Genomic DNA, 56793 nt, shown 5'->3' on the forward strand with positions numbered 1-56793 from the left:
TGCATGTCACCTGATCTGCGTCCTATGGATGAACCATATAAAGACAAAGAGAATGTTGACCCAAATGTGCAGCAAATAGATGAATTGCTTAGAGCTGCACAACTGAAGAAAAAAGAGGTTCCGGCAACAAAATTAAGGAGAAAGCAAACTTGGCTTGATAAGTTACTCAAGGGGAAGCGTATACCATTGAAATCTACCGCGCCGACCGAAACGGAAGAAAATGTATGCTGCGATTGGTACATGATATGTTTTTATTCTTCTTTTGTAAACTAATTACTATACTTTTCATTGGCAGCCAAAAAAGAAGAAGGATGGTGTGCAAAAAAAGAAGGATGGTGTGCAAAAAAAGAAGAAGGATGGTGTGCAACAAAAGAAGGATGATGTACAGCCTCAAGTACTAGTGAAGAAGTGTGACAACACCAAAGGAGTAAATATGGAGCCCCAAGAGTGCAATGCTATCATGAGTTTCACCCAGCTCTTGACGGCTCCGCCTTGTGGTGAGGATGATCTGTTCTAGCATGCAAGCCCGCTAGAAGTATTTTAGGCATAGTTAAGTGTAGTATTTTGGGCTAACTATAGTCGTCTTTTGGGGCCTAAGTGTACAAATCAAATGGCACTAAATGGCTGTTAAGAGCCTCACTGAATTCATTGGAAAGTGGCACTGAAACTTCAAATCATGTACTTCTGAATTACTTGTGATGAAGTGGGTTGTCTGAATCTAAATAGTGATGAATGGCATGTCTGAATTTCTTATGAATATGAATGTAAACAGTATATTTGACTGTTGTTTGTACTGTTTCCGGACTAAAAGGCTGATGTTTATATTTTGTATTGTTCAAAACTGAATCTCTTGTGAATCTGAGTGCAAACAGTATTTTGACTGTTGCTTGCACTGTTTCCGGACTAAAAGGTTGATGTTGTATTGTATTTTGTTCAAAACACTTGTTTGTACTGTTGAATGATTAAACGATTTGTATCTGTATCATATAAAGTTCAAAACTGTGAAGTTTCAGAGGGTCTGGGCTGAAAACTATGAAGTCTGAATGTTTTTGCCTTGAAGTGCTGCTGTCCGTTGGATTCTGGCTGGGTGGTGGATGGGAGGCCGCGAGGCACACGGTGACATGCCGTTTGCATGTCACCTGATCTGCGTCCCGAACGAATGCCCACGGTAAAACCACGGAGGAACGAACTCCGGTGAATCTCGCCGCAGGTGCGATGGCCGGTGGAGGAGGGCGACAAGGCAGTAAAGCCCAACCGCCGGACTGGCGCCGAGTGTGGCCCGGCAGGCACGCCATTATTGGCGGCAGCGCGATCTCGCTCGGGGAGGATGGGGCCGATCCATCCACCCACCCATGCATTGCATAGGGAAACTACTGTGCGGACGACAGCAGCCCGCATGCGCATGGGGTACACCAAACGTCCGTCCTCGCCGACGCCGTCGTTTTCCGGCCGTGAGGCGTCGGGACGAAACGGCGGTGGCGAGCCGGCCGTAGCGACCGGCCGGCCGACAGCGCGCGCCTCTCGCGGTCTTGCTCACGTCGCAGCTTGGAAACCGTCCGTTGTTCTTGCTCATCTGAATCTATGAATGGTTTATCGTGAGCACGTGAAGGCAAACGCAGGTAGGATTCATTCAGCAAAAGGCAGAAGTGGACTGGGCTGGGCTGGATTTCCCCTTGGCTTATCGGAGAGACAAGGAGAAGGTGACAAGGCAGCGGCAGCACGTAGTACGTACGTACACCTTTTTGTTTGGCGTCAAGTAGCGGGTGAAGTGAGCACGTGAGACGCATCGAAGGACAGTACGTGACAATACTCAGCACTCATCAACAGTCTTGGTTGCTTGATTAGGGAGGGAATCAGCTAGCCGGGTCAGGCGATTAATAAGCTCGGTGGAGCCCCGTACGTACGGACGTGCTGCTCGTGTCTGTTTCGAATTTAAATGCAGGGGTTGATTGTTGCAGCCAAGAAAATTGTTTTTCAAGGTGCAGTCCACATCCAGTTAGGTACAAGCGTACTACACCTTTAACAGATTGAGCTGAATAAATTACGATCGGTCGCAAGGGGAATTTAAGAAGCGTTTGACTCCGCACATGGCGAAAAGGGAAAGGTGAAGCACAGTTTAAGCCAGACATATCAACAGGAAGGGTGGAGGCCCGAAAACAGCTCGAAGCGATCGACCGATCGATCAAATTGACCTCGAAGTTGTCCCGGTTACATGACCGGACCCACACGCACCGTGCCTGTACGTATCATCAGCCTAGCTTCAGCTCCACTAGACGCGTCTGCACCACACGGAGCGCCATCAGCTTTTCTTTTGAAGGACGGAGCGCTATCGGTTAGAGCATTTCCAATAGAGGTCCAAATGTAAAAGTACCTAAACTTTGTATCGTCCGAAAAAAAAAACGCTGCTCCAACAGATTGTTCATATGTAAAAAATTTGGACCGCAGCCTTCTCGTGATTTAAAAACAACACCTCGCGGTGCAAATTTACATCACGAGGTGCATCTGGTCCAAAACCAGCCGCCGGCCGCGAACGCCCAACCGCCACTTCATTTTCTTTCTCGCCTGCGCTCGTCCACCCTCCCGAAGACCAGCCGGTCGGAATCCGCCGCCGCGACCGTCCAAAACCTTGCCGTCGGCGCCGCCACCACCCCACATCCCTGCCGCCGTCGCTCCCGTAGCCTCCCTCACCGGTAGCCGGCTCGCAGCCGCCCGGACGCCGCCGAATCGGGAGGCAGCCGACGCGGGATTCGGTGCCTCCGGCGGTCCGGCTGCTGCGGTAGGCCTCTGCCGGGTCTTAGGCTGCTGCCGACCTCCTCCCCGTCGATCGTGAGCCTGTCCACGGCCGTTGCGCCGGCCGCACGACCGCCGTACCAAGCCCTTCGCCCCGACTGCCGAACAATTCTTGGCCGCCCGCCGAGCTCCTCTTGGCCGGCCTCCAAGCTCATTTTTTATCACCGTCGTCGTCCGGACCCGATCGCAGCCGCCAATCCAACCGGCGGCCCATCTTCTTCCACCGCGCACACAAGGCGTTCGACGGAATTCCCCGCGGCTGTTGACCGGTTTTGGACCATCTATTGGAATTGCTCTTTTGGACCATCGGTTGGAGTTGGCCTTTTTTTGAAGCTCCAAAACACATTTTTTGGCGGTCCAAATTTTACGTCTTTGGTTTTGAACCGTCAAAATTTGAACCATCTATTGCAGATGCTCTTAGCAGCACATATACGAAACCAACTTTGACATTTAGAAGCGCAGATTGATGTTAACTCCAGGATTAGGCGACACTTGACATACACCTGCGTTGATGATAAGTTTAGGCCGGCACGGCACGGCAGCACCCCCAGCATGTGCCTCTGCTGATGACCATACACATGTAATGCACTCGCGGAGAGGAGAGGAGACGAGAGGAGAGCAAATCCCATCTGCATTTGTGGCTCGCTAATAAATGTTTGGTTCGTTGGGTTGGAGCCTCGCCCAACCCACTCGCTGTTGCTAGCCCAGTCGCTGCCTGCCTGCCTGCCTTATCGAATCAAATCATGAGATGATGAGCTTCCAACTTCCAAGCGCTCCCTTTCACTGGCCCGAAGGAATAAATAGCAACTCTCCCTCCCCCCAGCTGAGCACGATCCGGCCTCGGGCCCCACCATCGTCACTAGTAATCTACTCCGTGTAACCACTAATCCCTGCGCTAATCAGACAACGCGGCCAGAACGACTTCGGTCCAAACCCACCCTACCCAGAGACTCACTGGCCTGCTGGCCCCACCGTACGCCAGGCCCGCCCGGCAGCGAGGAGGGTAGACGGCCCCTGCGTGGGCGCAAACCGGGGAGGGGTCACGGGCCGCCGCGGGGGAGCACGAGGGCCCACGTGTCAGGGAGCCCGCCCCGTGATAAGAATGTGTTCTCAGTTTCTCTGACGCCCCACCTCGTCTTCCTCCCGTCCCGTCTCTGCACTGCACTGAATCGAGTAGTGGCGGAATATTTTTCTTTTCCACGCGCTGCTACGGCCACCCGAGCTCACGCGCTGCTGAGGCTGCTAGTGGAGTTGTCCTCAAGGAAGGCGGGGGAGGAAGAGGAGGAGGAGGGCGGGCGCTCCCCCAATGGTGGCGGAGTCCTGAAGGCTCAGGAGATGATACGGTACCAGGTGCGGAACGAGTACGGGCTGGCGGATCCGGCGCTGTACGCGCCGGAGGAGGAGGAGGATGACCCGGAGGCGCTGCTCGAGGGCGTCGCCATGGCCGGCCTCGTCGGCCTGCTCCGCCAGCTCGGGGATCTCGCCGAGTAAGTGCCCCTGCCTCCGCTTCCTTCTGCGCCTGCTGCGAGCGAGTTGCGTGGCTGGCGTCGCCGCGGCGTGCGATTCTGCAAAGGAGTTAAAATAATTGGGCGTATACTGTTTTTGGGAGTATCTATGTGTAGATAGATAACTTTTTGAGTTTAGTCTAGTTTAATGCCTTTTAGGTTTGAGGGAGGTTTCTGCGCATTCTGGGCGGGTGGTTGGTCTCGTCTGCGAAGTTCCAAGTAGTAGTCAATTGGCTGGGGAATTCGCTTCACGGGCAGCATTTTGCTCCGAATTCTGAACTATTCAGGGATGCGCCTCAGAATTTTCAGTCCGATTTGGGCGGCCTTTAGCACTTTCCACTTTGAGATTGCGGAATTGTTTCCCCATTCATAGAAGGAGGCGTTTTCAATTCTAACGGAGTGGAATTGTTTCCCTGCGTTGTGAGCTGGGCCAATGCTAACGTCGCGTCAGGTTTTGGTTCTCTACCGCACGCTGTGCGGTTTTGCGGAGATTCATCTTCCGCGTGCTGCAGTTGGTTGTTGGTTTTGACGGGAATTCTAGTTATCAGATACAGCATTGAGTTTGCACTTCAGAACACAAGTCAGAATTTGGTAGGTTTGGTAACGCTCTTGAGTTGCAGTGCAAAGATACTGGTTTCATTTTTCTTCTATTTCTGCACATCCATATATCAGAATTGGGATTTATCTGGAGAACCGCCAAAGGATAGCATTGTTGTGAATCTCATTACAGAACATAAAATAAGTTCTTATGATTAAGATGAGAGTGCCCTCGATATTTGTGGATGGAGTTAATTATAATAGGATTTCTGGTATCCTTGTTCCCATGCTTCCTAGATGATGGTATAGTGTTTTCATCGTAGTCTCCAGATTTCCTAGTGTTCTCAACGTAAATTTTGGTCAAGTAAACAAAGTCGTTCTTTGGAAAAAAAAAATCTATCCTAACCCATCATGTTCCCAATTAGAAGTACTCAGTTGTTAGTTTTACTTTCCTCTTGAAGTTTTGTTGGAATAGTTTGCAGTGTAGATGTGTATCTTGTTGATTGCCAGTGCTTCCATCCATGTTCAAATATGTGTGCCAAAACATTGTTCTAGAAGTGGATATGTCTGTTCTTTCCATTCGTACTGAAGAACTTTCGTGTTTTCCTTGTGCAAAACAGATTCGCCGCAGAAATATTTCATGACCTGCATGAAGATATGATGGCCACTGCTTCTAGAGGGCATGGTTTGATGCTTAGATTGCAGCAGCTAGAGGCAGAATTTCCTGCAGTTGAGAAGGCAATCATAGCACAGACTGACCATTCAACTTACCTACATGATGATGGTTAGTTGAAAGTGGAAAACGACCACATTTTATGGTTACTATTTTGTACTGCTATGGTTCTTACATCTGAAGTTCTTGGCGCATTCTCTTGTAGGTATTGAGTGGCATTCAAATCTGCAGCTTAATCAGAATTTGATCACGATAGGAGATATGCCTCGTTTCATTTTGGATTCATATGAAGAATGTCGTGGCCCACCACATTTATTCACGTTGGATAAGTATGTGGATGCTTTCTTTCTTTTTATGTGGGTATATACCATGGATGTGTTATCAGCAATATAATACAAGAATTGTTCTTCAGGTTCGATGTTGCTGGTGCTGGGGCCTCCTTAAAACGATATTCAGACCCATCTTTCTTTAAGATGGGACAGACCTCCAACATGATTGAGCCGGATTACTTAAGAGAGAAAAAGCCCCGTAGGATAAAGGCAAGTAATACATTCTCAATTATTGCCAACATTTCTCTGGTAGTTTCACTTTGTGCTAGACACTTTACCGGGAGAGCCCCCTCCAAGTAAAATGCGATGGTAGTTGCTACATCCTTCATGAACTTAAATAACTTATAAAAAAGGACAGACCCAGTGCATAGAAGCTCCCACACAAGGTGGGGTCTGGGGAGGGATTATAGGAACCTAGTCTTACCCCTGCAAAGTGCAATGCAGAGAGGCTGGTTCGAACCCAGGACCTCTTGGCACAAGTGGGGAGGACTTCACCACTGCACCAGGCCTGCCCTCTAACTTAAATAACTTATCTATTTAGAAAATGCTCGTGTAGTATTTTACCAAATTGACCATGAGCACATGAAATTTAGAATCGTCTTTACAAGTTACAACACATGAGCTTAGCTTTAGCTTGAGATCCGGGTTCATCCAAATTGGACAACACAAAAAATATTGATGCAAGAAAAGCTGCCACACAGTAGTATTTATTGATTTTGAAGCGCTGTCAAGCGAAATTGCATTTTTCGTCTATCAATAGCTGATAACAAGTTATCATCTCAACTTGCCTTGGACTTTTGAGAGTAGAACCGGTTCTTTACCCGTGGTATGTTCGTCATATCATTTACTCTGTTTAAATATATGCGGATCTTCACGGTCCCTAATGTTTGTCAAACCAGAACAATTTCCTTGAAGTTAGAAACTTACCGAAGTCTTTCTCTTTCAGAAAAAGGCTATGCGAAGGAAAGGGGAAACACTCGAATCATTGCTTATTGCGAACTCTGAGTAAGTTTAGGGCCACTGGATTGGTCATGTGCATAAGATTCACTAAAAGGAGCCTATATACTAGGGGAAATTTAGTTCGAAACGATTTTAGACTGTATTTACCATGACACAATGTAATACTATTTGTTGCAAAACCTGCAGGTCTCAAATTACGTCATCAAAGGATCGATCTTCTAGAAAAGTTCCACCAAGGACAACAAAACTGAAATCCAGGCATTTACGGGATTCTTACAATAAAACTATAAGCAGAATCTGCAGGGAACAATTGCAAGAAGTAATTTCATCACAACAGATGATCTTGTCAAATTATTCTGCAAGGAACTTCCATGCAAAATTTAGGTCAACTGACTCAAGTGAAATAATATCTTCATTTGGAGAATTAGACAATTTCAGTGCCCCTGCTCAGTCTTTTAATAAACATGAACTGACGAAGGTTGTCCCAGTAGACGAATCTGATACTTTGGTGACTGCATCTGCACCCATTAATGGGCCGATTCATCTTGAGATAGATGATGGTCAATTTCTGGCAACACAACAGGAACATTTCGAAATGGAACAGATCTGCAAGGGATCTCCATTGCAGTCAGTGCAGGAAGAGAAACTTCAATTGGCTGTAGTTCCTGTTTACCATGACGATGATCCCTGCAGGCCTGATGATATTGGTAGTGATCAAGACAAGTTTATTGACACCCTTAATACAGAATCAGAAGGTGAAGCCAATCATAGCATGAAAAGTCAAAAGAATCTCAGTGCCGAAATGGAAGTGGATAATTTGAACTGTGATGGCAAGGAAGCTGAAAGTGTGCTGGATGTACAGTTTTCAGAACTAGGTCCTGCGGAAGACCTGTCATCAGGGTTGAGCAATCCATGCAATGACACAGAACCAACCCGTGCAGACTCATTTCTGCTAAGTGACTCTTCTCCTTCTGCAGTGTCAGACACAAAAGATACAGACTCTGATTCAGATTCTTGCAAACAATTGAGTGGTGATAATTGGATCAACGACAAAGAATCTTGTAACGATGTTGATCTAATGGATGTCAGCTCATCATCCAGTGTGACCTCTGATGACAATGGTAACTTTGAAACTGACACTAATCTCAATGGCTGTGTACAAAACCAGGAGGTGTCTTTTCTCCCTTCCAACGATTATCATGCTGGTGCTATCCCTAGTTCTGAAAAACAGTTACCCCAGACATCTAGTGGCTTGGATGGTAATTCTTTCTATCTTCTTGTATATGTTTGGATAGACCCAAATTGCCTCAATGAGTTTTCTTTTTCTTCTCTTTGACCTTACATAGTTATTGTGTTGCCAGGTTTGGCTAGCATTAGCAGTGATTACCACGAAATAGCATATCGCTCAGCAGAGGATGGCCAAAATAATGTGGTAGATGGTACTTCTACGATATCTGGACAACCCAATGATGTTTCACATGCTGGTGGAGAAGTTGAAGTTCCACATGCTGATGATTTGTTACTTCAGAGTAGCACACACAATCAAGAACAAATACAGTTGTCCAAGGAACCGTTTGAAGAATGCACATCTCTAGCTACAGTTGTCCAAGAAACAGATACCAAAGTTGCATCACTGCCAGACATGGATCCTGTTGTGCACATGAATGACTTGGAGTTCAACAATGTTGCGCTTCCTGCAGAAATTGATACGCGTACAACACCAACTAGTTTGGATCCTGATGTTACCCACAAGCATTCTGACAGTAAGTCAACCATTTGCTTTTCTTTCACCTCCGCATTGTTTTACTTAAATTATTTGTTTAGCTTGGTGGTTTACTGTATTACATCGGTTTATTGGAACATTTTTTGTAGAGCTTGGTTCAGGAGTTATACCTATTCATTCAATCACATCGGATAATCCATCGCATGGATCAGATCACAGTGAACTGGTTGAAGAATTACACTGTTTACCAGATGAAGATCTATATAAGCATATCACAGAGGATCAAGAAATAGCTGCACTGGAAAAAGGGCCCTGTTCAGTTAGGCTCGACACACACAAAGAAGATTCTATGCAGGCGTCTGTTGTGCCCATGCACGTCTCTAATATTCAGGTGATCCCAGGACTTGCTGAATCCGTACCTACTTTTCAAGATGACACAGAAGCTCATACAAGCGAGATGCTGGAACAATCTCCACGGGTATTGAATGATGATACAAAATCATCGTTGATTGATGTCCCATCAGCTTCTAGTACTGCCCCTATACTTGATACCGTCAAATCCTGCATGGAATACCATGAATCCATTGAAACGGTAAAAAATGTGGAGCACAGTGAAGTTCTGGTTGATGCTGGGGTTGTAGAAGAATCGACTACCGGCAGGTTTGATGATGACATGATACCTTCTGATGATGGTGCCAAACATACCGAGAAAGCAGAGGTTGATGCCGAGGTTGTAGAAGAATCGACTACCGGCAGGTTTGATGATGACATGATACCTTCTGAAGAGGAGCATGCTGATGGTGCCAAACATACCGAGAAAGCAGAGGTTCTGCCTACAAATTCTAGTCATGATATACCATTGCAATCCAGTCCTTTCAGGGAAGACATTGAAGCAGTTGAAGCTACCTGTGAAAACCTTGGATCACTAGAAGAGTCAAGAGGACATATCTTTAGAGAAAGTATGCTGCAGACAGCCAATCTTCCACAGCCTATTGAAATAGAAACGTCAGGCGGAACACTGGGTGGCAGTGATGATATTCTATATGTTCCACCATCGCATTTTCCAGAAGATTCTTGTCAAGAGGAATTACCAGAAGAAACCACTCTAATTGCTGAAGAAGTTCCATTTCAGAGTGATTTGGACAAGGATGTTACAGTAAGCCCGAACAGTAACATGGTGTGGGAGCAACTATCAGATGTCGATCAAGACTTGGTGAGGGAGTTATCTGCTCAAGATTCTTTTGGCACAAACCCATTTGTCGATCCTGGGTACATGGTGAGCTCTACTGATCCTTTGCCCGGTATGAGCTATCAACCATGTTGCTCTGAAGAAGAAGATGATTTTCTCTCAGAACTTCTAATCCAGCAGTGTAACATTCAAGCGAAAGAGAATCTGTATCCACTTGATGATTCTCTCTGGGAACCTGCAACTCCACCTGATGAAGCACCATTACCGTCAGAAGTCATGACTGAACAGGACTTCAGATCCTTGTGCCATGAATACCATGAGATTGATTTTACTGCTGCCACAGAAGGCTTTGATTATAAACCATCCTCAGATTCTAACGATATTGCAAATGATTGTGTGGTCAGTGTATTGGATTCCCCTAGTTCTGTCTCTGTGCTGTCAGCGGAATTAGACCAGGAAGTGGTTTGTTCTAAGCCGGATTCTCAACTTGCTGAATGTTCATCTGCCAGGGATATAACAGGCGAGACAATCGTGCCCTTATCCGCCATGAAAGTTCCTGATGGTGAGAAACAGGCAGTGGATTCTGACTTGAGATCTCACGAGTCTTTCGGCGATGAGAAAAATCTTGAACTGGATATCTTTTCCATTCCAGTGAAATCAGAGCAGGAACAACGTCCCTTGCCTGAGGTTGTTCCAGTGAAAGAAGAGCAGGACCCCTGTGCTAACCTTCCTCCACATGCTTTTATAAATGAAAAGGTAGGTGAATTGGATGCTCACTCGAGTAACTTGCCAGTGGAACCGTTGGTAGGAGCACGTGGCTTGGATGGACTGGATGTCCTTCCTTTAAGGAAACCTATTCCAACTCAGGAATCAGACTCACGTGTCTTAGATGGACCTAACTCTCAAAGTGTTCCATCGTCCTCAACGGATAAGACAGTTGACGATCTAGATGTCCCTCCGAGGATTGCTCTTGAAGCTGAGGAGTCAGAAGATCAGTTTACAGGTGAAAATGATTCTCAGATTGCTACATCTTACGTTTGTGAGAAGACTGAAGAACCTGCTGGCCCTCCAAGCAATGCTGTTCTTGTTGAAAAGGAGAAAGTTTGTGCTCCAAGTGAACTTGATTCTCAAATTGCTTCATGTTCTTTGCCTAACAAGAAAATAGACGAACTAGATTGTCCTCCTTTGAGTGGTTCTGCATTGATAGAAAATGAGTCGGAAGATCATATCTCTGGTGTTCCTGATTCTCAAATTGCTCCATATTCTTCAGTAAATGATAAGATTGTTGGACCAGGTGCTTCTACATCAGTAAATGATACAGAGGCAGGGTGGGAAACTTGTCCGTCTCCTGAATTGGATCCTCAGTTTGCTCCATGTCCCTTAAGTGATTACAATGTTGGTAGACTGGACGAGACTCCATCATGCAATGTCCAAGTGGAAGCACATAATGGACCCTATTACTCACCTGAATTTGATACCCGAATTGCTCCATATTTTTCAGTAAATGATAAGATTGATGTACCAGGTGCTGCTACATCAGTACATGATATGGAGGTAGAGCAAGGGTGGGAAGCATGCGCATCCCCAGAATTGGATTCTCAAATTGCTACGTGCCCGGCGAGTGAGGACAGGGTTGGTCAACTAGATGGATCTTCGTCATGCAATGTCCAAGTGGAAGTAGCCCGAACTCCATATTCTTCAGTAAATGATAGGATTGATGTACCAGGTGCTTCCACATCAATACATGATATGGAGGTAGAGCAAGGGTGGGAAGCATGTGCATCCCCTGAATTGGATTCTCAAATTGCTCCGTGTCCGATGAGTGAGGACAGGGTTGGTGAACTAGATGGATCTTCGTCATGCAATGTCCAAGTGGAAGCAGAGAATGCATCCTATTGCTCACCTGAATCTGATTCCCAAATTGCACCGGGTTCTTTGAATTCTAGCGCGCTAGCTGAGAGATCAGCAGTGGCTTCTACTTCTGTCATGCATAGTACCAAGGAAATCGATCGGGTTTTTCCTGTTCCACCACACCCTGAACCGTTTCAAAGTGTGTGCAGTGAAGATCCTCAGAAGCTACCCCCTCTTCCTCCTCTTCAGTGGAGGCTTGGAAGGCCTCGTTTGGGACTTCTGAGTAAAAAAGACCGTGTGCCTGAGCCTGCAAGCAGAACAACTTCCATTTTGCCTGTATCGAGTCAAGATATGGATAATGGCCTGGTTTCACTTGACAGAATGGCAGAACCAATAGCGTCAGTTTCCTCTCAAGATATCAAAGAGAGGTATCAGAATTCTGTGGTGGACAATAGTGATCAAAGGGTAGAATCTGGATTGCCAGGGGAACATGACAGGCCATTTTCAGAGGCTTGTGGGAACATCAAGCATCAGGGGCATATCACTTCATCACCATCGGAGGCTGAAGAACATCTGAATGACAGTGGGGCCACTGCACATGTAATTAACCAGCAAGATCGTCAACAGCACCTCTTGTGTTCAGATATTTCAGACATTGCTGAGCATCTCAGTTCTACAGATCCAGCTGCATCTGAGGATGACAAAACGGTGGATGATCACAATGCTGCACGTAACGTGCATTTCCACAAAGTGAGCTCTTCAACACCAGGGCATGTTTCCGAAAATGGTAGTTGCCAGCAATCTCAGCACGGTGAATCATTATCAGGGACTCCAGACAATGAGGAGCATAGTTCAAATGCATCAGATGAGGAGAAGAATCTGAAAGACCAGTCAATCACAAGAGGATTACCTTTAGACACAACAAAACATACTGCATCAGGCTCGGTGTTAGAAGAAGGCAATATCCAGGAGAGTCAGTTACCGGAACAAGATGCGGATAACCTCAAGGGTGGTCCGTCTGAAGGCCAGTCACATACTGCAGAAGCAATAGTATCTGAAGATTATCCCCATGGTGATCATAATTTGGACACAGAGAATATACTTCAGCCAAACCCGTCGTGGCCTAGCAATATAAGTAAATATCTTGGTGACCTTGATGAAGGCGGCTATGCACACGCTGAGCAGCCACCAGTGATGGGATGGACTGTTGGACCTCAGATGCTTCATCCTAATTATGGAATATCAGCGGAAGGGAGCAGATTTGAACCCGAGGTCACAGATTATCGGTTAACCAGAAAGCCAGTTTCAGTGAGAAATATCCCAAGAAATCCACTTGTTGATGCTGTTGCTGCTCATGATCGAAGCACGGTACTCGTCTGCCATCCTCTTGGACATTCTCGTGTGTGTGCTCTGCTTATGTTTCCTGTGTTTACCCTAACCCCATTTATAATTTTCGCAGATGCGCAAGGTTTCAGAACTTGCTCCCGCCACAGATAAGCCAAACACCAATGATAAAAACTTGTGGCTAGAGCAGATAAGGAACAAGGTTGGAGAACTTGCCCCCACCGCAGATAAGCCAAATACCAATGACAAAAACTTGTGGCTTGAGCAAATAAGAAACAAGGTTAGTAAATAGAAATATCTTCCTTTTGCCATATATATCCTCTCACTGTCTCCCTGACTCGTTTGTTGTTTGCACTTGATCAGACATTTGACCTGAAACCAGTGGGTTCTGCTAAACCGACATCCATGATAGCCCCTGCTAGAGCCTCTAGTGGAAACCTGAGAGTTGCTGCAATAATAGAGAAAGCAAATGCCATACGCCAGGTTGCCATTCAAAGTTAACCTCGCAATGTTGTTGTCAACATCTTTTCAGTTATTTGTCTCTTATCTATGTTTCTGTTATGGATCAGGCGGTGGGAAGTGATGACGAAGACGACGATAATTGGAGTGACACATAGAGCACCCATTATTTTGCCCTCCTGCTGTTTTTTCCTTGGCAGAAAGGTGCCAAACCAGCAAGATCTTGGACAGGGTGCACAGCCATGCCATCTTATGGTCCTAACATTCTTAGCCTTGTCTCTCTCTTGTATATATAGTATAGGGAAATGCCCATATGTTCATGTTTTTTTGCCATTCTTCTCTGCATTCTTTTTGGCCTCACTGTGTGTATACTTGCCTCCCCGGTCAGCAAAAGGCTGCCGAAGGTAGGCATGTTCTTTGGAGACCAATTTGTTCAGGTCTAATGTAAATCGTTCACCTCTCTTTTAAGTCTCAACCTTTGCTCGTATTGTAGATTTGTGGTAGATTTATCTTGAAATGCAAAATGGGTTAGCATGCTGTGATTATTATCCCCTCACTGCGATACCATGTGGCAATTGGCTAACAGTTTACAAACTCCTGAGTATCCATTTGATCCATTTATATAGGTGCTTTCCCTAGAATCATGTGTGCTTGTGATTATCCATGCGGAAATTGACTTACCATTTTACAAAATTCTGAGTGTCCATTGATCGAATTATACAGGTGATTTCCCTTGGTGACATACCACAGGACAGGGAAGAATGATGTGGTTCTGCTAAACAAGGGCTTCTAGGGAAAGATTGTACCCAGAGATGAGGGCAGAGAGGCCGATGGCCAAGAAGGCGAAGAAGGCCAGGCTAATGGCGGCCGCCGCCGAGTCGTTGAACAGGTTGTCGGCGGCCTGGCGCATGTAGTCCGTCACCGGCGCCGCCGCGGACAAGCCCGATATCAACGAGTACGCCACCACCTGCCACGATGAAGTTTCAGACCACCAGGAAACACGTTCAGGTTGTTGGGTCAAAGCCGGTTGGCGATATTGGTGGTTAGACAGACAGCTGGCTGGGGGATGGCACCTGATCTCCGGCGAAGTCGATGACGGCGGCCGCCTTCCTCCCGGCGACGAGGTCCCGGCCGGAGCTGAGCCTGTGCGCGTCGCGCAGCAGCTGCGCCGTGGCGTACAGGAGCGCGATGATCGACATGCCCAGGCAGTAGCTGCGCGACAGGTGAAATAAAGGGGTCAGATCAGGTGACGGATGATGAGACGGGGATCGACGGATGGATCTGGACGACGTGCTTGTATTCCGGGTAGGTGCTGAAGTCCTGGGCGCCGCCGCGGCCGTGCACGTCGGTGGCCATGACGACGAGGGCCAGCAGGGAGAAGAGCCACGCGAAGGCCCGGAGCAGCAGCCGCGCCCGCACCGGCGCCGCCTCCATCTTCCACCGCTCCGCGATCGACCTCGACGCCGGCACGCTGCTATCGGCGGCCGGCGCGTCACGGGGCTCGCTGCTGGCCGGGGCAGACGACATCGTAGACCGGGCTGTCGGAATGGACGGCGATGAGGCACACTTGGTGCTGAACTGATGACCTGGTATATAAAACTCGAGCGTGCCGGCCGCACGCCGGCGGGCCGAGACTGCGGTTACAAACCGGCGGGGTTTCGCCGTTTGGTTAATCTAACCGGCTGAGTCACTTCAACGTTGGGTGCTCGATAGTACCATAATTTCATCTTATCGGTTGTAAAATGATACTAGAACAATGCCGTGCATTGCAACGGTATATAAATATTTTAGTATGTTAGCTTGTGATTTATCTACCTGTAATATGCGATTGTTTAAATAAATGTTCATCAAATAATGTACTCCCTTTGTAAACTAATATAAGAGCGTTTAGATCACTAAAATAGTGTCCTAAACGCTCTTATATTAGTTTATGGAGGGAGTACGTGATTTACCATATATTATGATTAGAAGTGATTTACTTGCCCATACCATGCAATTGTGTAAATAAATGTTCATTAAATTATGTCTGTGATTTAACTTATATTGAATTCAGATGTTTGGTACTAAGTAAACTAAAGTAAAATTGGTTAAGGTAAGTAAATTAATGTGATTGATTAGTATATGAGGAAGGTTGGACGAAGGGATGGTAAGAAGAAAGATAAATCGGGAACCTTACATTCTTTTTAAGTAGTAGAGAAAAATGATTTTTTTTCTTCAAAAATCAGCACCCACCCCCACCCCCGTGCTCCAAATTTCATTGAAGAAAGAGAAGCCATATGAGTACCACACCAACAGTGGAAACCAAAACAGGGGTTGAAACCGTTCCCTGCATGCCTTATTACAGCCCCCCTAAGCAAAAGCCAGCCTCCTCTTCAGAAGATTTGAATCTACACCCTCACCGGCCCAAGAAGACCACATGCATGAAATCAGCTTCTTGAGGGTTCTTGTCCTGGTACTTCGGTGTGCCCCCCTTGTGCGCCGCCCCTATAGGATCAAAAGTAGGTCTAGAGGGGGGGGGGGGGTGATTAGACTACTTGACCAAATAAAAATCTAGCATTTTCTCAATTTCAAATGTTGGCAGATTTTAGCAAACTTAGCACAAGTCAAGAAATCAATCTACACATGCAATTCTAAGAGTGTAGTAGCAGAAAGTAAAACATTGCATATGAAGGTAAAGGGAAGGGTTTGGAGAAAGCAAACGCAATGTAGACACGGAGATTTTTGGCGTGGTTCCGATAGGTGGTGCTATCGTACATCCACGTTGATGGAGACTTCAACCCACGAAGGGTAACAGTTGCGCGAGTCCATGGAGGGCTCCACCCACAAAGGGTCCACGAAGAAGCAACCTTGTCTATCCCACCATGGCCATCGCCCACGAAGGACTTGCCTCGCTCGGGTAGATCTTCACGAAGTAGGCGATCTCCTTGCCCTTACAAACTCCTTGGTTCAACTCCAAAATCTTGTCGGAGGCTCCCAAGTGACACCTAACCAATCTAGGAGACACCACTCTCCAAAAGATAATAGATGGTGTGATGATGATGAACTCCTTGATCTTGTGCTTCAAATGATAGTCTTCCCAACACTCAACTCTATCTCACAGATTTGGCTATGGTGGAAAGATGATTTGAGTGGAAAGCAACTTGGGGAAGGCTAGAGATCAAGATTCTTGTGGTTGGATTGGAATGTCTTGGTCTCAACACATGAGTAGGTGGTTCTCTCTTAGAAAATAAGAAGTGGAAGTGTAGGCCCGTTCTAATCGCTCTCTCTCAAATGGAGAAGGGGGTGGAGGGGTATATATAGCCTCCACACAAAATCCAACGTTACACACATTTGACCCAACTCGGTCGGACCGAATAGAAGAACTCGGTGAGACCGATTTAGTTCAAAACGTGAACGTTAGGAATCTTGGTGGGAACGACTAGATCAATTTGGTGGGGCCTATGTGCTAGGGCTAGGGCAAAACCTCATCTCGGTGAGACCGATTGCTTGAACTCGGTGAGACCGATTTCAGTGAGGAGCAAACAGAGAGTTGGTCAAGCAAACTCGATGGGACCGATTGCTCATTTCGGTGAGACTGAAATGTTACAAAGGGAAACAGAGAGTTTGCAAGGCCATCTCGGTGAGACCGAGATCCGTATCGGTGTGACCGAATTGTCTACGGTTTCTGGCAGTAGCTATGTCAACTGAACTCGGTGGCGCCGGATAGATCAAATCGGTGGGGCCGAGTTTGACTTTGGGTTTTGGACATATGTGGAAATGAGAAAGTGGCTGAGGGTTTTGGAGCAATATCACTAAGCACTTTGATCAAGTAGACCATTAAGCAACACCTCATCCCCTTTAAATAGTATTGGCTTTCCTATAGACTCAATGTGATCTTGGATCACTAAAATGAAAATGAAGAGTCTTGAGCTTTTGCCAATCTTTGTCCTTAGCATTTTGAGGGGTCCACATCTCTAGTCCATGCCATGCCAATCACTGAACTTTCTGAAATATTCAACTTGAATGGATACTAGTTCAATGAGCTATATGTTGTTATAAAACCACCCGGGGATTAGTTGCACTTTCAGCCCCTTGGACTTCCTTAGCCCATGATAGAGAACCAAAGCCTTGTTTGCAGGTCGTCAGTCTAGTTCCATCTCTACAGGATATTTCCGTTTTCTTCAGATCAGATCGTGGAACTCCAACAACCTGCCTCCTCTAGATCCTCGAAGGGTTTTGTACAGTCCTTTAGGTAATGCAGGACTAATCCAAACACCTGCTTCATAGAGACCCAAGAGCATTCACTACTGCAGGATGCTGCTAACGCGACACTACGATCAGAGACCCTTCGACGAAACTGTGTGCGATGCAATAATCGCAAACGGTGGTGTAAAAAACCCATCAAAAAGGTGTAAAACATTTGCGATGGCGGAGACATCAAACACGGTTCAGATTTTAATTGCGTGTGGGATGCTGGGCATACGGTTGATCCAGCAGAACTGTTTGCGATGTGAAGAACAATAGAAACGGGCAACCATATCAATGTGTGTACGATATACGGCATACAGTTCGCTCCGATGAACTGTGTGCTATCAGAGAATGCGACAGAAACGGTCAGCCAGATCAAGGTGTGTGTGATATACATCATACGGTTCACTCAGACAAACTATTTTCGATTAGGCAAGAGAACGACAACGGTTCATCCTACCAAGATGTGTGTGATATGCGGCATTTGCGATCAGCCAAAAGAACACAAACAATTTGTGTAAACTAGATGTGTGTGATACGCAACAAACAACCCACTCGGATGAACTGTTTGCGATGAGAAATTATAACATAGACAGTTACTATAGTAAGTTTGTGTGCAATTCTGTTCGTATAAAAAACTTTGAAAAATGCAAACTAGTTGCTTGCGTATAAACAATTATCAAAAAGTAACGAGATAGACCTTTTTCAAGCCAATCAACATGTGTTCAAAAAACAAAAAATGTCAAAAAACACAAAACAAAGACCTCGATATACCTTGCTGCTGTAGATCCCTCTTTGCAGCCTTTATTGTGCAACACAATGGAAACGGTTCAACTGAACAAGATGTGCGTGATACGCGACAAACAGGTCCGTGATCAGAAATGTGTGCAAAGGCCAATAATAAAACAGATGATTGCTGCTAATAAGCCGTGTGTTTTGCTTTGTCCACAGAAGAATAACATGTGTGTATGTATATAACTGAAATAAACATCCAATTACATAAGTGACTATAGAGATCATTCGCACACACCTCAATAAACAATTGCATGCATTCTAAGGTAGGAGAAACAATCGTCTGGTCATCTACTTCTTGTGATGCTCCCGCCACTGCTCTATGGCTCGATCCCTCGTCTGGGGCATGAAAAAGACACTTCCTCATGGCAACAATCCGCCTGTACATCTCGTAGCTTGTGTACGCGTCCTTGGCCGCGTACTTGACGTGTTGTTCATCCAGTCTCTCATGCCAAACACTGTGCCAGGCGTTCTTGTCCTTCTTGCTCTCATCCTTCATCTTCATGTAGTAGGGGTCGATGATGGCCGAGGCGAGGTCAATCAGGGAGTTCAGTTTGTTGTTGTCGCTTCCCCAGACCTTGTAGTGGTCCTGGATGTTGACAAGATTCAACAATTCAAGCTCGAAACCTTGAGCGCTTTTAGATCGTTGGTGGTGTACACCGTAGCGAAATTGTAGCCGGAGCTGTTGATAAACCTGGAGAAATGCTCGCAAGGCCTTGTGGCCAGGTGGTAGTGGTAGACGAGGAAGTCATGTCCCACGCATAACTGGGTAACGATGACCTTCTGATCGTGCCTGGCACGACCGATGGTGTACTCGAGGTCGAAGCCGACCACTTGGTACTTGTCCTTGGCAAGGAACCGCTCCATAGTTTGGATAGAGCTCTCCACCAACACTGGATCGTTCGTGTACACCACCGAGAGGGCCTTCCCCCTCATGTGGGTGTCCACTACGTGATGCATGGTGAACTGCCCGCCGTTGTCGTCGTCGGCCGCCGGGATCGCCATTGGAGCCACAGGGATCGCCATTGGAACCGGTGGATGTCCTCTCTGTATGTGTCATCATGGAGGTGCTTATTGTGTCATGTGACGCAAGAGATGAAGGTAAATGGCCGCAGGAATAAATGGGGGCCAGGCGGCCTGGATTCTCGGCACGTCCACATGGTAGTATTTGCAGCGGGTAACTGCATTGCCAAGCCGCACCCGGCGCAACCGCATGCACACGAACGTGCGTGATCGTGCTCCGACCCCAAACACTAGTAGCACGCGTGGAGGTACGAGGGCAGAGCACCCAGAGGGACGCAAGAGAAGAGCGCGTGGTGGGACGCGAGCAGAGCATGCCGCGGCCGCCTCAACCGCAAGCAACCAGACGCATAGAGCAGTTGAACACGTAGGAAATGGTCGCCTATAAGCCGGCCAACACTTGCGTCGCTGCGTAGAGAGCGGCCGTGTGCTACTACCTCCGTCTTGGTCTATAGTCCCCTTTATATTATGTGTCATACTTTGCCCTCAAATTTAACCAACAAAATGTTAATGCATGTTATAAAAATTATATAATTGGAAACTATGTTCAAATACGAATCCAACTATATAATCTTTTGCGACATCCATTCATATTTTATTAGTCAAATCCTACTTATAAACCAGGACGGGTGTATAGTAGGTAATTCAACCGCAAACGTTTTTTTATTAACTGTATGTGTACGTGGCCTTTCGTCCTCCTCTCACATGTCTTGTCACCTCGCTGCCGCAAACGGCTTACAGCGCAAGCTTGCACAGCATGCGGGAGCGTTCTTTTGGCCAAACGGTGTCACCAATGAATCGTTGGTGAGCCCATTCCCGCGCAACCTCGCAGGTTCCTAGGCAAGCTTCCCACCCGACTGGGTGAAATACCCCAAAATCCCAATGCTTACCAGCCTGCTATAAAAACCCTCACGGCCGGCGAGTCCTGCGTCACATTTTCCCCTCCCTCCATGTAGCTTATCTCGTCTGATTCTCCCACAATCGCCAATGGCACCGGTCCGTCATGGTCGCTCAGCCACTCCACCGTCATCAGACGATAGCTCTAGCTGGGAGGCTACACCGTGGCGTAGGCGCAGTCCCCGGCGCAGTGTAGTGCGTGTGGCATCCCTGTTGGGTTTGCACGGAACACCCACCACACGCTCCACCGCCGGTGCCCATCGACAACTGTTGCCGGCTGCCATTGCCGCCACACCACCGTCGAAAGCCAGGGCCATCTCCTGGTCTGACGCCGCGACCCGAAGGCTAGAGGTGGCCGTCGTGGCCGCCACCCCACTGTCGGCCACCATGGCCATCACCCGCTCTGCCACCACGGCCCAAAGTCAGGAGGTGGTGGTCGTGGCCGCCACACCATCGTCGGCTACCGTGGCCGCCAGCCCACCGTAGACCACCGGGGTCATCACCCGCTCTGCCACCGCCGCCCAAAGGCGGGAGGCGGAGGTGGATGCCGGCACATGCATCAACGACCTTGCGTGCTACACCGAGTTCCTGCGGGAGGAGGAGGAGCACCTCGTCAAGCATGCAAAGAGCCTTATCGCCTCCGTGGCCGCGGCACACGTCGCCTCATAGGCGAGGAATCAGGAGATCTACGAGGAGAACCACCGCTTCGAGAGGGGTCGTCTAGAGCGACAGAGGGCGTTCGAGGTGAGCATCACTGAACTTGCAGCAGCGGCAGTCACCGTATTGCAGTTGGCCAGCTCGTCGGTAGGCTCCTCCTCCTCTGCCTCTTACTGAGCGCGCTCGGCAGAGGAGAGGCTTCCGAAAGTAGTACAAAGTCCCTCCATAGTAGTATTTAGGGGCTATTTTGTTCAGTTCATCTGACTATAGATGTGGTGGAACTGTACAACATACTTAAAATTAGCTAGTATATAAAGTAGAACTAGCTATTTCAGTACGTGGTTGGCAACAATTGGGGAAAAGTTTGGTTGGTTCAGCTGTCGAGTTGAACTGTTTGTATAAATTAAGCATGACTGCTTAAACTATGAATGAAATTTATGCTTAATTACTGAATTTTAGTTGCAAAACTTAGATACTGCTAGTGATTTTTAGCTGCATATTTTGACAAATCATGGTGTTACAAGGTTGACAAATGGCAATGTTACTAGATCAGCAAATGTCAATCTTTCAAGTTTGACAAATGGCAACATACCCAATATGACAGATGCAAATCTTACCAAATTGTTTGTAAGTGGTTGCACACGGGTCATCCAAAACAACTGTTTGCGTTGAAGAGCTGCACAAATCCTGCTCTGGCTTTACATATGGGTGTTCTATCTAAAACGTTTGCAATCAAGAGCTGCACAAATCCTTGCTTGGCACATTTTCCCTTGGCTTCCTGGGGAAGCTATCGGTTTGCATACGGGTGTTCTAACTAAAACATTTGCATCGAGATACAATATTAAACCCAAGGAAAAAAATTATTTCCGACGGCGGCGGCGGCGGCATGCCACGCCGTCCTTGTCATTGTCATCCTCCGGGACGCCGTTGTTGAAGTCTTCAAGGCAACACAGAATGGTCTTCACTTGTAAATCAAACATCATGTGGTCGCGCGATCGACGGGCGGGGCGCAGGAGGACGACAGCTGGCGGAACTGAGAGGTAGCAGTCGACGGTGGCGTCCCATGCCACTGAGGGGGGCGCGCGCACGGGCACGGGCGCGGTGGGTGCAGCCAAATGCATGGGGACCGAAGCCACGATGGGTGGAGGGGCGCGCACGAGCACGGGCGCTGGCATGTACACGAGCTCGCGCGGGTCCACGGAGACCTTGGTGACGCCTGTGGCTTCCAGCTCTAGGATAGTGCTCGGCGACCAGCCCATCAATGCTATACAGGGATGGTCGCTGGCGCGGGCGTGGGGATGGGAGCTGGGACGGGAGCGGGGGCAGCAACAACCGGGCCAGCTCGTTCTGGGCCATATCCATGAGGCCCCATTCCTCCTTATTTTCTATCTCCTCCGGCTCGGAGTCGACTTCACCAAACTTGAAGACTAGTGCCAGATGATCCTTCTGCGCCATGGTGTTGGTGGAGGTCTGCGGGAGGGAGGGGAATGGGATGCGAACAATAAGGCCACCCGTATTAAGCAGCGGCATGGGTGCCATTAATGGAGAGGAAGGCGGGCGGCCATGGAAGTCAAAGGGCTCGATTCCCAGTGAGCCTGCGTAGCGTACAGCTCGCATGCTTCCCGGTGAGCCTGCGCATTGGAGGATAGCTTGCACGCCTCTCGGTCAGCCTGCACACCGGATTGCGCTCGCACGCCTCCCGTTCAGTCAAGCAGTTGTCCGCACAACACCTCCTATAGCCATTAAAACCAAGACACGTGGTGTCACGTGAATGGTTAACATAACACACACGATTTGAATTATACAAACGTTTGCGATGTTAGAGTGGAAGCTATTTGTTTGAAAATGCCTTTGTTGGCCGTTATCCGAGTGCTTCTTCTCTCAAAATGGATACCAAAAAAACCACAACATGTCGGGTGCCATTCCATGATAGCACGCCAAGTTTCATGAATTTCAGACGAGTTTTGGATTTGGTAGAATTTAAAAACAAAGTATCTCAACATTTTGCCGGCAATCAACAGTGCCCTGGTGTTTGAAATTCATTCCCATTTCTTGCATGGGACCTAAGCATGCTCCCAAGGACAAAGATTTGATTTTTCAACCAATTTATATGCACTGGAGCATGTGCATGTAGTTCAAATTTGAATTGTGCACATAAAATGCCTAGAAAACCCAGTTAATGTATAAAATGTCCAAACGAACCCCGAAAAATTGCAAAATTTAACACAACACTCCTGTTGTTCAATGTTGACACTAGAAATTTTTTTAAAGCAATAAGAGGCAGCGGATATCATTTCGTCCCTGTAGGTGGGATGTTCCCTACCGAAACCATCAGGCTTGTTGTGAGAAGGTGTGATTTGTGAGAAGCTTATACCCAAACCTGCCCCAAATGGGACAAAAAAATTACCATGGCATGTTGATGCCGCTCCACGATAGCATGCCCAGTTTCATGAATTTTAGATGAGTTTTGGATTTACTATAATTTAAAAACTAGAAATCTCAATGTTTGCGGCCGAGTGACGGTGGCAGGGTGTTTGACATTCATTCCCATTTCTTGCATGGGACCTAAGCATGAAACCAAGGACAAAATTTGAAGTTTCAACCAATTTATATGCATTAGAGCATGTGCATGTAGTTCAAATTTGAATTATGCACATCAATGCATTGAAAACTCAATTAATGCATAAAAAGGTCCAAACGAACCCCGAAAAATCCCAAAAATTGACACAACATTCCCGTTGTTCGATGTTGACACTAGAATTTTTTTGAAAGCAATAAGAGGGAGCGGATATCGTTTCGTCCCCAAAGGTGGGACGTTCCCTACCAAAATCATCAGGCTTGTTGTGAGAACCTTTGGTTTGTGAGAAGCATATCCCCAAACCTGCCCCAAATGGGACAAAAATTTACCACGACATGTTGATGCCGCTCCATGATAACATGCCAAGTTTCATGAATTTTAGACGAGTTTTAGATTTACTAGAATTTAAAAACCAGGAATCTCAATGTTTGCGTCCGAGTGACGGTGGCAGGGTGTTTAACATTCATTCCCATTTCTTGCATGGGACCTAAGCATGCAACCAAGGACACATATTTGAATTTTCAACCAATTTATATGCATTAGAGAATGTGCATGTAGTTCAAATTTGAATTATGCTCATAAATGTATTGAAAACTCAATTAATGCATAAAAATGTCAAAATGAACCCCGAAAACTCCCCAAGAATTGACACAACACTCCCGTTGTTCTATGTTGACACAAGAATTTTTTTGAAAGCAATAAGAGGCAATGGATATCATTTCGTCCCCAAAGGTAGGACGTTCCCTACAGAAACCATCAGACTTGTTGTGAGAACCTCTGGTTTGTGAGAAGCATATCCCCAAACCTGCCCCAAATGGGACAAAAAATTTACCATGACATGTTGATGCCGCTCCATGATAGCATGCCAAGTTTCATGAATTTCAGATGTGTTTTGGATTTACTAGAATTTAAAAACCAGGTATCTCAATGTTTGCGGCTGAGTGACGATGGCAGGGTGTTTGACATTCATTCACATTTCTTGCATGAGACCTAAGCATGCAACCAAGGACCTAGATTTGAATTTTCAACTAATTTATATGCATTAGAGCATGTGCATGTAGTTCAAATTTGAATTATGCACATGAATGCATAGAAAACTCAGTTAATGTATAAAAATGTCCAAGCAAATCCCGAAAAATCTCAAAAATTGACACACCACTCGTGTTGTTCTATGTTGACACGACAAACATTTTGAAATAAAAAGAGGCAACATATATCGTTTCGTCCCCCAAGGTGGCACGTACCCTACTGAAACCATCAGGCTTGTTGTGAGAGAAGCTCTGGTTTGCGAGATGCTTATACCCACACCTGCCCCAAATGGGACAATATTTTTACCACGGCATGTCATTACCGTTCCATGATATCATGTAAAGTTTCATGAATTTCAAACGAGTTTTCGATTTACTAGAATGTTAAAAGCATGTATCTCAATGTTAGCGGCTGAGCGACAGTGTCAAGGTGTTTGACATTCATTATCATTTCTTGCATGTGACCTAAGCTTGCAACCAAGGACAAACATTTGATTTTGCAACCCGTTTTTATGGACTGGAGCATGTGCTTCAATTTTGAATTGTGCACCTGAAATGGCTAGAAAACCAATTTAATGTATAAAATTTCCAAACGAACCCTGAATAATTCCATTTTTACAACACACATATAGTTGCATGTTCATTGCAGATAAAAGGTCTAGCAGTTCAAACACCGTCCATTGCCGCTGTGACCCTATTATATATTCAAATCAAAATGAAAAATCAAGTAGATCCCACACAGTTTATTATCACCAACCATGTGAGATGTAGTACAAAATATCCTGGAGCATCGTTGATGTATAGTACGCCTATGGCTTACGCGAGAAGGTGCGTCGGCTACAGTCCACAGCCGGCGTGTCAAGCACACTAGCTCGCTCCCCAAATATCATTTCACTGTTCAATCATCGCCGGTGAAAGATGGGGACGTGGACCCGCATCGTGAGGGAAACTTCGGTGGCCCACTCCGGCGAGAGCGCGACCGTAGCCGCCATGCACATGCTAACAAGGAGCATGAGCGTGGCCGAAATCTGCGACCGGGTGGCCAAGGCAGCTCAAACGGCCACTGTTGCTTCTCAGGTGGCGGCAGCAACATCTGCCTCGGGGATAGCACCTGGCGAGAGTAGCACATCAGCTGCCCGTTCCACAGCGGCGGCCTTAGCCCTGATGGAGGACGCCCACGACCATGTCGAGGCCGCCCACGCCCAGCTCGTGGTGTTCACCACACAAATCGAACAAAGCTTATCCGACAATGGTTGGAAACCCACGACCGAAGAGTTGGTAATCGCCGAGAGCTTTCGAGCAGCCATCCGTTCCTCCGCCGCATACCTTGCGATGACGAAATCCGTCCAAGCCCAGATCGCGGCCGTCCATGCCCAGCTTGTGGTGGCCTTTTCCAAAGAGATGGCGAACGCAGATGGCGAGATGCTTGCGAATATGGTGCGATGGATGCCATGGAGATCCTTCCCCAGGAGACCGTTGGGCGCGAGCTGGACATGGAGGAGACGGCGGAGATCGAAGAGCACCGGCCGTAGTAGTACTCCTTGTTTTGTTTAATTAAGAGCCTCGGTCTTTAATTTGTCAGAGTAATGTTTAGGCCACCTAGCTCTGTTTAATTGCTGAACTTGCTCGATTAAGAAGTGTGGGTGTGCTGTAGTCTCCTTTGTGTACCCAAATTATGCAATGACATGGATGAGCACTGTAACCAGGGAAATTGGAACCAAAAATTTTGATGGTCAAACTCATCACACATGGGTTAAGCTATCTGAATCATTTGTGATGTTCACATATCGTACACAGTTTTGAATAAGGGACCGTGTCTGATGACACTTTGCACGCCAGTTTGTTCGTTGAACCGATTCAAAATTTTCAACTTCCGCGGAAATATCTACCTCCCCTGCCCCCTTACCAAAAGCCACATTTCCCCTGTTTCCGCCTTCCTTTCCAAGTTGAAACCTTCACTCCTTGCTTGCAGTGCCGCCCCCTCGCTGGTGACCCTCCTTCACGCTGCTCGGCCTCATCTATCCAGGCAGGTAATCCACACCAGACCCCCATCCTCCTCTTCCTTCCACATCCCACATGCCCCGACCGCCGGCGCGACACCTTCCACCCAAATCACCGACCCCTCCACCAAAATAAGCGCCGCCCTAAGACATGGTGCACACAGTATAGCCAGGAGCTCATTGGCAGGGAGAAGCAAATCGTGGATGCACACGCGGATGAGGTCGCAATGGCTACCATTCATGTCGACCCCCAGATATTGGAGGAGCACCTTGCCATTTTCTAGCTACACCGGTTAAGCATGATTGGTTTACCCGTTGCATGTGCTGCTCCTGCCTTTCCTTAACAAATTTTAGTGAATTGTGCTATCGAATTTTACCATGCAATCTGTTGCTACTGTGTATATGTTCTATATGTCGTGAAGTATGGTGCTCACTTATTAACTGTTTGGTTAATTAGTTGTCGTCTTCAGGTAACTGTTTGGTTCAATTCTGCAAATGTGATGTTCAATTCTTCAGGCTGCAATTTTGTATTGTCTTCCATGTGAGAAATAAATCGAATTTATCTTTACAAAATACATGAGAACAAATACAATTGCTATATCTCCAAGTTGTCAAGCATGCTTGGTTTGGTTATACATTGTGCAATGTGGTGCTTAGTTAACATTTGGTTCATTTGTGTTGTGGTGTTTAGTTAATTGTTTGGTTCAATTCTGCAATGCGATGTTCAATAGTTGTGGGTGCATTCTGTTATTCTATACCATGTGAGAAGTAAATCAAATTTGGCTGTACTAAATACATGAGAAATAAATACAATTGCTATATTTCCAAGTTGTTAAGCATGCTTGGTTTGGTTAACTGTCTGATATTCTATTAGGAGTATGTTATATTGTGCAATATGGTGCTCAATTAATGTTTGGTTCATTTGTTGTGGTGTTTAGTTAACTGCTTGGTTCAATTCTGCAATGCGATGTCCAATTGTCATGGGTGGAATTTTGTATTGTTGTGCATGTGAGGAATAAATCGAATTTGGCTGCACTTAATACATGAGAAACATATACAAGTGCTATATTTCCTAGTTCTTAATCATGCTTGGTTTGGATAAATGGGGTTTCCATGTGGCTTGAATTAATCTGATGAATCTGCAATGTGCTTATTTTTCATCAACATATTTTACTGATAGCATGCGAACCCTTACTTAACCTGATGACTAACTACCTTATATGTGTTGCAGGGAAACAATGGGAAGCACTAAGGTTTACAATCGAGGTTAGCACGTGCATGGTCCATTGTCTAATAGCACATTATTGTGCAATTACAGGAACCATTCTAATATTTAGGTTTTTAACAATTTGGTCTTGCACATGTAGGTCCTGTCGTCAGAGGTTTTGACCCACTATTCGACCCTTTTTGCATATGGGGAACTGAGTTGTCCATGAATATCAATCAAGTCAAGAAACTCAGAAAGATTGTTAGGATAAAGAAATTAGCGACAAAAAACAACAAGATCTTTGTCTGCACAATGAAGAAGACATCAGTTCACTACAAGATAGTACTAACTATTATACCTTGCCTTTTTTATTCCTTTGCCCCATTTCCAATATAGAGAAGGCACATCCTTGTTTTCAGGCCTTTCCAAAGCAGTTCACTAATGATTACCTCTCAAACCACCTCTATGGTCAGGAGGCGAGGAGGGTTTTCATACAACACCCACGGTTCAATATTGAAGTGTTCCTGAAGAGGATGAACGATGGACGGTCAATCATCCACATGCACTCGCCTAAAGTTGCAAAGACCTTCAACATCAATGAAGGCTCAATATTCGCCTTTCGCTTCAGTAGTTTTCCTGATGAGATGCATATGTCTATGTACCGTCTATGATGCTAATTTCGAAAGGTTCTAGGTGTTGCATGTGAAACTTGGTGCTGGTGCAGTTGTGTAATGGGGTAGCTGAGTGCTGAAGCTATATCATGTTGTACTCTGATGTATTTCAATTATGAAATCCTGCTTCCTTAATATGGGAATGAAATATATTATGTGTTTAATATGAATGTCAATTAGATTAATAAATGTATTATTAATAATAGGGAAATTAGCCTGCTAATGGCGAATTAGCCTGCTAATTGGTTTTTGCTATTGCAAACGGTTATTTAGAAATTACCGTGGGCAATGACCTAAGGCAACGCACACAGTTTCTAGGAATAAACCGTGTTGGATCGGTGAACAATCACACAAGACATTCTCTTCAAAACTGTTTGCGTTAGGCCACCTTGCGCAAACGTTTACCGCATAAAAACTGCGTGTGATGGACAGCCTTTGCCACACAGTTTCTTCTATGCACCATGTGTGATGCATTCAATAACGCAAATGATAAAATTGTTAATATTGTGGTGCGATGGGAACGCTATCACAAATGATTTAACGAAAAAAATTGTGTGTGATGTACCTACGAACGGAAACATTTTCCTTGCAGCAACTGTGTAGGATGTATATATGAACGGAAACGTTTAGCGGGGACTGACTATGTGGGATGTACTTATGACCGGAATTGATTTTGCCTGTATAATTGTATTTTTTGAGCACTACTATACATATAACCGTATTTGCTTGCTCGCCGGTCGCACACGACCTCATTTTGCCGAGTGTGTGTGCCAGGAGGGCATATCCTTGGTGGTTTCTGGGTCGTGTGGGAAGGATCCCTCTATCGCATTCACTCACTAGGTGACGGTTCCGAACGCCATCGCGGAAAGGGGTTAAAAATCGTTTGTATAGTACCTTGCTGTACCAGTGATTTATCAAAACTAGAGAATTCCTACAACTCCACAATCCCCACATGATTCCCGAGGTAACAACATTCAGATGCAAGCAATTTTTTCTCACAGAGCCACCAACTAGCAATCTATTCAAAGTTAGTAATATAAATACCAAACAAATCTTCCACCTCTCTCCAAACCAGCCTAGCCACTATACATTCAAAAAACAAGTGAAACACCGATTCTATCTCAGTGCAGTGCACACATTCAAGAGGTTTAGCCAACACCCTCTTCCTCAAATTATCACAAGTCATAATCTTATTCTGAGAAAACAACCAAAGAAACCCTTTTATTCTGGGTGGGACCTTGATCTTCCAGACAGCAAGAAGGAAAATAGGTTGCACCCCTCTAGAATTCAATATAGCATAAAGAGATTTTGTGGAGTAAACCCCCTTAGATTCATATGTTGGGGAACATAGCATGCAATTTCAAAAATTTCCTACACTCACACCAGATCTATCTAGGAGATGCATAGCAAGGAGAGGGGGACAGTGTGTCTATGTACCCTCATAGACCGAAAGCGGAAGCATTTATCACGCGGTTGATGTAGACGTACTCTTCGCGATCCGATCACAATCCAACCCGATCTAGTGCTGAACGGACGACACCTCAGAGTTTAGCACATGTGTGGCTCCATGAAGTCTTCCTTCTTGATCCATCAAGCAGGAAACGAGAACTATATGGGATCACAACCAACACGACGGCGTGGTGGTGATGGTGGTGGTCGAGCACCGACAGCGCTTCGCTAAGCGTCGCCAGGACGAGGCGGTGGAACTATGAAGCAACGTGGGAGAGAGGGGCACCAAGGGCTTGGTGTATCCTCTTGGGGTGCCCCTCCTCTCTATACCTATGTTGTGGGGCGTGGCAAACAGCCCCTCCAAGCCCTAGGGTGCAGCTAAGGGGGAGAGGAATTGGACTCCAAGTTCAATCCTATTCCTACTAGGACTCCTTCCTTTTTTGCCTTCCCTAGCCACATGGGCTTTTGAGGACTTGGTGCGCCTAGCCCAATAAGGCCAGGGAACCTCCCCGCAGCCCATTCTAGCCCTTGGGTCGTGGTGAACCCACTTGTGGACTTCTGGACCCCTTCGGAATCCTCCGGAACCTTCTGGAAGCTTCTCGGTACAATATCGAAAAAACTGCACCTTTTTTCGGAACCCAAAATATGACTTACCATACATAAATGTTTACCTCTCGACCATGCCGAGACTCCACATGACGTCCGGGATCTCATCCAGGACCCCGAACAACATTTGGTTACCACTCATCAAATATCCCAATACTACTCTAGCGTCAACGAACGTTAAGCGTGCGACCCTACGGGTTCGGGAATTATGTAGTCATGACCGAGACACCTCTCCGGTCAATAACCAATAGCGGGACCTGGATGCCCATATTGATTCCTAAATATTCCACGAAGATCTTTATCGGTCGAACCATTATGACAACATACATAATTCCCTTTGTCCATCGGTATATTACTTGCCCAAGATTCGATCGTTGGTATCTTCATAAAAGTTCAATATCATTACCGGCAAGTCTCTTTACTCGTTCTGTAATGCATCATCCTGCAACTAACACATTAGTCACTTTGCTTGCAAGGCTTCTTATGATGTGCATTACCGAGAGGGCCCAGAGATACCTCTCCGATACTCGGAGTGACAAATCTTAATCTCGATCTATGCCAACCCAACAAACACCTTCGGAGATACCTGTAGAGCATCTTTATAAATCACTCAGTTACGTTGTGATGTTTGATAGCACACAAGGTATTCCTCCGGTATCTGGGAGTTGCATAATCTCATAGTCCGAGGAATATGTATTTGACATGAAGAAAGAAATAGCAATAAAACTGAATGATCAGTATGCTAAGCTAACAGATGGGTCTTGTCCATCATATCATTCTCTAATGATGTGATCCCGTTCATCAAATGACAACACATGTCTATGGTTAGGAAACTTAACCATCTTTGATTAACGAGCTAGTCTAGTAGAGGCTTACTAGGGACACGGTGTTTGGTCTATGTATCCACACATGTATCAAGTTTCTGGTTAATACAATTCTAGCATGAATAATAAACATTTATCATGAAAAAAGGAAATATATAATAACAACTTTATTATTGCCTCTAGGGCATATTTCCTTCAGTCTCCCACTTGCACTAAAGTCAATAATCTAGTTCACATTGCCATGTGATTTAACACCAATACTTCACATCATCATGTGATTAACACCCATAGTTCACATCGCCATGTGACCAACACCCAAACGGTTACTAGAGTCAATAATCTAGTTCACATCACCATGTGATTAACACCCAAAGAGGACCAAGGTATGGTCATGTTTTGCTTGTGAGAGAGGTTTAGTCTATGGGCCTGTCACATTCAGATCCATATGTATTTTGCAAATGTCTATTTCTACAATGCTCTGCATGGTGCTACTCTAGCTAATTGCTCCCACTTTCAATATGTATCCAGACAGAGACTTAGAGTCATATAGATTAGTGTCAAAGCTTTCATCGACGTAACTCTTTACGACGAACTCTTTATCACCTCCATAACCGAGAAACTTTTCCTTAGTCCTCTTTAGGTACCTAAGGATAATTTTGGCCGCTGTACATTGATCCACTCCTGGATCACCATTGCACCCTCTTGCCAAACTCATAGCAAGGCACGCAACTGGTCTGGTACACAGCATGTCATACTTTATAGAACCTATGGCTGAGGCATAGGGAATGACTTTCATTCTCTCTCTATCTTCTGCCGTGATCGGGCTTTGAGTCTTACTCAACTTTACACCTTGTAACACAGGCAAGAACCCTTTATTTGACTGATCCATTTCGAACTTGTTCAAAACTTTATCAATGTATGTGCTTTGTGAAAGTCCTATTAAGCGTCTGGATCTATCTCTATAGATCTTGATGCCCGATATATAAGTAGCTTCACTGAGGTCTTCCGTTGAAAAACTCTTATTCAAGTATCCTTTTATGCTATCCAGAAATTCTATACCATTTCCAATCAACAATATGTCATCCACATATAATATCAGAAATGATACAGAGCTCCCACTCACTTTCTTGTGAATACAGGCTTCTCCGAAAGTCTGTATAAAACCATATGCTTTGGTCACCTCATTGATACGTCTCCAATGTATCTATAATTTATGAAGCATTCATGCTATTATATTATCTGTTTTGAATGATTATGGGCTTTATTATACACTTTTATATTACTTTTGGGACTAACCTATTAACCAGAGGCCCAGCCCATATTGCTGTTTTCTTGCCTATTTCAGTGTTTCGAAGAAAAGGAATTTCAAATGGAGTCCAAACGGAATGAAACCTTCAGGAGCGTTATTTTTGGAACGGATGTGATCCAGGAGACTTGGAGTTGAAGTCAAGGAAGCTTCGAGGTGGCCACAAGTGTGGGAGGTGCCCCCCTATTGGGTGCGCCCCCCTGTCTCGTGGGCCCCTCGAGCGTCCCCCGACCGACTTCTTTCACCTATATAAGTCCATATACCCTAAAAACATCAAAGATGAAGATACGAGTTCTGCCACCGCAAGCCTCTGTAGCCACCAAAAACCAATCGGGGCCCTGTTTCGGCACCCTACCGGAGGGGGGATCCCTCACCGGTGGCCATCTTCATCATCCCGGCGCTCTCCATGACGAGGAGGGAGTAGTTCACCCTCGGGGCTGAGGGTATGTACCAGTAGTTATGTGTTTGATCTCTCTCTCTCTCGTGTTCTTGATTTGGCACGATCTTTATGTATCACGAGCTTTTCTATTATAGTTGGATCTTATGATGTTTCTCCCCCTCTACTCTCTTGTAATGGATTGAGTTTTCCGTTTGAAGTTATCTTATCGGATTGAGTCTTTAAGGATTTGAGAACACTTGATGTTTGTCTTGCCGTGCTTATCTATGGTGACAATGGGATATCACGTGATCCACTTGATGTATGTTTTGGTGATCAACTTGCGGGTTCCGCCCATGAACCTATGCATAGGGGTTGGCACACGTTTTTGTCTTGACTCTCCGGTAGAAACTTTGGGGCACTCTTTGAAGTACTTTGTGTTGGTTGAATAGATGAGAGATTGTGTGATGCATATCGTATAATCATGCCCACGGATACTTGAGGTGACAATGGAGTATCTAGGTGACATTAGGGTTTTGGTTGATTTGTGTCTTAAGGTGTTATTCTAGTATGAACTCTATGATAGATCGAACGGAAAGAATAGCTTCATGTTATTTTACTACGGACTCTTGAATAGATAGATAAAAAAGGATAACTTTGAGGTGGTTTCGTACCCTACCATAATCTCTTTGTTTGTTCTCCGTTATTAATGACTTTGGAGTGACTCTTTGTTGCATGTTGAGGGATAGATATATGATCCAGTTATGTTATTATTGTTGAGAGAACTTGCACTAGTGAAAGTATGAACCCTAGGCCTTGTTTCCTACCATTGCAACACCGTTTACACTCACTTTTATTGTGAGTTACCTTGCCGTTTTGTAATTTCAGATTACAAATACCTTTATCTACCATCCATATTGCACTTGTATCACCATCTCTTCGCCGAACTAGTGCACCTATACAATCTACCATTGTATTGGGTGTGTTGGGGACACAAGAGACTCTTTGTTATTTGGTTGCAGGGTTGTTTGAGAGAGACCATCTTCATCCTATGCCTCCCACGGATTGATAAACCTTCGGTCATACACTTGAGGGAAATTGGCTACTATCCTACAAGCCTCTGCACTTGGAGGCCCAACAACGTCTACAAGAAGAAGGTTGTGTAGTAGACATAAAGCTCTTTTCTGGCGCCGTTGCCGGGGAGGTGAGTGCTTGAAGGTATATCTTTGGATCTTGCAATCAAATCTTTTTGTTTCTTGTTTTATCACTAGTTTAGTCTATAAAGAAAACTACAAAAAAAATGGAATTGAGTTTGTCTCATACGCTTCATCTTTTTAATATCTTTTGTGAGAATGATGGGAAGGAAAATTGTGCTCAAGTGATAGAAGAAGAAGTCTATAAAATGTTTGGCACTAAATATTTGAATGACGAGCATGATTGCAATGTTGTTAGTATGAACTCTTTGAATATCCATGGTACTAATGATGATTGCACTAGTCATGATGAAAATATATCTTATAAGCATGTCAATTTTTGTGGAGTGAATTGGGTTTGCAAGTACACACCAAGTAGGGAAAATAGATATTGCAAGAGGCATAAGCATTTAGAAACTAAAGGGTTGCAAGAAAGGCTTAATGTTAGCGCTGAAAATTTAAAATATCTCCGCCGTACTTGTGAACTTTGCAATGAACATGGTCATTTAAATCTCCGATGCAAATTGTTTCATGATCGAATCGTGTACAAAAATTGTGATGAATTGATTTCCCTTGCGCATCATAATGAACTTAGTTTGATTTTGGGTTATGAAGAATTGAAACGTGCAACTAAGCTTATTCCAGAATTTAACCTTGAGAAATTCCTTGATATTGATCTAGAGGAAATTTATATGTATTGTGCGGTGAATTGCATTGAAAATCCTTTTATTGCCAATTACCTAAAGAAAAGAAAACAAATATAAGATGAAGAGAATACTAATTAAAGGGAAGAGACTTCCCAATGTCCTCCTATTATTGCTTATGATGAATCAGGTAACGAGGAGGAGCCTTCTATTCAACCAATCTCATTAATAAGGAGCTCAAAGAAGAAGGTTGAACCCACACATAATGTGAAAAAGAAAAAGAAAAGACGGAGCAGCAAAGGTAGAAAGGTATCTCTCCCAAATGATGTTGCTCCTACTACTCATTGTGATGATGATAATTGCTATACTATTGGTGCTATCCATACTATTAATGATGAGAGTGATTATGCTTATGATATGAAAAGGCCCAAGCTTGGGGAAGCTATGTTTGATGAGGATGAAATATTTGAGAATATATTTGCTGCAATTAATGTTTGTCCCAAGCTTGGGGATGCTATGTGTAATGAAGATGATATTTCTAGTCTCCCAAGTTTTGTTATGCAAAGTTGTTATGATGATAGCATGCCTCTTACTTATGATTATATTGATGAAAGTGGGTTTGGAAGAGTGTCAACTTTAGGAAGTAATGATCCCACTATTTCGGAGGATGTTGAATCTTATTGTGATGAATATGAAAGTGGATTTGGAAGAGTGTCAACTTTATTTAGTGATGATTCCACTATCTTGGAAGAGGTTTCAATCGATTATGATGAGAACAAAGTTGCTACTTATGATGATTATTGTGATGAAACTCATGCTATAAAAAGTAGTGATGATTATATTTATAAAACTTTTCATGATTATGATTACCCTTTTTCTGAACATTACTCTTTTAATGTGGAAACAACTTTTAGTATTCGAGTCTCTATGATACTCCCACTATTCCGAATAAGAAGAAATTTGCTTATGTGGAGAGTAATAAATTTTCTATGCTAGTAAATCATGAAAAGAATGCTTTAGGGGCTGGTTATATGGTTGAATTTATTCATGATGCTACTGAAAATTATTATTAGAGAGGATCATATGCTTCTATATATTGCAATAATATCAAGTTTCCTCTCTATGTGCTTAAAATGTTGAAGCTATGCTTGTTTTGCCTTCCTGTGCTAGTTGATTATTATTCCCATAAGTTGTTTGCTCACAAAATCCCTATGCATAGGAAGTGGGTTAGACTTAAATGTTCTAGTCATATTCTTCATGATGCTCTCTTTATGTTTCAATTCTTATCTTTTATGTGAGCATCATTGAAATCATCATGCCTAGCTAGGGGCGTTAAACGTTAGCGCTTGTTGGGAGGCAACCCAATTTATTTTTGTTTCTTACTTTTTGTTCTTGTTTAGTAATAAATAATTCATCTAGCCTCTGGTTAGATGTGGTTTTAGGTTTTAATTAGTGTTTGTGCCAAGTAGAACCTTTGGGAAGACTTGGGTGAAGTCTTTATGATCTTGCTGTAAAAAACAGAAACTTTAGCGCTCACGGGAATAGCTGCCATTTTTTACTGGAAAGTGCTTTTAGGTTGATTATTTTTGCAGATGATTAATAGTCAAGTACCTCAGGTCCACCAATTTAGTTACGAATTTTTGGAGTTACAGAAGTATTCGAATGATACAGATTACTACAGACTATTCTGTTTTTGATAGATTCTATTTCCTATGTGATGTTTGCTTATTTTGATGAATCTATGAGTAGTATCGGAGGGTATGAACCATAGAGAAGTTGGAATACAATATATATTACACCAATATGAATTTATAATGAGTTCACAACAGTACCAAAGTGGTGATTTATTTTCTTATACTAACGGAGCTTACGAGTTTTGTTTTGAGTTTCGTGTTGTGAAGTTTTCAAGTTTTGGGTAAAGATTCGATGGACTATGGAATAAGGAGTGGTAAGAGCCTAAGATTGGGGATGCCCAAGGCACCCCAAGGTAATATTCAAGGACAACCAAGAGCCTAAGCTTGGGGATGCCCCGGAAGGCATCCCCTCTTTCGTCTTCGTTCATCGGTAACTTTACTTGGAGCTATATTTTTATTTACCACATGATATGTGTTTTGCTTGGAGTGTCAATTTATTTTGTTACTATTTGCTTCCTGTTATTTAGAATAATGTTTTGCACCTATATTTTCAATAAAAATGTCAAGGATAGCCTTTATCATGCTTATTTTGCTAGTATACATGTTGCTGTTTCAATACAGAAAGTTTACCGCTGTTGCAAAAATTCCCTAGAAAAGTCAGAGAATGATATAATATTTAATATTTTTGCATAATGAGCTCTGATAAATCTTCTACAGCGTAATAGTTTTATTATAATTTTTGGAGTTAGGGAAGTATGATGAATCTTGCATTCTTTACAGACTATACTGTTTTGGCAGATTGCTGTTATGTTTGCATTATTTGCATATGTTTGCTTGTTTAATGCTTCTATTTGAGGATAGGATTATCAAATATGCAGATACATTTAGTATTCAACGTTGAATAATAATTTTAGTGATTTGTTACAGTAGAAAATGATAAGGTTTTGCATTGTTTTATACTAACTTATCTCACGAGTTCTTGTTGAGTTTTATGTGGATGAAGTTTTTGAGAAATAGAGAAACCATGATATGAGAGGAATTAAGGAGACACAAAAGTTCAAGCTTGGGGATTCCCAAGGCACCCCAAGATAATATTCCAAGAAGTCTCAATCATTTAAGCTTGGGGATGCCCCGGTAGGCATCCCACCTTTCTTCTTCAACAATTATCGGTTAGTATCGGTTGAGCCTAAGTTTTTTGCTTCTTCACATGAGTCGTGCTATCCTTGCAATGTCATTTTATTTTGTGTTGATTTATGTTTGAATAAAATACCAAGATCTTAAATTCTTAAATGAGAGAGAGTCTTCACATAGTTACGTAATTATTTAGCTACTCATTGATCTTCACTTATATCTTTTTGGAGTAGTTTTTCATTTACTCGTGTGCTTCACTTATATCCTATGAGTAAATGGTTGAATGAGTTGAATGTCATAAATCTTAAATTATATATGTTTCATTTACTTATCCCTTACGGAGTAATGACTCCACATCTAAGAAGTAGAGGTTGTAAATTTATTGAAGGTTAGCAAGCATTGTATTGGTCATTTGAAAAATTCATGAAATAATATTGAAGGAAGAGAGATTTCACATATAAATATACTATCTTGGACATCTTTTATAATTGGGAGCACTCATTAAGTATGACATGCTAAAGAGTTGATGTTGGACAAGGACGACAATGTAATGGGTTATGTTTTCTCACATCTCAGTTAGAGTATATTGTCATGGATCATTCAAACATGTTGAGCTTGCCTTTCCCCCTCATGCTAGCCAAAATTCCTTGCACCAAGTAGAGATACAACTTGTGCTTCCAAATATCCTTAAACCCAGTTTTTGCCATTAGGTTTCCACCATATCTACCTATATGCGTTATTTACCTGCCATTCCAAGTAAATTTGCATGTGCCAAACTCTAAACCTTCAAACAATAATCTGTTTTGTATGCCCGAATCGCTCATGTAGCGACTAGGGGCTGTCAGTATCTTCCATGCTAGGTGGGTTATTCTCAAGATGAGTGGACTCCGCTCATCATTCACGAGAAAAATGGCTGGTAACTGGGATGCTCAATCCCATGATAAAAAAGATCAAAATCAAATAAAAAATAATTGCAAACAAAACTCCCCCAGAACTGTTGTTGGTATGGACGGTACCCCGTTGTTTTGGATGGCCGTGGAGTGTGATTGTTGGTGGAGGGGGAGTAAAATCTTTACCATTCTGTTTGGGAACCGCCTATAATGTATGTAGTATGGAAGATATTGGGAACTCTTGGTTGTTATGTTGACAATGAGATCATACCTCTCAAAATTATTTATCTCTATTTCAAAATCGAGCTCTGGCACCTATGCAAATCCCTGCTTCCCTGTGCGAAGGGCCTATCTTTGACTTCATGTCTTTTACTTTATGCAAGAGTCAACGTGATCTTCACCTTTCCCTTTTTCATTTTATCCTTTGGCAAGCACCTCGTGTTGGAAAGACCTGATATATATACCCAATTGGATGTATGTTAGCATGAACTATTATTGTTGACATCACCAAAAGGTGAAGACATTGGGAGGCAACACTATAAGCCCCTATCTTTCTCAGTGTCCGATTAAAACTCCATAACCACAAGTATTGCGTGAGTTTTAGCAATTGTAGAAGACTATATGATAGTTGAGTATGTGGAGTTTGCTAAATCAAAGCTCTGACATAGACCCTTCCTGAAAATAAGATGAATTGCAATTGTTTGATGACTAAGAATGAAGTTTGCTAGTTTTCAAGAAAGTTTATGGTCTAGGCTTTAACATGTGAATAGCTTGTTACTTGATCTTGAGAAGTTTTATGAGATGAACTACTGTTATGACATATAATCATGCTAGAAAAGGTGATTGAAATTATCATTGATCAAACTTGTGCACCTGCTAGCATTCACACTTCATAAATTCTTTCTTTTATCATTTACCTACTCGAGGATGAGCAGGAATTAAGCTTGGGGATGCTGATACGTCTCCAACGTATCTATAATTTGTGAAGCATTCATGCTATTATATTATCTGTTTTGAATGATTATGGGCTTTATTATACACTTTTATATTACTTGTGGGACTAACCTATTAACTGGAGGCCCAGCCCATATTGTTGTTTTCTTGCCTATTTTAGTGTTTTGAAGAAAAGGAATATCAAACAGAGTCCAAACGGAATGAAACCTTCGGGAGCGTTATTTTTGGAACGGATGTGATCCAGGAGACTTGGAGTTGAAGTCAAGGAAGCTTCAAGGTGGCCACGAGGGTGGGGGGCGCGCCCCCCATACTGGGCGCGCCCCCTGTCTCGTGGTCCCCTCGAGCGTCCTCTGACTGACTTCTTTCACCTATATAAGTCCATATAGCCTAAAAACATTGAAGACGAAGATAGATCGGGAGTTCCGCCGCCGCAAGTCTCTGTAGCTACCAAAAACCAATCGGGACCCTGTTCCGGCACCCTGCCGGAGGGGGGATCCCTCACCGATGGCCATCTTCATCATCCCGGCGCTCTCCATGACGAGGAGGGAGTAGTTCACTCTCAGGGCTGAGGGTATGTACCAGTAGCTATGTGTTTGATCTCTCTCTCTCTCTCTCTCTCTCTCTCTCTCTCTCTCTCTCTCGTGTTCTTGATTTGGCACGATCTTGATGTATCGCGAGCTTTGCTATTATAGTTGGAACTTATGATGTTTCTCCCCCTCTACTCTCTTGTAATGGATTGAGTTTTCCCTTTGAAGTTATCTTATCAGATTGAGTCTTTAAGGATTTGAGAACACTTGATGTATGTCTTGCCGTGCTTATCTGTGGTGACAATGGGATATCACGTGATCCACTTGATGTATGTTTTGGTGATCAACTTGCGAGTTCCGCCCATGAACCTATGCATAGGGGTTGGCACACGTTTTCGTCTTGACTCTCTGGTAGAAACTTTGGGGCACTCTTTGAAGTACTTTGTGTTGGTTGAATAGATGAATCTGAGATTGTGTGATGCATATCGTATAATCATGCCCACGGATACTTGAGGTGACAATGGAGTATCTAGGTGACATTAGGGTTTTGGTTGATTTGTGTCTTAAGGTGTTATTCTAGTATGAACTCTATGATAGATCGAACGGAAAGAATAGCTTCATGTTATTTTACTACGGACTCTTGAATAGATAGATCAAAAAGGATAACTTTGAGGTGGTTTCGTACCCTACCATAATCTCTTCGTTTGTTCTCCGCTATTAGTGACTTTGGAGTGACTCTTTGTTGCATGTTGAGGGATAGTTATATGATCCAGTTATGTTATTATTGTTGAGGGAACTTGCACTAGTGAAAGTATGAACCCTAGGCCTTGTTTCCTACCATTGCAACACCGTTTATGCTCACTTTTATCATTAGTTACCTTGCTTTTTTTTTATAATTTCAGATTACAAATACCTTTATCTACCATCCATATTGCACTTGTATCACCATCTCTTCGCCGATCTAGTGCACCTATACAATCTGCCGTCGTATTCGGTGTGTTGGGGACACAAGAGACTCTTTGTTATTTGGTTGCAGGGTTGTTTGAGAGAGACCATCTTCATCCTACGCCTCCCACGGATTGATAAACCTTAGGTCATCCACTTGAGGGAAATTTGCTACTGTCCTACAAACCTCTGCACTTGGAGGCCCAACAACGTCTACAAGAAGAAGGTTGTGTAGTGGACATCACTCATCAAAGCGTATATCCCAACTCCGAGATGCTTCCACTAGTCCATAGATGGATCGCTGGAGCTTGAACACCTTGTTAGCACCTTTAGGATCGACAAAACCTTCCGGTTGCATCATATACAACTCTTCTTTAAGAAATCCATTAAGGAATGCAGTTTTGACGTCCATTTGCAAAATTTGATAATCATAAAATGCGGCAATTGCTAACATGATTCAGATAGACTTAAGCATCGCTACGGGTGAGAAAGTCATCGTAGTCAACTCCTTGAACTTGTCGAAAACCTTTTGCGACAAGTCGAGCTTTATAGACAGTAACATTACCGTTAGTGTCATTATTCTTCTTGAAGATCCATTTATTCTCTATGGAATCGCCGATTGATTCGTCTCCAACGTATCTATAATTTTTGATTGTTCCACGCTATTATATTATCATTCTTGGATGTTTTACAATCATTTTATTGTCATTTTATATCATTTTTTGGTACTAATCATCGCAGGAAATCAATACCAAACAATGTCAAAATGCAGCAAAACTTTTTGTGGATTTTTTGGGCCAAAAAGCATCTAGTGGGCCAGGAAAGCACCTGGGGGTGCTCCGAGGGGAGCACAACCCACCAAGGCGCGCCCCAGTGGGTTGTGCCCACCTTGGGTGCCCCCTGAACCGCCTCTTTGCTCTGTAAATACCCCAATATTTTAGAAACCCTAGGGGAGTCGACAAAAATCAACTCCAGGCGTCGCAGAGTCTAGAAACACCAGATCCAATCTAGACACCATCTCGCAGGGGTGCATGATACGTCTCCAACGTATCTATAATTTTTGATTGTTCCATGCTATTATATTACCTGTTTTGGATGTTTATGGGCTTTATTTTACACATTTATATCATTTTTGGGACTAACCTACTAACCGGAGGCCCAGCCCGTATTGCTGTTTTTTTGCCTATTTCAGTATTTCAAAGAAAAGGAATATCAAACGGAGTCCAAATGGAATGAAACCTTCGGGAGCGTGATTTTTGGAACGAACGTGATCAGGAGAACTTGGAGTGCAAGTCAAGAAGCAATCAAGGCGGCCAGGAGACAGGAGGGCGCGCCCACCCCTCCTGGGTGCGCCCCTGTCTCCTGGGCCCCTCGAGCGGCCACCGACGTACTTCTTCCTCCTATATGTACATACGTACCCCGAAAACATCCAGGGAGCCACCGAAGAAATATTTCCGCCACCGTAACCTTATGTATCCACGAGATCCCATCTTGGAGCCATCACCGGCATTCTGCCGGAGGGGGAATCCACCATGGAGGGCTTCTACATCAACACCATAGCCCTTCCGATGAGTTGTGAGTAGTTTACCACAGACCTTCGGGTCCATAGTTATTAGCTAGATGGCTTCTTCTCTCTTTTTGGATCTCAATACAATGTTCTCCCCATCTCTTGTGGAGATCTATTCGATGTAAACTCTTTTTGCGGTGTGTTTGTCGAGATCCGATGAACTGTGGGTTTATGATCAAGTTTATCTATGAGAAATATTTGAATCTTCTCTGAATTCTTTTATGTATGATTGAGTTATCTTTGCAAGTCTCTTTGAATTATCGGTTTGGTTTGGCCTACTAGATTGATCTTTCTTGCCATGGGAGAAGTGCTTAGCTTTGGGTTCAATCTTGTGGTGTCCTTACCTAGTGACAGAAAGGGTTGCAAGACACGTATTGTATTGTTGCCATCGAGGATAAAAAGATGGGGTTTATATCATATTGCTTGAGTTTATCCCTCTACATCATGTCATCTTTCTTAATGCGTTACTCTGTTCTTATGAACTTAATACTCTAGATGCATGCTGGATAGCGGTCGATGTGTGGAGTAATAGTAGTAGATGCAGGCAGGAGTCGGTCTACTTGTCACGGACGTGATGCCTATATACATGATCATGCCTAGATAATCTCATAATTATTCGCTTTTCTATCAATTGCTCGATAGTAATTTGTTCACCCACCGTAATACTTATGCTATCTTGAGAGAAGCCTCTAGTGAAACCTATGGCCCCCGGGTCTATCTTTTATCATATAAGCTTTCAATCTACTTTTATTTTACATCTTTACTTTTTGCATATATATTATAAAATACCAAAAATATATTTATCTTATCATATTATCTCTATTAGATCTCACTTTCGCAAGTGGTCGTGAAGGGATTGACAACCCCTTTATCGCGTTGGTTGCGAGTTCTTTGTTTGTTTGTGTAGGTTCGTGGGACTTGTGAGGAGCCTCCTACTGGATTGATACCTTGGTTCTCAAAAACTGAGGGAAATACTTACGCTACTGTGCTGCATCACCCTTTCCTCTTCAAGGAAAACCAATGCAAGCTCAAGACGTAGCAAGAAGGATTTCTGGCGCCGTTGCCGGGGAGGTCTTTGCTCAAGTCAAGACATACCAAGTACCCATCACAAACTCATCTCCCTCGCCTTTAGATTATTTGCCATTTGCCTCTCGTTTTCCTCTCCCTCACTTCACCCTTGCCGTTTTATTCGCCCTCTCTTTCTCAATATCTCTCTCTTTTCCGCTTGCCTTCTTCTTCCTCTCTCTTTTGTTTGCCTTTTTCTGTTTGCTTGTGTGTTGGATTACCCGTCGCCATGGCGCAAGATAATACCAAATTGTGTGATTTCTCCAATACCAATAATAATGATTTCCTTAGTACTCCGATTGCTCCTCTTAATGATGTTGAGTCTTGTGAAATCAATGCTGCTTTGCTGAATCTTGTTATGAAAGATCAATTCTCCGGCCTTCCTAGTGAAGATGTCGCTACCCATCTAAACAACTTTGTTGATTTGTGTGAGATGCAAAAGAAAAAATATACTGATAATGATATTGTTAAATTAAAGTTATTTCCGTTTTCACTTAGAGATCGTGCTAAAGTTTGGTTTTCATCTTTGCCTAAAAATAGTATTGATTCTTGGAACAAGTGCAAAGATGCTTTTATCTCTAAATATTCACTACAAAAAAAAGACACATCCGTGACATTTTGGGCCGAACAATTTTTTTTTCTGTCATACATATGACACTTCTATGACGATAATTGTGACAAAACCCGGTATCATCATAGATGTGGTGGGCTCCTACTTCTATGACAAAAAATCATGACAGAAAATGGGCTTTTCGTCCTGGGCGGGCCGGAGACGCAGCTGCATGACATTCTTTGGGCCGTCCATGACGAAAAAAACCGTGGTAGAAGCGAGGGCGAGGAAAATTTTGGGGAGTTCCCGGTTACGGTGGGTGGTCGGGGGCCGAGCGATGCGCGTTTCTCTCATACACGTACGCGCGTGTGTGCGAGGCGTTGACTCTAACTGAACCCGAGCGAGGCTTTGGGATCTAACTGAACCCGAGCGATTGCACTGCAGGCTACACCTTACTGAACCCGAGCGATCGATTCCTTCACTACTGCTGCTAACTGAAGCCGATCGATGCTGCCTCTCTGGATGAACAGTGAGCGTTGCGGGGTGGTTTGGATGAACAGTGAGAGGTGGGAGTGGATGAACAGGACCCGTGGCGTTGCCTCTGGATGAACAGGACCCCGATCGATCGAGCCGGTTGGGGCTGGATGAACAGGACCCCGTGGAGGGCTGGATGAACAGGACGACCCCGTGGAGGGCTAGATGAATAGTAGACGTTGGAGGGGTGGATGAATAGTAGCCCATGGAGGGGTGGTTGAATAGGAGCCCATGGAGAGGGGTGGTTGAACAGTAGCCGTGGAGTAGCGCGCGGTGGAGGCTGGATGAATAGGAGCCCGTGGATGAACAGTCGCAGGTGGAGGCTGGAGGAGGTCGACAGTGGATGAACAGTAGCCCGTGGAGGCTGGAGGAGGTCGACGGTGGAGATGAACAGTATCCCGTGGAGTCCCGTTTTGCGGTACGCCACACCCCTCCCGATGAACAGGACCCCCGTTTCGACCGTAGCGCTCCAACACAAGTCCGTTTCGTCCGTTTTGCGGTACGCCACACCCCTCCCAATCAACAGTACCCCCGTTTCAACCGTAGGAGGTCCGTTTCGTCCGTTTTGCGATACGCCACACCCCTCCCGATCAATAGGACCCCCGTTTCGACCGTAGGAGGTCCGTTTCCTCCGTTTTGCGGTACGCCAGACCCCTCCCGATGAACAGGATCCCGTTTCGAACGTGGTCGGTCAAACACGAGGCCGTTTCCTCCGTTCTGCGGTACGCCAGGCGTCGTTTCCATCGCCTGTTCCGTCCAAGCCCTCCCGATGAACACGACGATGCATTCCATTCCGACCTAGCCGGTTGGGTCCCCATGAACACAACGACGACGCTGTTTCTCCGTTCTGACCCAGCCATGTACACGAGCCCTGGCCGTATGTATGCGCGAGTAGGCGTTCAAGACCCCGCCCGTATGTACACATACGTGGCTGTATTTTCTTTCTTGCACACTAGCTGCTGTATGTACATGTACATGCTACGTGCGTGCCTCTACTACGACACGTGCGCGCCTCTACATCGACCAGTATATATGTACGTACACGTTCGTGACCAGAATGACAACGCTACGTACGCTTCGACCAAGTGGGTCCCGACTATCAGGCACTTCCTTGCGTGCGAAGATGTAGCTAGTGGGTCCCAACAGTCAGGGGGGCGAATCGTTTTTTTCGGACGCACTTCCTTGCGTGCGAAGATGTAGCTGGTGGGTCCCAGCAATCAGGGGGGCGAATCATTTTTTTGCCCGGACGCACTTCCTTGTGTGCGAAGATGTAGCTGGTGGGTCCCAGCAGTCAGGGGGGAAATGTTTTTTTCGCGAAATACAGTGGCCCGTCCGGTGGGTCCCTGCTGTCAGGTCGAGGAATAATTATTTTCCGCGTAATAAGGAGGCACTTCCTTGCTGCGGTCGTGGACCCAGTTGTCAGCCTCTCCACGTACAGTCCACGTCCGATGGAAGTCGTTCCTTGACCACGTTGATCACGCCGCGCCGAGAGCACCAGGGCGGTGGACGACCGCGAGGCCGAGGAAGGGGACTACGCAGAGCCGGGGAAGACACAGCAGTGGAAGCCCGCACGGAGAGGAGTACAAGGGTTCACCGGTTCGGCTGCGGTGTGTGGCTGGCATCGCCGCAGAATAACAGGGGGTGTGGGTGAGTAGAGGGATGCCCTGGCCAGCGGTGGGAGTAGTAGGGGGCGCTGAGGCCTGCACGGCAGCACAGCCGGCCACGGGAGGCGGGAGCAGGCGGTCCCGCCGGCACTGCTTTGGCGGCTGGAGCAAGAAGATCAGAGATTGAAGAAACACGACGGCCGTTGGATTGACATCCAACAGTTACGTCTGCTAGAATCGTTTGTTGAAGTATATAATAACTAAAAAAATCTTGCATATGCGTCAACTAAACATGCCCACAAGTCAGATCACTCCTTTTTTTAATAATTTATATATAGCTCATGGCAACTTCTTATGCAATTTATTACAATCGTTTTTTTTGGTTGGCCAGGGCCAATTTCGCATATTTCTGTGGATTCCAAACTAATTTTAATACCAAAATGTCAAGCCAGATTTAAAGTACTTTGAAGATATATTTAAATTAGGTTAATGCCCAATGAAATAGGAATCTGAAAATGTGAAAAAATTTTATAAAGTAATTGCCAATTTGTCATCTGTTTTTATATTTACAACCCATTTCATATTACTTTCAAGATTTGCAGGCGTCTTGAAAGAGTTGCAGCCCATCAGGGCGTAGAAAAATAAGTAGGCCTGGATTGGGTATTCTTCAGAAAAAATAAACTGGGCTCATTTTTACAAAGAAAAAATAGCTGGGCTGGTCACATGGTGAACATAAAATATAAGCCTGGGCTAGACGGGCCACAGCCCAGTTCAAACCCTGCTCCATCTCAACAATAACAAAAAAATACTGCTCGAGCAGCTACGTCCCAGGTGTCAGCTGATCTTGTGTTGTTATCTTGTCTATTGACTATATACGCTCACAATGACGTGGGTCCCAGATGTCAGGAAAACACTAGGAGGAAGCGTTTTATTTTTCCATACGCTGACGTGGTGGGCCCCTACTGTCATCCTATCCACGTACTTCTGCCGATTCCTGTTGTTTGTTGACCATGTTGACAACGCGAGAGGGCGGCACCGCGGCGAGCGCACCAAACCGCGCGGAGGATGTCGGCGTTAACGATTTAGGACACGGTGGGGCGGCGATGCGTGCGCTGAGGCGCAGCCAGCCGTGGGAGGCGGAAGCAGGCGGCCCCGCCAGCGCTGGTTTAGTTTTGGCGGCTGGAGGAAGACAAGACTGAAGAAACATGACAGACTGTAAAAGCAGCAGGAGTACTTAATAACCTTAACTGAAACCAACAGGGGCACTTAACAACCAAAGCTGAAAGCAGTATGAGTACTTATACAGGTTCAACCGTACAAAGCACGCCTCGAACAGTGCTACTTTGCCTATAGTTAACCAAGTGTGAGGCCGCCAAGCCCCATGACCGCCACCCCGCGCATCCACAACCTTCTGAAAGCAGCTTCATCTCGCAATGTGGTCAATAAATAGGATATTCGCTTTAGAGCCATGGAAAAGCATGAACATAATCTTTTGTCCTATTCTCCAAGATGGACGGGCCTTCATTATTTGAGACCACCCATGAATAAGTATCTTTTCACCTCCAAGGGGAATTGAGTAGGTCGACATAAACATCATGTTGTGACCAAGCGCAAGTCTGACCCGACCATGGTCAGTCATCTGTATAGGAACAATAGAACTGGGCAGTTCCTATTTCAAGAAGATCACAACTGTAAAACTGTGTATAAGCAATAGTTTATGAACAACATATATAACAGAAAACAACTCGTACCATAAGTTTCTCGACACAGTTAGACCTGTTCAATGAGTGCAGCAGTGGCACACATATCCCACGTGGCCTTCCACCATTGAAACGCCCCACAAGGACCTCAAGACGATCAATAAAGTGTAGGAACTTGTGGATGTCGATCCAGTCAACTTCAGTGCCATCAGTAACAGCCGAGTTATTACAGAGTAACAAACAAGCAGACTGCTTAACTCTGAAAAAACCTACACGTGCCACCAATTATAAGAAAATATTAGTTAGAAGTAGCATCTTCGTGAGAGATTCATTGCTACTTCTAAAGTTAAATTGTGATTAGATAGACAAAATAGGTGGATTAAGAAGTAATCGAGGCAACAAGCAAGAACCAGATACAAAACTAACATGGATGAACAATTGGAACGACGTCGGGGTGGAAGATCGCAGTGAAGATGAGACCATGTTCTGCTATTTCCATCAACATTCAAGCGCCAACTTTCAGTCCGTAACACTTGAGAAAGTTTATCCAAGTTCGGCCATAAAAAAAGCAGCGATCTTCTTGGTTCATGAACCCCACTCAGAACTTATATCCATGGCTTGTCTTCACTGTGACCATTAAACTAGTGTATTCAGTTATGGCAAGGCCAAGAATCTTGAGTACATGTGTTCTGGCAGAGCAAATAATACACTGCAGGAAAAATAATATGAGAACACAACATGTTGAAAAAACCCCACCCTCCCGGATAGAAAAGAGGATTCTAGGAACATACTGTGCGTGTTTCAAAATGCTGTGTTAGGGTGAGAAGGAACAAGTGTGGCATCTCGCCGAGGGTGCAGAAACCTGTAGGGTCCTCGCACTTTGGGGCAAATGAAACACACTAGATTCAGTAGGAAGAAAAATGCATCAACGGCGGCGGGTGCCATCCTAGGATTACCTGCGACCAAGGGACTTGGATTTATCGGGGATGGATGAAGAATTCGTACCTGGTTCTCCATGAGAAAACCCTATGCAATCGCCGAGAGGGGGTTTTCTCTGAACAAGCAGACGAGGGAGAAGGGGATTCATGCCTAGTGAAATATTGCCGCGTCGTCCATCCAGCTTACTGCTAAAGCCGGAAGGGGGGGGTTTGTGATTTGACGGCTCATTGGGCATTACTGCGGCGCTACGATCGGGGTGTGTCTACCGTGCAGTTGTGCACTCTAATTTGTGCATATGGCACGTGGACCCCGTTGCCGGTTGCCCCACATATCAGCGAAAGGAAGTAGAAAGACAGGAGTAACTAGTTACACATAAATATTTTTTTTGACATAGAGATACTCCCTCTGTAAAGAAATATACAAATCTTTTATATCACAACTTTATACATAAGAAAAATCAAGGGGAATATATATAACATATATCTCTACTCTTAAAAAAACAAAGTTGGTGATGATGGTGTGCCTGCCATCCTGCAATATAGGCCGTCCGATTTATATCTGATGGATAGGAAGGATACAATGGCAATTTTGCAAAAAGGTACCCACACACCTCTCCACATTTGCAAATAAGTCCTTCCCTCGTTCATCCTTTTCTCTCACAAGATAAAATACTCATACAAATGCATCTTGATGTTACATGCAACGCACGGGCACTATGGGAGTTCAGCTTTTTCTATGGGGGTTCAGCTGAGAATATAATACTCAGACAGGCTCACGGTTCTGGACTTTGGGCTGCAGGCCCACCCTGCATGTTTGGGGGCCCATGTGTTCTACCTCAGCGCTTTTCATATTGCAAGCGATCGGTACGGTGCTGGTTTTAGATGCTGTCGCAAGGGGAATACACAAAATTGAATAATGCACGGCAGCTGTTGGAATGAAATCGAATGACAGTTCCTAACCAGCAATCAGAGTTGCAATTCTATCAATGATATAGCATGTGATAAATAATACTGTCGTACTACTTATGCACGCAGGACACTTGTTTCACCATGCCAGATTATTACATCAAAATCTCTCGGAGGATAGATCAGTTCGGCAGTTGCGTGCTGCTACTGAAGAATTTCAAAGTTGATTTGGACCAGCTCTCCTTGCCGAGAAAGTTTGATTTTGACATCATCCCCTACCGCAAGATATGATTTAGATTTCAACCTTGACCATCCTTTAGAATCAACCATCATGCGACCATCCTTTGTACTTACGGTATATTGAGCAGGTTCATTCACACCAAGGCTACCCATGGTAAGAGAAACTTGGCCGCGGTCGCCCAGATTGTTGAACGACTCCCTTGTTGCTCTAGGAATTCTCTGATTGAAAACAAGAAGACATACCCAAATAGTTAGATCAACACAGTGAATCATGTGAAACAACATGAAATGAAAAAAGAATGAAGCACTTGGGCGGCCAATGCTTACCAAGAAGGTGGACATGTCGGTTTTCGTAAGGACTTTGGTATATGAAGTGCGAACTGCAGCCCAGTCTGTGGCCGGTGCAACTGCACGGGCCAGAGCAGATGCAAGTGCAAGTGTTGGTGTAGGTGCCGAAGCCGCTGCTGCTGCCGGAGATGGTGCTCCTTGTAGAGCTGGTGCCGGTGTCGGAGTAGGTGCCGGTGTTGATGCCCGATCCTCCGGTAGATCAGACTGATCCGCTGACGCGGTCGGTGCCCAATCCTCAGCTGGATGAGACTGAGTTGCTGCCGCTGTTAGTGCTAGAGCAACTTCCAGTGCTCGATCCATTGCTGAAGGTGGTACCAATGTGCGAGACAGCGGCGATCGTGTCTGGTCTGCTATGATCAGCTTTCTAACTTGACTAGGATCCGTGACCTTGGTCCAGTCTTTTTCTTCATTTCTTCTAAATGCGAGAAGGTCTAATTGTGGCGTTTTTGTTAAACCAAACTGCAGTTCATCATAGGGATTCAACTTGTACTCAGACAACAGACTGATCCAATTTTTTCCAGTAATATAAGTGATGGACAGTGCCTTCGTTACTGAGACGATATAAGAAGTCAAACCTGCAAAAATAGCCATCGTAGAGCAAACCAAACGGTTTATTTTGTGATGAATGTCACATGGCAAAACCTGCATCATAAAATTACAGGAAAAGAAAGAAAACATGAGATTAAATCAATAAGATTTAGACAGTAAATCAATAAGATTTACTTGATGTGACACGAGTGAATCCTTACTAGGAAATCACTATGTTGAAGTACTAAACAGAAGATTGATTATCCAACTACGACTGGCATGCAGGGGCCCCTCCTACTCCCACAAGCAAGACAGTCCAAAGGTCATGACAAATCGTATGGACCGAACATCCATGGGACTGGAAACCCTGGTGGGTGCGATAAACCCTGCAATGCATACAGATATTGGAGTGTAACCATAATTGATAAACTGTCCTCACAAAAAAGATGATCTGGATACTTCAAAATATACAGACTGAATTGAGTGGACAGACATTAACATAGACCGTTCTCAGGACTGACCACACACCAAAAGCGGTAGTACTAATAACAATACATGGTTCACAAACACAAATCAAGTACTGAACAATAGTACTTACTACAGACAAGCAAAGTTGCACTAATTAAACTCTACAGACTATTTCTTGCCACCGACCTACGGGATGAACCCCGCATAACTGACTAGGCCATGGACTTCGTGAGAGATGTCTACATGCACCATCACCATCTTGTCAACCTTGGAGAACCTAACAGAGTGGTCTTTCCACTCATAAACATGATGATGAAGACAGGCCGCATTAGATTTGTTGGGAAGCTTTACAAGAACCACACCCTTCGTAATCGAAGGCACAGCCAGGAAATTTTTGTGGTCAAGTATAGCCTCAAGAACACGCCTGACAACAATGCTACAAGAAAACACTAGTTCAGGACACGTGGCGACAAGGACACATCAGCTGGATAGTTTAGCAGTAGAACTCATCCCAAGGTCTTCCAGTTCACACGGCATGACTTTGAGAACTTCATCTCCACCGCAGACCTAGTTCTAATTCAAACAGAAACCATATTTTATTACTACCTCCGTTCATAAATATAAGATGATTTTTGATATTATACTCCATATATGATTACATATACGCACAGAAATGAGTGAACAAAGACACTAGAACCTGTCTTCAAAGGCATGACAGCAGAGGGATTACTTGCAATATCCATAACACAAGTTACTGAGGCAAATATACCCTCTTCAAAGGTAGCATTGATGTTCATAAAGTACTCCCTCCGTCCCAAAATTCTTGTCTTAGATTTGTCTAGATACGGATGTATCAAGTCACATTTTAGTATTAGATACATCCGTATCTAGACAAATCTAAGACAAGAAATTTGGAACAGTGGGAGTAGTTGAAAGTAATCTATAAGAAATCAGTGTCAACCTCTCGCATGTTTTGGTCAAAAGAGGAATTTAGAACCGTCATTTGGCACACTAAAATCACATGCAAGATCACCCAGAAAGTTGTACTACCAGTACTAGTACTGCATGTTAGATGAAAAAACACGATCAAGATCGAGAAAAAGATCGTCAACAAGAGACATTACCTAGACTTGCTTAATGAGGGATCCCGGAGAGGGGGGTTGGATAGGGCGATGGCTTTGAGCTTGTCTGCGGTAGTCTCGGCGGGGTGCTTGCGCTTATTCGTACCATGAGCCTCGATGGTTTTGGCCAGAGCCATAGACATCACGTCGGCTGGTGCTCCAGCGTCCATCCAAGAGAGGAAGCTGAGAGAGAAGAGTGAAAGAAGGAACGAGATGAGGGAGAAGCGAAGCGAGTGGGGGTTTTCTTCAAGAGAGGAAGCTGAGAGAGAAGAGTGAAATGATGGTTGCTTCGTCCGTCCAACTTACTGTTGGAAAGGAGGGGGTTTTGTGATTTGACGGCTCATTGGGCATTACTGCGGCGCTTCGATCGGGGTAGTCTACCGTCACTCTACTACGGAGTAATTTAGTGCATGGCTGGTGGACCTAGGTGCTGGCTGTCTCACACGTCGGTGAAAGTGAGTAATTTAGCGCATGGCTGGAGGAGGATTCGCACGGTAGATCGTGTCCACTGTTTTTCTAAAGAAAAAATGATTACAGCAAGCGTTTACACTCTTACGACGGAGGAGTGCGAAACACGGCAACCACTTGAACATACACAGTGCTCCTACTACTAGGCATGTGCAGTGGTTCATACATCAGTACTAGACAATCTTGTTGCTAGTGTAGTAAGATATGATGATAACAAATGATGTTGTGCGCATGTCAACTACTCCTATATGTAACATAGTACCGCTTTTTCGACTGTCCAGTCGAGAATGAACGGTGAGATCAATGTTAACAGAAGTAGGTCTACAGCGCATGGAGAGTACGGTGCTACAGTACTCCATGAAACATGAACCATATGAAGCACGAATAGTGTTAGGCAGGGTGTATGAAGGGGAATTCCGTATGAAGGGTGCACGGGATGGGAGCAAAAGTTCCCTTCTTGACCCACTTTTGGGTGTTTGGCAGAGTGCATGAAGGGTGCATGAGTCCACACTAGTAGGTTAACAAAAATACACGAAGAGGAAACAACTATATTGAGATGAGAATGCAACCAAACACACCCACACGCTTTGTGCTACAGTGACTGATCTGCACCGTCTGAGTTTGATCCAACGGTCATGTTGCGCCGAGACATGGACATGCCCATGCAGAGGGCGCCTAAACACCACCGAAGTCCCTCTGCTTCTCGAGGCGCACGACGTTGGTGATGCAGGGTGCAACCTCCCACAGATCCCGCTCCCGGTCCACGGGAGCCAGCTCGTCAAAGATGGCATCCAATAGCAAGAATGGATTCTGGTGACGGAGCCCTGAAAGGATTCACCCGACAACGGCGACGACAGCCCGCAACCCCTCCTTGTCCAGCTCAGCCCCCACCATCGCGCGGAGACGGCTCAGCTCCTCAGAGATATAGGTGAAGAAGAAGACCAGGTCAGGAATCCGCAGCTCATTGAAGTCGATCGGGTGGTCAAACGGGTTTAGCCCGACGGCCGACATCGTCGCGCTGGCACGATGGTAGACATCGCGCAGTCGCAACACGTGCTTGGCAACTTGGTTCACCAAGTGGCGGAGGCGATCCTGGACCTCGTCACGATCGGCCCGCTCACGCTCCAGCTGGCTCCCCTGACGGCCTATCATATCTCCCGCTTTCTGCAGCAACGCCGCCGACTCCTCGAGCATCTTTGTGGTGGATGCCTGCCGCTTTTGAAACTCTGTGAACTCCCGCACATAATGGAGGAGCATGGCACTCCTCTCCTCCTTGAGCTCACGGAGCTCCACGTCCTTGGCCCTGAGCTCCACATCCTTGGCATGGAGCTCCTGAGTAAGGCGCCTCACCTCGGACTCCGTGATCTGCTGCGCCGCCATGGCACCAGGTGGAAGCAATGGGGAGAGGAAGCAAAGGGGGCAAAACGACTGAAAGGCAATGCAATCTACGGGAAGGCGGAGGGAGCCAGCCGAGGAGCGGGGAATCTTTTGGTTTTCACCACGGTAAAACACCAGTCGACGACTTCTCACATCAGGGAGCAGTGGGTTTTACATGCGGAGTCATCGTGACTAATTGCTGCCGCGCCTGCTCCCGTCAATCAAAAAAATTAAAAATCCTGCCGCGCCTGCTCCTGTCAATCAAAAACTTAAAAATCCTGCCGCACCCAAACACCAGAGCAATGCCGCGGTGGATATTTAAATTTACCTGCCGGCAAGTAGATAAAAAAAGGGGTGAAAAAACAAATGTGGCGGCGGCCTAGCTAATCGGTCGAACTAGCCCAACTAGCTAGCCACCGTGCTTCACTGATGTACTCGGTGGGAAAGGGGTCTTTCGTGATTTGACGACTCATTTACTTGCTTCGGTGCTACGACCGAGGAGGACCCAGAAAACGCGCGGTAGGGCGTCCCACATCAGGAAGAATATATGCGTGCACCACCCGGGAGGACCCGGAAACCGCGCGGTAGGGTGTGCCACGTCTCGGCACAGAGGAAAAATGTGCGTGTAAAAATATACTCCCTCCGTCTAGGTGTGTAAGTCATCTTAAGAAAATCAAATAATCCCAAAACACTTAGGCGCGGTGCTTTAACTTCTATCTCGTTTTTTGTTTCTTGACATATCAACCAATAAGAGATGAGGGGTGTGCATGCTTTTAATGATTTGAGACTACCAAACATGACATGCAGTGGTTAGTTCATTGCATGCAATGTTATTAATTAGCAAATAAACATTAAGGTCTCTTGTTTTCCTCTCCTCCTTGGTCACGGTGACTTACTCACCTAGACGGAGGGAGTACTATATCAGACGTCGGCAGTAACTCTTGTACCTATGGTTCGACTTCGGGACCCAGCCAGTCGGTCGAAAACACCCCACTAGCCACACAACTTCATCATGCAAACATGGCACGGAGGATAGATGTGGTTAGCTCCGTCTCGACCAGCCACAACGTCTCTTGTTCTAGGCATTTCTTCTATTTTCCAAGCTTTTTTTTGTTGTTGTTGTAATAACACCACGGCAAGCTAGCACCGCTCTTCGTGTGTGCCCGTGCAAAGGTTAGATGATGGAGAGAAGAGAGATTGAGATCGCAGACCTGGGACCCACCAGTAAGTGAGACAACGGTCATGCACGTGTTGACGAGGCACTCCCTCTACTCTACTCAACGTAATACTGTATAAAATCAAGTTATGGGACAAAGCCAACAACTGTTGTTGTTTCAGGCTATCGACTTACGCTTTTTAGTCCAGGTTGCCAGTTTGAATCTCCTCTTTCAGATTTGTTAGTTTTAGGTCCAAATTTGATTAATGACAAGTGGGACCCCCGTGTGTTGTTCCGATATTTCAGTGTTGGATGTTTTTTTTTGAACAAACACTTTGCACGGTTAGACAAGTAAAGGCATGAGTTACACGTATTTTGCAAGTTTACGAACAAAAATGACAGCGGCATAGAATATCACATCCACCCCGCAGCTTAGATACCATGGTGATACGAGTTTTTACACCATTGGAAGTGAGATCCAATGGCTTGGGAGTAGTCTTTGTAATTATGCGCAATTTCCAAACTCTCCAAAGGTTTTTTTGCAAATAAAATATTCAGGCCTCGTGTGTGCCGCTGCATCTTCGATCCAACGGCTCCCAGTTGCTCATATTAGGTGCTCCCCATAGCTTAATTACCCGCTATGGTGATATGAGCATCTAGGTCGTCTGATGAGTGATCAGATGGCACATGTGTAGTACTTGTACTTTCTGTGCATTTCCCAAACTCTATCAGCCGTATATTGCAAAAACATTCAAACCTCCTACTGTGGGCCGTTAGATCTCAGTGAACTCGTATCACCATAGAATCTATGGTGCGGGAGCACCTCATATACTGCTGTGCGAGAAAACATAAGGTGCTATCGCAGCTTGGATGCTACGGTGATACGAGCTTCGAGGTCGTTTGATCTGAGATCCAATGGGATCTGAGCAGTCTTTGTGCTTGTAAGCAATGGCCGAACTCTTTTGGGGCTCTTCTGCAAAAAACCATTCGAACCACCGAGGAGGTGTTGGGTCACAAATCCAATGGCTCCGAAGATCTTGTATCACTAAAGCATCTAAGGTGTGGTAGCACATGATATTCTTACATACTGGAGAATATGATGTCCTCCTTCATTTTAGATGCTATGGTGATACGAGCTTCGAGGTCATTGGACATGGGATCCAAGGGCATCTGAGTAGTTTTTGTACAAATTGTGTGCAATTCTCAAACTAATCAAGGTTTCCTGTTAAAATATTAAGACACATCATGTGAGCTGCTATATCTCAGATCTACAAGCTCCAAGCAACTCGTATTGCCATATAGCATCT

At 44.9% G+C, this 56793-nt stretch overlaps 2 protein-coding genes across 2 annotated transcripts; one reads left to right on the plus strand and one right to left on the minus strand.

Annotated features, from left to right (window-relative positions):
* Nucleotides 1-3912: 3912 nt before the first annotated feature.
* LOC119312474 (SCAR-like protein 1) lies at nucleotides 3913-13902 on the plus strand. Its single transcript, XM_037588204.1, has 11 exons — nucleotides 3913-4277; nucleotides 5453-5616; nucleotides 5711-5834; nucleotides 5918-6044; nucleotides 6781-6839; nucleotides 6981-8053; nucleotides 8156-8557; nucleotides 8667-12925; nucleotides 13017-13181; nucleotides 13265-13384; nucleotides 13471-13902. Exons 1-11 carry the CDS (start codon nucleotides 4126-4128, stop codon nucleotides 13516-13518), a joined length of 6693 nt encoding a protein of 2230 aa, XP_037444101.1. The 5' UTR covers nucleotides 3913-4125; the 3' UTR covers nucleotides 13519-13902.
* Nucleotides 13903-13973: 71 nt separating this feature from the next.
* LOC119312475 (CASP-like protein 4B3) lies at nucleotides 13974-15112 on the minus strand. The gene is made up of 3 exons (XM_037588205.1): nucleotides 14655-15112; nucleotides 14434-14572; nucleotides 13974-14327 (listed from the first exon to the last, which is right to left on the minus strand). Exons 1-3 carry the CDS (start codon nucleotides 14885-14887, stop codon nucleotides 14136-14138), a joined length of 564 nt encoding a protein of 187 aa, XP_037444102.1. The 5' UTR covers nucleotides 14888-15112; the 3' UTR covers nucleotides 13974-14135.
* Nucleotides 15113-56793: the final 41681 nt, after the last annotated feature.

This window comes from Triticum dicoccoides, chromosome 5B (assembly GCF_002162155.2).
Source record: "Triticum dicoccoides isolate Atlit2015 ecotype Zavitan chromosome 5B, WEW_v2.0, whole genome shotgun sequence".
Lineage (NCBI taxonomy): Eukaryota > Viridiplantae > Streptophyta > Magnoliopsida > Poales > Poaceae > Triticum > Triticum dicoccoides.

Excerpts from the sequence above, each read along its gene's own strand:
- LOC119312475 (XM_037588205.1), bottom strand. The coding sequence starts at position 14,887 with ATGTCGTCTGCCCCGGCCAGCAGCGAGCCCCGTGACGCGCCGGCCGCC. Across the intron at positions 14,573-14,654 it reads AGCACCTACCCGGAATACAA|CTACTGCCTGGGCATGTCGA; the intron begins GCACGTCGTCCA and ends CCTGTCGCGCAG. Across the intron at positions 14,328-14,433 it reads TCGACTTCGCCGGAGATCAG|GTGGTGGCGTACTCGTTGAT; the intron begins GTGCCATCCCCC and ends TCATCGTGGCAG.
- LOC119312474 (XM_037588204.1), top strand. The coding sequence starts at position 4,126 with ATGATACGGTACCAGGTGCGGAACGAGTACGGGCTGGCGGATCCGGCG. Across the intron at positions 6,045-6,780 it reads AAAAGCCCCGTAGGATAAAG|AAAAAGGCTATGCGAAGGAA; the intron begins GCAAGTAATACA and ends TTTCTCTTTCAG. Across the intron at positions 13,385-13,470 it reads AAGCAAATGCCATACGCCAG|GCGGTGGGAAGTGATGACGA; the intron begins GTTGCCATTCAA and ends GTTATGGATCAG.